Source organism: Mytilus californianus, unplaced genomic scaffold (genome assembly GCF_021869535.1).
Source record: "Mytilus californianus isolate M0D057914Y unplaced genomic scaffold, xbMytCali1.0.p SCAF_12, whole genome shotgun sequence".
NCBI classification, from domain to species: Eukaryota; Metazoa; Mollusca; class Bivalvia; order Mytilida; family Mytilidae; genus Mytilus; species Mytilus californianus.
This window is the reverse complement of record NW_026262604.1, coordinates 23,381,224-23,453,312: the sequence shown is the minus strand read 5'-3', so window position 1 is coordinate 23,453,312 and position 72,089 is coordinate 23,381,224. Positions and strand designations below refer to the sequence as shown.

At 32.4% G+C, this 72,089-nt stretch overlaps 1 protein-coding gene and 2 long non-coding RNA genes across 3 annotated transcripts in view; 2 read left to right on the top strand and 1 right to left on the bottom strand.

Moving 5' to 3' along the window:
• The window catches only part of LOC127721602 (uncharacterized), a 1,809-nt gene extending 1,180 nt beyond the window's left edge, over window positions 1-629 (bottom strand). The window contains exon 1 of the long non-coding RNA XR_007991336.1: window positions 540-629. This is a non-coding gene — a long non-coding RNA (uncharacterized LOC127721602). The remainder of the gene's footprint in view (window positions 1-539) is intronic.
• A 13,980-nt stretch (window positions 630-14,609) lies between these two features.
• Window positions 14,610-24,705, top strand: LOC127721587 (uncharacterized). Its single transcript, XM_052228361.1, has 4 exons — window positions 14,610-15,117; window positions 17,608-17,722; window positions 21,501-21,722; window positions 24,247-24,705. Exons 1-4 carry the CDS (start codon window positions 14,824-14,826, stop codon window positions 24,459-24,461), a joined length of 846 nt encoding a protein of 281 aa, XP_052084321.1. The 5' UTR covers window positions 14,610-14,823; the 3' UTR covers window positions 24,462-24,705.
• Window positions 24,706-60,857: 36,152 nt separating this feature from the next.
• LOC127721597 (uncharacterized) lies at window positions 60,858-68,700 on the top strand. The gene is made up of 4 exons (XR_007991331.1): window positions 60,858-60,992; window positions 65,668-65,773; window positions 67,085-67,135; window positions 68,435-68,700. It is a non-coding gene; the product is annotated as an uncharacterized LOC127721597 (long non-coding RNA).
• Window positions 68,701-72,089: the final 3,389 nt, after the last annotated feature.

The following is a 72,089-nucleotide window of genomic DNA, read 5'->3' as shown; positions in this document are numbered from 1 at the left end:
TTCTCTTATATAACAACCAAATCAATATCAGCATTTATCGGAGGTTCAAATTTAAAAACATAAGATAGAACATGTCAATCACTTAACTGAATATGAGAATATGAAAGTTATGTGCCATCACATTATTTATCAGAGCTGATTAATTATTATTTACAAGACATTAATAATGATAAAGTTCTGAATAAATTAAATTATTATATTCAAAAACATTTTAGATTGCATTCAATTAACTATTTTTTTTATATCTACATCTATTTTCTAAATTGATTTAGGACATTTAAAAGTGGATAAACTACTGTTGAATCTAATCTAAGTTTTCGTGCAAGCAATGTATGTAATATGTATATTTAAAATTTATTCAATTAAAGATTATCAGCGATTTCATCATTTTGTAATTTTTATTCTTACCTATCTTTAAAAATATCCTACAGCTCCTGTATTAGCAATTTTAAGCAATATATTTCTTTAGGATATGTTGGAAACATCACAAGGCAGCATATAATTAATACAAAACTTGTAAAATGAGTATGAATACATACCTAATACCAAGATGACGCCAAGCCGCAGCAATAACATCGTTGGAAAGTATATTTATCAACAGTAAGGTTGGCAAACACTATACAACTTGACATGAGCTTAAAATTTATTTTATAGGCAATTAAAAAACCACAGGAAAATTGAACAATGTCAATCGTTAAAACTCCGTCAATAATGATAAAATATCTAAAAATATAAATAACAAAAACTAATTCAACAAATTTTGGCTCATTTTAACTATTGTGATATCGTTATGACGTCATAATGTTTCCAGGTTAGGGGGAGGGTTGGGATGCCGCTAACATGTTTAACCCCGCTACATTCTGTTTGTATGTGCCTGTCCCAAGTCAGGAGCCTGTCATTCAGTGGTTGTCGTTTGTTGCTGTTAGATATTTATTTTTCGTTCATTTTTTGTACATTAATTAAACCGTTAGTTTTCTCGTTTGAATTGTTTTACATTTGTCATTTCGGGGCATTTTATAGCTGACTAAGCGGGATGGGATTTGCTCATTATTGAAGGCCGTACGGTGAATTATTGTTGTTAATTTCTTGTAATTTGGTCTCTTGTGGAGAGTTGGCAATCATACCACATCTTTTTTTTATACTTATAAAGAAAATAACAATGTTGGCTAATTATTGCATAACTTTTTAAAAGTTTCAAATAAAATTGGCCACATGCAAGGACCACCATTATTTTTATGTTAGCATATGTATACATCTTTTTATAACACTTTTATTTTAGAAGAAGGGTGTAGCCATTTTGTCCAGAAAGAAATGCACATTACCGGTGCATCAAAACATGCAATCTGATAATATTGATAGTACTCAGTTCCGAACAGATAGAATTTCTGGATAAGATAATAATGTACTGCAATGTCATATGGTTGTAATGATAATATCAAAGGTATAGGACAGCTGTTTTATCCAACCTGCAGTGATGTAAATGTTATTAGTTTTTCAACACTAGCTTAAGACCCAAGCATAGTCATGGTCAATAATATAACCATTGTCCTAAACTAAAAATGTCTTCCAAATCTTGATCATTCCCTGAGAACTTTGATGACGTTTTTTTTACATCTCCAGGTACCGCTTGTGTTACATTACATTCGAACCTTTTTATTGTAACTGCATGTAAACTTTTATAAATGTGTAAGAGATTATGCCCGTGCCAATGGATGTAACGATATGTTTTCCCAAATATTCAGACTAGTAAGTTTAATTTGTGGTGCAGCTGTTTTCTGTCTATTGAAACCAGTAAAATAAGAACTATAGTACGATAAAAATAGAAAATTCCTTTCATTCTGTTTTCAAATAAAGAAATTGGTGCTTTTAACATCAACAACGTTCTTCGTCAAAAAGAAGTCACATCTAAAATCCGCGTTCTTTTCTTGTCTGTCCCTAAAAGTAGCAATTGACCCTAAAATATCTAACTATAAAAAAGCTCTGCAATATCTTGATTTAGAAGAATACTTGAAAAATTCCCTTGCATTTGACTGTCCCACTCTCCCTATAATTATAAGCCCTCTGGCCATGTTATTACTGGTGATCCAGATATAATTCAACAGGATGTGATATCTCATGGTCCCAAATTTAGACAGCCACAACACATCAATTTAGAATCATAACTTTGCAATAATAATGGATTCCGTCCAGGATCACACAAGAACATGGACAAAACGAGAAAAGATTGAGCTAGAATTTCTGTCAGAATGGGTTAAAACGAAGAATTCATAAGTTGACAAACTGTGTAAATGTTCGATCTAAGTCCGTATTCAGAGAAAAAGAGGCTATGAAATGTCTGAAGTCTCCTCACCGCAAGTATGTTATTTTTCCTGCGAATAGAGCTTCAAACAATATTGTGTTTGCATGTACATTCTATTACAACGAGTGTCTTATCAAAGAATTACGAATAAATAAACACGTGGGTAGTTCCATGTAACGTAGCCTTTGATAAAGATCAGATCTTTGCAAACCACAAGTCCTTCGTGCCCTCATTGCATATTGTAATAAATAACAAATCTTGTTTGTGTTTACCGAAACTTCATAAGGCTGCGTTCAAATAACGGTACATTGCGGACTCATCTGCATTTTCTTCACAGGAATTGTCCGTTGAAATAACCAAAAGTTCGATGTACAAGAGGGATTACAGAATTACTGTAACACTGTTCACTTGCATAGTGGCATTAACTATATGTGGATTCTTTAAAACTTCTTGAAAATTTAAAATCCCGGTTTTTTTTTAAATAACTTCTTTCAAAACCTTCGGGGTTTCTATCCTTGACAGCAATACACCACATGAAAAATGAAAAAAAAATACTCCTTAATGCTTTCCTCCATAAAAACTACATGTACCATGCTCTACAAATTTATTGTTTTAGGATATAATTCTACATATTTTGTTAACGATGAGCCCGAAATTAAAACCGTCTACACCGTAGAGCAAGTGATCAGTATGCTGGAGTTTCTCATTGACACATTTGTTTAATTTGGGAGAATAATTGTTTAGGAGGTTGTCGGCGTTCCTATGCGAACCATTTTTGCACCACTCCTGGTCGACCTTTTCTGATGTTCATATTATCGGGAATTCCGTCAGACACTTGTGCAAGAAGATCAAGGAAACAAGATAATCTAATTTCACATTAAGGTATATTGATGACGTTTCTTTTTATTAATAGTTCAAACTTTTCTAATAAGGTCCCATTAATACTAGAACTAGAACAATAGATTAGGAATGACAGATACAACTTCCTCCCCAAATTTCAAGACATTTACATCGAATATGACAACAGCGGTCATCACAGTACCAGAATCCATGACAACCAGACAATTTCAATTTTGAAATTATAAATGTTTCCCTTCTATAGTTCCAATATATCAACTTCACCCGCATGGAGTTACATTTCTCAACCTTTACGATTTTCAAGAGCTTGCGGACTTTGCTAAACATCTGAGCTAAAACAATAATGAGCCATGGTATCTTCAAAGAACATCTCGTCTTTTATCTCAAAAATGTCATCGAAAATGCCCAACACCTAAAATATAAATATTCAGTGTCTATTTTACAAATATAACAATATGGTCTTTAGTTATAGATTCTAAGTGTTGAAGTTATGTGTCTTTTTATTTTAGTTTCACCGTTATTTGTCTTCGTGTTATTATGTTTATTTTGGTGGTATGACTTTTGACGTGACTTGGTACTCAGTTTGTTTCCATTCGTTAGATGTGTTTGAACTTTTGATTTTGCCATTTTATAAAGGACATTACGTTTTGAATTTCCCTTGGAGTTCGGTATTTTCTTGTTATTTAACTTCCAAATTTATTTATCCCGCTATCGGATTTTTGACTTTTTAACTTTGAGTATTCCTGGTGCAGGTGGAATTTTACAGTGTTGTTTCTATTTTGGTAACCATTGTATTTATATTTACTTAATGTTTTCTTTATCGAGAAAGTGTATACAATATGCGGCATTTACTATCAACGACAAAAACATTTTTAGTTGACGTTATTGTAAAATTTACTATTTACACCTATTCGTTTTCGTCTTTGTGAGATTCATTTGTCTGTTTGGTATTTCTTTTATTTTGGGTTTTTTAGTCAGTTGTGTTGTGCATGTATGTCTGTGATGAATGTTTACACAATATTGGCAGCTGGATCCGAATTATTTTCAAATTAACCTATTATGTCTGTTGGGGTTGCTCTCCCAATTTTGTCAACAAAACGGAACTACAAACAACTTTAATACATGTTGGAGGTTGAGCTAGCTATAAAACCAAGTTTAAACCCCTAGTTTAAACCCCTATTTTCTGAAGAAAATGACTGTACCAAGTCAGGGATATGGCAGTTGTTTTTAACTTCTTCCGTTGATTGATAGCGTTTGATTTCGTCCGTTTTTGTGGCTTCCTACTTTTTGAGTTTGCCTTGGAGTTTGATATTTCTGTTATACTTTTGTTTAGCTAACAACTTTTAAATAACATCTGTTTGGAGACGTTGATAAAACGAACACAGACAGCAACAGTGTTTAGTTTATTTAAATTTGCATATAAGATCGTAAATATAGGTTTTTTCATATGGCAAAATTAGGGGTACTTTGCTTATTTGCATAGCGGCCATTTTGCCTTATCATGACGGCAGCCATTACAATAGGATTACACATGCCCCTTAAATAAAAATGCCAATATGCTAATTCCTATATCGAATCAACAATTTGTCCGCATATAGGTGAATTGTGGAAGTTTTTTTGGCTTCTGCTCGTGTACAAATGGACATTGTCTACTTTGAAAACTTTCGGCCTTTTTAGTTTGAAAATCGGAAGCGTAACCGTAGTATTATTGCTATATAAAAAAACGAAAAAAAGAGCAAGATTCAAAATAGAAATTAAGATACAACAAGATATGATTAATGATTTGTCCGCATATAGGGAAACACCTTGTAGGTTGAATTTTAAAGTGAAATAAGGTTTAACTTACCTGTTTTCGGCCAACTTTTTTTAAAAACATGATGATTTCAACCTTCCCATTTCGTAAAAAGTCCAAATTTTAAGCATTTTTCTTCAGAATTTTACAACAATTTTGTAAATATCCGCCAATGGAAGTTTTCGAAGACACATTAGTTTTAGATTCATGACGGAAAAGGACTGTATTATCCGCAAATTAAACATAATTTATCTTTTCAATCTAAAACGAAGGGTAGTAATTTAATCAAAAGGGCCAAAGTCACATGCGCAAATCATATGAATAAAGTATCTTGGATTTTGCCATATGTGCATATGATGTAACTCTGTTTGATTTATAAGGCCACTTTAAGGCCTTCGTTGCCATACTCCTTTTTATTTTTGACACAATTAAGATAACAGAGAAGTGGAAAAGTGTTAACCCGTTCGTCAATAAATGAATTGGTTCTCCTCAATACAAATTACGTAGATTATCTATGGATTTAAGGTTTCATTGATACATTCTGTGTGGACTTGTATACTTAGTGAAGTCGGTCAAGCACAGAGGCTCTCTGGAACATAAAATACATTTGATTCATTTGTTGATGTTTAATGACACTTTTGTTGATATATGTTGTAATTGCCTTTGCTTATTCAATGTTTGTAATCATTCGAAACCATTTTTATTTTGAATTATTTTTGATGTGTTGGTTTTCAATGCTCTTCAGTTTCGGAATTTGTTAGCTAACTCTATCTTGCTTAGTAATAAGCCTGGTTTCACTAAAGATCTTTTTCACCTTATGTAAACGACTTTCATCTATGCAATAATATGAGGTATACATTCTCTATATTTCGTACAAAATATATCAAATATCTACCAATTAAAGACAAAATGAATTCACAATAAATGTACAACACATAGTTATCTATTTTGTCACTACTAGTTACATTGTTTAACCTATAAGTACACATAAATTGAACAATACTATGGAATAGCATTCACCTATTATTGTACCCCAATTAATGTTTAACTTGCAAACACTCCACTTTAAAGGATGCACATCTTGCTGATAACACGGTCATATCCTAATCGGAAATATCGCTAAGTGCAAATTCAAACCTTTTTCCTGTCTTCACAATTTTAAAACGATAACTAGGTATTATTTTCAAATTAAAGAAAAAAACTTATAAACGTATTATAGACACCAGACTAACAACTGTAACCATATTCAATTTTCAAAGGGATCTTATTTTAAAAACAGACAAAATATGCCTTACACAATAAAAGGTATGCTTATACAAATCTATACTACTAAATCTAAAGATTCTGTCAAATGATAGAAATGATATAGACTCCCTTTGAAATTAGTATTATTGGTTGGTAACCACTAAAAAGTTATAGTTGCAAAAGTTAAGGCAGAATTTAAAACATAGGAACAGTGCCAGAGAGAAGATTTATTGTTTTCTTTGTTTACAGTACTTATAATTATTTGTTTTCTGTCGTTTTTAATTTTATGCCACGGTACTATTTTTATTGGACACGATTTTAATTGCCCTGTTGGTATTTGCTCCCGCTGTTGATTGATCTCACAAAACTACAAATAACGGCAGGTATTCTCAAACGCTGCAATATAAGTCTGTCATTTGCTTATTTACTATTCAATATTATTGTTTTGTTGTTGTTATGATTACAGACGTACCTCACTAACATGTGACATTTTTTTTTCTTTTTATCTGTATACAAAAATAAGCTCTCTTCTATAACATTTTAAAGCTGTATCGGATAGATTTCTTTCTATACACACGAACGTGTTTTCCCATGGTTAATCTATACAAATTAGGTAAATTCCAGCGTGCAAATTATATGGTTACCCATACCTTTTGTTATATTTTCTTACAGTCGGACTTAGACAGCAATATAAGATCTACAGTTTTGCGAAATATACGAAAAGTACTAGATCACACCCGTGTCTTCGCGTTTCTATGACTGAATCAAAGTACCTATACCGTCTTGTAGCCTGGATATTTAGTATACGTATTTTCATTTGATAAAGACATGCCGACCCAAAAAAATCGATTTCAACTTCAAACCACAGAGTTTGATTTCAGACATAAACAACAACCCAAAGAAACAAAATAAACTGCCATAAAACCACCAACAGAAAAAAAATTCAACCCCCCCCCCCCCCCCCCCAAAAAAAAAAAACAACAAACTCTGGTACTATTAATCTGGAACAACCATTAGATTGAAATACTATTAAGAAATGAACAGTTCTTGTATTTGTACTTTTGCTTTCTGTTATCGCTATCAATTAATCTAAAAAGGTGGATCGCTAGTGTTAGTTTGTTGATGAGTATAATTAAGGTGCTGTATTGCGCATGTACAATGCAGTTTTACATTCTTTTAAGTTTATTTCGTCACAGCATATACATTGAAAATTGCTTGAATAATCTTAGTCTCGCTCATTTCACAAACGTATGTTACATTGTTATTGTTGTATATTGTATAGATTTGCTGTTAAATCTTTATCATCATTTTTCTAGTAAAACATGCTTCTACTGTTTTTTTTAAGGTATAAAGTTAAACATTCTTTCAAAAAATGTAAAAAAAATACCACGAAATACACCAGACGCATGTTTCGTCTGCAGAGACACATCATCGTCTTGCAGATATAATCCTTAGCTTGGAATCTTTTTCATATTACAAAGATGCAGGTATTCATTCTTCTATAAAGTATTATTGTCCTTCTTACCAACGGGCACATAATTTATAACCTTCATCTGTCCAAAATGCACTTTTCTTCTGTGAATATTTCTCAGAAATATTGTCTTCTTAAACATGTCTAACATATTGTTTACCATAATGTGTTGTAAACATACTTCCATTTTGAAGCAGTAAATGACTGTCTAAAGAAATATTGGAATAGTGTAGTAATACCTGTTCATATTTTTACCTTTAGTTGAATTTTTTTCATACTGTTCATGTGTTCTTTTGGATTCATTTACGTATATCCCTCCTTTTATTCATATATTTTCTCATCGAAAAACGATTTAGTATTGAATAATCAACACATGTCATGTTTATATATAGCGAATGCAAGCTTGGTGCGGTTGCTATTATCACGTACTTTTCATTTCATATTAAATTAAAAAACAAAACTATTACCTGCGTTGCATTTACAAATTGGACAGAAGTTTTCATCCAGCATATGTCAAAAAGGGCAGGATATTGCACAAAGTGGAGGACATTTCCGTGCTATGAAAAAAAATTTGTTGATAAAAATTGCAAAGCCTTAATTTGACGTATAGAATATTAGTTGGACATGTTGGCTAATCCTACTTAAAAAAATTGTACTAATGGAAAAAGCAAGACCAAATTGACCTACTCAGTTGAAACATAGAAACATGACAACGAGAAGATTAAGTGTTTTGTTATCGTTTATCAAAAAACAAAATCGTGATTTTGATCTTACTGAGCATAATAAAAACAAAACAGTAGTATTATGATTGCCCATAAAAACACTTTCAAACGGAGACCAAATAACGTGTATATGAGCAACTACAGGACGTTCAATTTTGAAAAGGAATTTTTTTTTGTTTGTTTTTTTTTCAATTTGTTTAGTCGAGTCTGAATAAAATGTTGTTATTTTTTTTTTTTTTTTTCATTAAACAGTCTCGGTGGCCGAGTGGTCTAAGTAGTCGAACATCTGTATCACAAGCCTGTCAACACTAAAGTTGCGAGTTCGAATCCCGCACATATGACAGGTGTGCTCGATTCCAATATTAATTGACCCGGATTGTCAGTTTTCCTACCAAAGGTCGGGGTTCTCTCCTGGCTCTCTGGCTTCCTCCACAAATACGGACCACCACGAAATAGCAAAATAATTTTCAAAATGACATTTAACATCAATCAATCAATCATTCCCTTTTTTTCTTTTTCAATGTGGAGTAATATGTACTTAATTGTTGTGAAAAAACTGCACTCGACACATATTTTGCTGACATTCAGATCGGTATTTATTATTTTCATTTAATAATAAGCCTTATATTTTTTTGTTAGTTGTTGTCTTTACTTGAGACCGATCTGTCGATTTGATCTGCATACTCCATCTGAAACCTTGTTTCACTCTGAATTTTGTGTGATCTATAAATTTATATAGTTTGGCAATATTTGCACTAGAGTAAATAATCTAAAAGTACATTGAAATATTCATATCATATCGGGATCAAAAATACCTTTTGAAAAATTAACACTAAGGCCGCGCCAAATTAATACCTCGTTCGTCGGATTTCCCGCGTGTTTTGAAAGGTCGACGAGAAAAAAGTACCTTATAATTTATAATTCATCCACCATTTACTACATAAGGAAATACCTGTACCAAGTCAGGAATATGACAATTGTTTTCCACTTGTTGATGTGATTGAGATTTACAATTTGAATTTGCCATTTGTTAAGAGACCTTCCGCTTTGAATTTTCCTTGGATTACGGTATTTTTGTTATTTTAATTTTTACACTGTCAATGATTAAAATTAAACAGAGCCAAAGACCTTTTAGATTAAACACTGGCAATAATAGAATTTAAGTTTTGTACTTGATCACTTCGCCCTGTACAATTATGTTTAGTTTGTTATTAGTGAGTTAAAGAAAACTCTTATTTCAATGTTGGTTTCTGAACTATACACCCGGACGTAACGATCCCTTTTTGAACTCGGAAAAGTCCGTCAAACAACGACCGGGTACCAGTCTAAAGCGATCCCCTCTATCTGGTAAATGACATCATAAAGGCGCGCAATTGTTTTTCTTCAATCTGCAGGTAAAAATAAGAACCACTTATAATCAAAACGAAGCAAGACTATCCTTCAAATAAGGTATCTGGTTGTTTTCTTAATAACATATCTGGTCGGAAGAAGACACATATCAGCTGACTACGTATTTCCATCATAACGTACACTAAAGTCGTCTGTTACCAGTTCTTAAATTTCATTTTCTAATTAAGATAAATGTGCTAATCTCAGAACAGAAATATAGCCGAATTAATCCTCGATCCGACAGACTGAATGGTTCAAATGGTTAAAGTAAAACCAAAATATTAAAAATCACATGATTACTTACGAAGCATCTTTCTGACGTAATATATCGTTAAATGATCGCTCAAACGTTCGCGCAGTTCTAGGTTTCAATTATTTTCAAGTTCAGTTGAAAGAATTGCAAATTACCACTTGCAGTCATTGTATTCACAAAATAAGTCATTCACTTATTTAAAATTAAGAACTTTCCTTTTCAATAATCATTTTGAATAGCTGGTATTTGTTGATAACGTAAAAATCAGGATTCAGTTACCTCTTTATGTAAATGTCGAAGTCATGAAACAGTTGTCAAAACGATCAATAATGAGGAAAAAAGTCTTTCTGCTGTTGTCTGTTCTATGGTCGGGTTGTTGTCTCTTTGACACATTCCCCATTTCCATTCTCAATTTTATTTTTCTTCAAATACTGCCCACATTCAACATGATGAATATTCTGGCAAGTTGTGAATGATTTAAACCTGGTTATAAACAAATTGTTGAGTTGATTTATTTAGAAGGTTTGACTTGGATATCTCAAGTGACTTTGCTGTGACGACATCTGGAGGCAGTTTGTTCCAATCATTGACGGTGTTTACGTAGAAGGATCATTTCCTATAGTATTTTGGTGGCTGGCTGTAATATGTAAGTATGATTTCCTGTCCGACTAGAGCTTCTTGTTGTTTTTTTGTAGGTATTTACTCTTGTTCTATGGCTACTATATAAAAAAGAAGATGTGGTATGATTGCCTATGAGACAACTCTCCACAAGAGACCAAATGACACAGAATTTAACAACTATAGGTCACCGTACGGCCTTCAACAATGAGCAAAGCTCATACCGCACAGTCAGCTATAAAAGGCCCCTAAATGACAATGTAATGCAATTCAAACGAGAATACTAACGGCCTAATTTATGTACAAAAAATGAACGAAAAACAAATATGTAACACATAAACAAACGACAACCACTGAAATAAGTTGTTTTATGTAATGTATCCGTTTTTATTCTGTAGTTAGTCCCCACTTCGGTTTTATCATGTATATCTATTATATAGTCATTTTATGAAAATTACTGTTTGCAAAATTATAAATTATTCTAAATAATAAGGATGTTCTTGTCCAAGGCAGAAAACACCTGCCGTGTTGTGCGCAACTTTTTGGAAGTTTTGGTCCTCGGTGCTCTTCAGCTTTGTACATGTTTTGGCTTTCCAATTTTTTTTTAATCTGAGCGTCACTGGTTAGTCTTGTGTGGACGAGACGTATGTCTGGCGTATTGGATTTTAAACCTGGTGCCTTTTGTTTATTCGTGTGTTTCTTTGTTCTATATGTTCTCCCATTTATTTGTATTGTAATCCTGTCATGTAATGTTGTCATTTTAATGTTATATTTAACATTGCCATAAAAGCGGGAGGTTTGGCATGCCACAAAACCAGGTTCAACCCACCATTTTTTTCTTAAAATGTCCAATACCAAGCCAGGAGTGGCTATTGTTATATTATAGTTCGTTTCTGTGTGTGTTACATTTTAATGTTTTGTTTTTGTTGTGTCGTTGTTCTCCTCTTATATTTGATGCGTTTCCCTCAGTTTTAGTTTGTTACCCGGATTTGTTTTTATCTCTATCGATTTATGAGTTTCGAACAGCGGTATACTACTGTTGCCTTTATTTACAGGCTCCTGACTTTGGACAGGCACATACATACAGAATGTGGCGGGGTTAAACATGTTAGCGGGATCCCAACCCTCCCCTAACCTGGGACAGTGGTGTAACAGTACAACATAAGAACAAACTATAAAAATCAGTTGAAAGAGGCTTAACTCATCAGATGGATAAAAATACAAATATACATATACAAGTGGACGTGGCTGGGTACTTGTATATCCAAACAACAAAAAGACACTAAGTACAGATCTGAGAGTACTCGCAGTTACTGACAGCTAGTTCAAAGCCAAGTGAGAGGTTTAGCGCTATAAAACCAGGTTCAATCCACCATTTTCTACATTTCAAAATAATTGTACCAAGTCAGGAATATGACAGTTGTGGTCCATTCGTTTGATGTGTTTTATCATTTGATTTTGCCATTTGATTAGGGACTTTCCGTTTTGAATTTTCCTCGGAGTTCAGTATTTTTGTGATTTTACTTTCCACTAACAACTAATAAAAAATATCATGGATCTAGGACTAAATTATCAATCCGTACACATCCAACATCCAATGGATTTAGTGTAAAGACGTCATAAACAGTCAGAGAAAAACATGACCTTGTGCAATGCCAAGATACAGGTATCGACAGATTGTAGATACACGAATGTGTATATGTATATAACAATTATATTTAGTTTGCTTTTAATTTACTGATAACAAAATCAATATTAGTACCAATAAAAACAATATTTAATGATCTAATTACAATGTTGAATTGGTAACCTTTTAGAATAAGTTTATTTAAAGGATCGATAAGTTTACCAGGATCGTTTCTAAATTTCCGGGCACGGTAAACAATATTGCCGTAAAAATGAGGATGTGCAATCCCGTTTGAAATAAGTTTCCTACAGTTACAACCAAACTTCAAAACCAAACCTTTATATCTGTGGAAGAATTAAGTGAAGGTTTTAAGTAATTTGTGGTAACGAAATCCCTGGCTTAATAATTTACCAGTAATACATAAATTACGTTCGTTTAAATCAAAAACGGCACAACAGACACTGGCATAGCGAACGAGTTGTGAAATATAAACACCGTTAGATGGTACCAAAGGAACATCATCATCCAAAAAGGGAAAGTTAAAAATAGGGAACGAAAAATCGTCCCTTTTATCGTAAATTTTAGTGTGGAATTTCCAGTGTAAAAACGAAATATCTAAATCTAGGAAAGGACAGTTGTTACCGTTTAAATTTGATTTATTTAACGTAAGTTCCTTTGGGTAAATTTCGGCAGTATAGTGAGAAAATTCTTGATTATTTAAGGAAGAAATATCATCAAGATAACGGTATGTGTTGTTGAATTTATCAATTGAATGCAATTTAGCATCAAATATATTTGCATTCACAATTACCAAACGACCATTTAATTAAATAGTCAAATTTTTGTTTGATAAGATCGTGTGGAAATGTAGTGTAAAGGGTAGAAAAGTCAAAACTGTCAACAGAATCAAAAAGACCATCAAAAGCACGTTCTTTATCTAAAACATCCATAGAATTTTTTACACTCCAAAAATAGTTAATTCCACTATTTTCATATATTTTATTACAATAGTTTATGCTAAGCTCTTTGATAGTAGTTAAGGAACTTGTTAAAAGCACTGGAAGATTAGTTGTAGAACACTTACTAGAGGCCGAGATGAAACAAGGTCATTTGTTATTTTGTAACACATGATGAGTTGAGCTTCTTTTCGTCTATATTGTAGGTTTTTCCATCCTAATTCAGGTATAATGTTACTGACACTTGATCTATTTCTATGTCTACTGGTTACATTCGGTCTAGCTCGTCTTTGTACTTTTTCAATTTTATCTATGTGTTTTTCAAGTACGGGTCCCATACTGTCATGGCGTATTCTATTTTCGGTCTTACTAACATTTTATAGGTATGCTCTTTGGTCGATTTTGAGCTGATGTTGAGATTTTGATGTAAGAAACCAAAGATTCGGTGGGTTTTTCCTGCAATAGTGTCATAAATGAAGCAATTATTTTTTTTTTTTTTTTTGAATTGCGGAATTTCTCCAACATTCCATTTTTATTTTTTTTAATGTAAAACTCTTGTTATGCTTAAAGATTGATTCTTCCATCTAATTTTTTCTCACAAAAGACCTCTGTTTTGATAAAAGGAATGCTAGAACGGGCTGTTAGTTTGTTTGTTTCAAAACAGAAGTTTTTATTTTAATCAATTTTTATTTTGTGTGTGAATTTCATGGTTTTATTTTCAACAACAAACACATTTATATACATGCTATATGCACAATATGAATATACATCTTGATAAAAGATAAATAATTGTGTCTAAGGTTTATTGCTTCGCAAAAGTCGACGAAGAGGCTGTTAAAATAAAGATAAAAAATAACCATTTTGTTCCTTTTACATATTTTATACATTATTTTTTAATTGCATACTATTATAAATTCGTTTCATGTACAACCACTACATATCATTTCTTTTTGAAATCATACTCATTCATATAGATAAACCACAGCCCGTTTGCCTGTATTATTGATTTGTTAATAATTGCATGCGATCAACACTTCAGGGAATAAATATGCATTTGTAAAGACAATGAATATAATCTACTCAAGACTGATCAAAGCAATTGCTAAAAGGATGATCGTAAAAAGAACAGTCTGTTCCTTTTATATATTAATCGCATAATTTATTCTACCTAAGATAACCACGGCATATTATAAAAGAAAAGATTCACAAAATAGTCAAATCACATCAACGACTTCATACAATACTGAAATTTTACTTCATTTATTATTAAATTTTCATCAGCATTTTTTCTTTTATAAGTATTTTATCTTTTGATAGGATTTTTTTCTTATAAGATTGATGGCAATTGTAAAATGACGCCTAAAAAAATTAATAAATCTTATAACTATATAAACCAGCAGATCTTGTAGTGCTAAGTACAGTAATGAAACGGTCCTCTTTGACAAACGCAAAGCTTGAATACATGCAGAGTGTGAACACACAGAAATCTTGAACACACGCAAAGCTTGAACAAAAGCAAACCTTGAACATAGATAAAGCTTTTCGGCAAAGGAACTAATATCATAACTTTCAATGTGTGTGCATTGAAACACAATGTTTCGTTTGTCCTTTTTGATAGTTTTTCTTTTCGGGTGGACATTAAGTGAAATCATTGTTATCAAAAAACATACAGACAAAATATACAGTGGCCACGTTTTGTTTGAAGTATCTATTCCAATGTGGTCATTATGTGTCCAACTTTGCTCGAGAATTCAAGTCTGTAAATCGATCAACTTTATAACACGGACTAACACTTGTCAGATAAATGACGCTGAACCTGTAGGAAATAAGGATGAACTCCTAAAGAGTGTTGGCAAAAGCTTTGTTGCGGTCTCGAATCTTCAAAAGGTAAATACGATAAAATAGTTGTTCAACACTATCAAGTGAAAAAATTTACTTACTATCAATATTTGTCAGTTTAAGTTATGCTATACACATCTCAACTCCAGATATATTTTGAATTGACCTTATATTTATTTCTGTTATTCGAAAGGCAACTTTCCGTATACGTATTATGGAATTTTTTAACCAAACATATATGTTTTTTCGGAAAACCAACTTTTTATCATTTTACACACTACACCATTTAATCACATATACGCTGAGAAAATAGAATTTAAACTGATACAGCGTATATATATATGTTTTTACCTATACATGCATGCTAAATAAAGCAATCAAATATGCACGTACAAAATAGGATACAAATTAAGTTAGTCGCTGTTATTATTAGTTGATTTTTTTATGTGACTGACTTTATCCGAGCTTTGAATGGTCATGGTCTAACACCTTAGACTGATTTTAGTATTAGGGCATTCGTTCCGATTATCAGGTTGTCTGCATACTGATATCGATAAATATCAGCTGCGAGTCACAATATGGATCTTTTTGTCGAGTGAGCGCAGCGAATAGTTCATATTGTGTCGAGCAGCGGATATTTTACAATATCAATATACAGGCAACCAGATAATCGATTTGTCGGGTTGTATTCGCGTATTTTGTAGTTTAGAAACAAGTGTTTTTTTTTGTTTCACCAGCAAACCGGAAGAAGTCTTGATAAGTTCGGGTTCATACATTATGACGTCGTTTGAATGTCCGAGTCAAAGTCATTAAGGCCGGGTCAACGTATTTGACGTCACAAGCCGTGATATGCAATTTTATTAATAGCTGGTCAGAGTGATATAGACAGTGGGACGACCGATAAAGTGTATTACAGGCTCCGTGGATACCACCTACTGATCCCATGAGAAGCAAATTCCACTGTATTATATATCCAATAGATATAAGACGATGTGGTATGAGTGCCAATAAGATAACTCTCCATCCAAGTCAAAATTTATAAAAGTAAACCATTATAGGTCAAAGTACGGTCTTCAACACGGAGCATTGGCTCACACCGAACAGCAAGCTATAAAAGGCCCCACAAAGTTACTAGTGTAAAACCATTCAATCGGTAAAACCAACGGTATAATCTATATAAAAACGAGAAACGAGACACACTCATGAACCACATCAAAAACGACAACCACAGAACATCACATTCCTGAATTACGACACGTGTAAATTGCAGCGGGTTTAAACGTTTTAATGGTACCAAACCTTCACCTTTATCTGAAACAATAGTGTAACATCATTACATAGAAAGACGCACTATGAAATATCAATTGAAATAGCTTAACTCAATCAAAAGACATATTAACACAAGTAAACATTCACTGAACAAATAAATTTAATCTATGATACAATGTAAATACAAAATCAAAAATAAGGGATGAATAATCAAAGTAACATGATTATAGCAAATATGTATTGTGATCATCATATAAATAAAACTTTTGTGTTGAGTTATTTCGTTGTTGTTTTCCTCTTATAGTTGATGTGTTTCCCTCGGTCTTAGTTTGTAACCCGGATTTGTTTTCTCTCACTCGATTTATGACTTTTGAACAGCGGTATACTACTGTTGTCTTTATTATTGTATGATCTTTGAAAAAAATCAATCTGTTTGACTTCAAAATTGTCTTAAGCATCTCTAATAACAGGCAATATCGACAAATGTTTCATGGGTACACTAGTCGGTATCAAAAATTTATATCAATGAATATAATTTATTCAGACAGAAGTAAATTAAACAAAGTATCTATAAAATAACAAAAAAGTGTCATTTTGAACTATTACTACGCCTAATCAATATAAAATAAAACCAATGTTATTTTTGTTAATATCTTTGACATTTTTACCTATTATGTCTGTTTGTTTTGTTCACGCATCGTTGTCAATATAATGGAATTGTATGTGTCTGTCATACAAGTGAGAGGTTTAGCTAGCTATAAAACCAGGTTTAATCCACCATTTTCATCACCAAGAAAATGCCTGTACCAAGTCAGGAATATGACAGTCGTTGTCCATTCGTTTGATGTGTTTGTGCTTTTGATTTTGCTATGTGATTAGGGACTTTTCGTTTTGAATTTTCCTCGGAGTTCAGTATTTTTGTGATTTTACTTTTAACGATCGAATTACACGTTTTAATGGGAAATGGGAATATCAGATGTGATTCAATAACATTACAAGAATGTTGACATTATGGATATACATGTATGTCATTTTGTTATATATGTGTCTAAAGACAAGCAATACATTTTATTGTTCGACCAATTTAAATTTACTGTGATTCTCAAACATAGATGAACGATGTCTTCATAAAAACTGTTTCTGTGAAAGCTATAATCATGATAACACTACAGAGTCAAAACAGTTCACCAATGCTGAAACAATATAAATTTGGGTAGAATTATAAAAATTTAAGCATTTAATATGTATTTTTTTTCTTACCATTTTCAGGAGCTAGCTGGTTCGTGCAAAGGCCATGACTGTAAGGTCAGTGAAATATGTATGCCACAAAGTCTGAATTACACATGCGTTCCACTGTCAGATGTCTTTGCTGAAAGGAGAACACGTAAGTTTCATAAAAAACTACATACTAGTATGCACTCAGACAAATATATAAGATACTGTGATAAACATTTACCATAATTGCCTTAAACAAAATCTTCTAGATAATCTTTTAATTTCGGTGACACCATTTAGTTATTTTATTTTCTGAAATAATATAATAAAACCTATCTTTTCATATTTTATTTTTATTTGCATGAACAATCTATACAAATTCGGTCAACTTTGCACGACTTGTAGCTTGAAAAATAGTACGTTGACCCATTCTTTATATTATATTTTTAAAAAAAAAACATTGAAATATCTTCATTTTGGCAAAATATAAAAAAAACTCTATCTAAGGAAATATATACCGATGGTCCACCATAATAAACTAAACTAGATAGTTACTGTAATATGAATACAGTTGCACGCCATTAAAAGTAATTCAACCCTCTACTGTCCTTGGAGCAGTGTTTGTTAAAGGTCAGGACTTTATCAGCTAATCACAAACCTGTTATATCTGGTGTTATATACCTACAAGGAGCTATTTTCTTTCAGAACGATAGGTCATTCTTTTGAAGAATCAACCCTGACGATACCAAGTTTCAATGAAATTTGCTTCAAGGCATAACATAATATATAAGGTCATTATATTCCTGGTTAAAAAGCAAACTTTAATTTACTTGAACATTAAAATCGTGTGATAGCTATCGTGTGGTGTTGCCAATTGAGGATTTACTTTTTAATTTTCCATATTTCGTAGGTTTAAGGCCGAAACAATCCTTTATTCCGTTTATTAGACTGACATACCAACAATCGTCGTTGACGCACATTTTAACTTCCAAAACAAATAATGTGAAGTTTTGTTAATTTATCTATACAATAAAGGGGCATTATGTGAGATGAATTTGATAATGCAAACATTTCCATAACAATTTAAATCAAGCTATATTCCACACATTGTGTGTATGATTTTGAAAATCTTATTTATTCACATTGTATTGGAAATCATACTTTGACTTATGGATATTCGTTTTTCGTGTTACATGTACATGTATCACGTTTTCGTGCTCTCTTCATGCCAGTTGTTTTTTACATCTTTATATGCCTTTTACTCTATCTAATCAAATGATCCAACATTCTTATTTTCTATAGAATAACAGCCGTGTACTTTAAAATGGGGAGGGGATATAATATGTATTCCTAATTCTGAGTTTTGTATAAAAAAGAATTGTATTGCCAAACAAAAGAGAGAAAACAATTACTCTGAATTGTTTGTTCGTTTACAAAATTGTTGAAAAAAAATCTGCTTTTCCGCGAGAAAAATGTCAAGAAAATAGACCAAAAAAAAAGCATCCCTTTTTTATAAAAAAAGTTGATACCCTAATCATAAGTTACTGACAGAGTGACTTTTGTATTTTTCATACCCCGTAACAATTCATTTGTGTCTTGCTTCATGCCGTTCATACAGTAATATTTCTATTCAAACTGAACAATGATTTCTAACCTTTATAAATCTAGTTTAATTAGTGAGTTTTGTTACACATTATAAATGAGCCGTAGGGCATATTAAAACTTGACCACATCAGAAAAGAATATCCCACTTTCCTGTTGTCGGTAAAATAGGCTGTAAATAATGCAAATCTTTGCAGAAAATAATATTTATAGACGGTATATAAGTCAGATAATGCATATTTTAAGGTTTTTCTTGTCTTATAACACACCTCGGGGTGTGTTATACTTCAAGAAAAACCTTAAAAATATGCATTATCTATAACATAATTTGAGTATACTTCTTCCGAAAGAAGGCAAAATATATGTTCTTTACTATAAAGTAAAAGATATTGTTGATATACGTCAATTGGAAAGCAACCACAAAATCAAGAACATTATCTACTGGTTAATATATGGTAACAACCAATTGACTTATTCGTTCGTTGTATGTCATTGTTTTGATCGTTTTGTACACTAAATTAAAAGAGTAGATATGCTATCAACAACAAATGTATTAAAATACGAAAGATTTAAAACTCACTTAATACAAATAACAACCTCTGATTGATTGCAAATTCTAAAGTGTGGTATAAGATGTTTGTCTCTTGAATCATCTTTACCGAGTTGAATATTTCACCGAGTGATGTATTGCTGCGTATGCTATTAATTTCATACCTATTTTACAAAATAGACGATTGAGATTGGAGTCCAGTGCACCCGCACTCACAACCTCAGTGTTGACTGGCTAGTGATTACAGTAGTAGAACTGCTTAGACCACTTGGCCGCCGAGGTCAAATTTCCTAAAAAAACGTCACCCACTCTTCAAGACTAATGCTACAAGGTCCCCTCTTATATGTGAATCTTTTATAAACGCAGTCTTCTCTATAACATTCATTTGCATCTAATTTAGGCTCGGATCGGTTAAAAACTTTCCCTGTTGTTTTTGAGTCTGCACATAATTGCTCGACATACGATGATATAATTTGTTTTCTGCTCTTTGGTCTGGATGTTGTCTCTTTGACACATTCCCTATTTCCATTTCAATTTTATTTCTTCATTGAAGACATCACCGAATTAATGTTATCACCAAGGGAGTTTTACTTGTTCTTAGCCATACGACGGATGCCACTATTGGGGTAGGAACAACATATCCTTTTTGAACACATGATTTCATCCCCAATTAAGAATTGGATTTCGTATTGCAGTGGTTGTTGACTTTTGTGGTCTGTCTTTTTATTGATTTTTTGTTTTGTTTTTATATTCTTCATCCACGTAGGAATTTTATTGATCCATGGTAATCTCTTCCCTTTGTTTGATAAAAACATGTTTATATGTCTAATTTGACTTTATAGTTATTTCTAAACAATTATTGAAAACAGTATGTGTTAATTAACGTTTTCGCTACTGTATAGCCTGTTTTCAGCATCAAAGCATTATCATAGGCGATACCATTTAACCTTCATTGCATACATTTATAATTACAAATGAAATAATTATCCAATTAGACAGACTTTTCGTTTACAATTTCGCACTTTTTCATTGGTAATTCAATCTGAATGACATATGTTCAATTTAGATCGATATCAGGTGAAATCGATATTACATCTATACCTCAATTTTGCAAGATCATAAACAAGTACTCAGATGGCTAGTAGTCAATCGTACATTGTAGCTCTGTCGAAATTGGCCGTTTCAGAATCCAAAGGACTATGGGTAATTTCATTGTTCGTTCCCCAAATTGAAAATAACGTCACGTCATTGGTTGAATTTCCATTGTTTATGACGTTTTTAACCAATCACGACGTTTTGGTATACACTTTTGAAAATATTACCTGACGTAATTCAATCAGATAATTGTTTTATAAGTATTTGTAAATGATGTGTAATTATTCATAGAATACTAATTGAAGAATTCAAATAGAGAAAAATATTAACGAGGGACCGAACAACACATGAATTCACGAATACGCGTAGCGCATGAGTTAATCATCAGTGTTGTTTGGTCACGAGTTGAATATTTTTCGATATTTGAATTCTTTGATTAGTTATTCTTTTTATTACATTGGCAAATGACTTTTTTATGTTATTAAATAAGAAAATATTAGGAATTATATCTTTTTCTACGCACTCAAAATTTGTTTTGATCCGACGTTATCGACGTCTTGACAACGCCTACTGTTGTATGGCGCCAGAGGATTGAAATAATCACGTTTATTTACATGTGAAATTATCGGTTTTTATTTCACTGGAAAATCTACGTAATTCATTGCAACCAATGTAATAAATGTATTTCATATTTATATAGGAGAAAGATCTCTTGTGTCTCAATTCTTGGAAACTGGTCAAAGCACTCCATTTAACTGTTATTCCGGTTACGTATGCAAAGCTGGAGCAGGGATTGACGGAATTAAAAACCCTTATAACATGTTTCATACAGATAGTGAACTCGAACCTTTCTGGTGGGTCAATCTCGGACAAGTGTACACGGTACAGAAGGTGGTCAGTACGAATCGTATGGATACATTAGGTTGGTAAAAATATCATTACATAAGACAGGTGTAGGAATATAAATATAAGTACAATAATTAGCAAATGGTAAACATAAATACTGTATCAGAGGTGTGCGTCGAAACCGCTTTCCTGTTTTTCTCTTCATCAGAAACACTCAAACTGAATGAAAACCGAGGACATCCAAATACTCGAATACAACGGGATATAACCAAAAATAACCTCAAACTAATAGCCGAATCATTTTTAGATCAATTTTCCCCGAGGAAATTTTTTATAGTTTCTAAATTTGTCAACGGTGTATTTAAAAGAAGAAGAATTGTGCGCTAAAAATCATGTCAGGATCGATAAACTGACTTATGAGCTGATATCTGAAATGTGAAATTAATTTCAATCACAACCTTTTCGCTAACATTTTAAATAATAAAAAATCGTGGTTACCCTTCTATCGATAAAAGAGGGACGAAAGATACCAGAGGGACAGTCAAACTCATAAATCGAAAACAAACTGACAACGCCATGGCCAAAAATAAAAAGACAAACAGACAAATAATAGTACAGATGACACAACATAGAAAACTAAAGACTAAGCAACACGAACACAACCAAAAACTGGGGGTGATCTCAGGTGCTCCGGAAGGGTAAGCAGATCCTGCTCCACATGTGGGACCCTTCGTGTTGATTATGTTATTACAAATCCGGTAAATAGTCTGATTCGGTAGGTCACATTCGTGAAAAGGGAAGGATATTGTAGTTACGACATACGGAACATATCCGATATCATCTGTGAAACGGTTATTCCATAACGGTCAACCATCTCGTGATGGCGTCCGTAAAATTTACGAGGGATGATTTCAACTTCACCATTTGGAACTCTTCGTTTAATAGCTTCCTTGTGAGCAGCAATCCTTTATCAAGGAAATCATGATAGGAAATACAAGCCCGGGAAAATCGTATCAATTGGGAGGTATATATACCGTATGCAGGCGCTGCTGGAATGTTGCTACATAGAAATGGAACGTTCACAATTGGGAAGCTGAAATCATCTCTTTTGTCGTAAAGTTTTGTTTTTAACCGACCCTCATTGTCAATTTCTAGATGTAAATCAAGATATGAGGCAGACTTAACTGTATCTGTAGTATCCTTTATCTCTAGTTCAATGGGATAGATTCGTTCAACATAGTCACCAAATTTTGTATTATTTAGTGAGAGAACATCATCTATATAGCGGAACGTAAAGTTAAAGGATATTGCTAACTTCTTATCTTTCTTCCTAAGAAGTTCCTGTGTGAAGTCAGCCTCATAATAATAAAGAAAAAAGTCAGCAAGAAGAAGGGCACAATTGGTTCCCATTGGAATTCCGACAGTCTTTTGAAAAACACGTCCTCCAAACGTAACAAATATGTTGTCAATCAATCTTTACAAAGGAGGGTTTATCCCTCCCCAAGACAAGATACTTGTATTTACGTTCGCCATTCATTTTAATGAAACAAAGTAATACCAACTCTTTCAATTTGTCTTTTAGTTTGGAATTGGGAATATTTGTGTAAAGTGTAGAAAAGTCAAATGTTTTAATACTATTGCAAGATGAGAGAGTCTTAGATTGTATGTACTCTGAAAGATCTTTCGAATTTTTTAGTATCCACATCTGATTTACGCCACCTCTAGAATAGGCAGTTTCATAATAACTTTGGAGCCCGGCTTTGATTGCTGATAAAATAGATGTTAATAATTTAGAAAGAAGTTTCGTGGAGCACTTGGAAGACCCAGATAAGTGTCATGCCAAACATATCCTGCTTATCTTACTTTAAATAAAGCTAATTCTAACAATGAACACTGCCCTTTCATTGATCTTAATGTCTATATGTCTTTAACGAGAAGCCTAATGCTAAAATAATGATAAAAGAGATGATTTTTCAGCTCCTATTGTTAGTTACCCATTTTCAGATGGTGACGTTCTCTTGTCACCATCTTTTATTGTTTATATATCTCAACTTGTTCGACTCGCTCGTGTATGTAACAACGTATTTGTGGTTTTAACGAAAGAAATCTCTATTACTGAAAAAAATATTACACCAGGGTTATCGATATCACAAACTAGTCAAAACATTTACTAAATTTTATCATCGGTATAAGGACATTATTCGTAAATATAAATCAACATGCAGACATCTTATACGTTCAGCTATTTCCCATTCAATTAGTTATGTACGGGTCATTTATTTTATGAAGGTATGATACTAAACCCCTGACTAAAGGGATTGTGCTTCATTTTCATATGATGAAGACATAATCTTTTAATCAGTTAAATTGAAGTCTCCGCTGGCATGTCAGTAACAGCTAGCAGTCCTCTTCAAATAATAATTTATAATGATACAAAGTGTGTGAGATTGAAATGCCAGTTACATTTTAAGTATTTTGATAGAGTTATGTTATCTATATATATATATATATATATATATATATATATATATATATATATTACTTGAACAGAAGTTAACATTAGTTTTTGAATCAGTATCAATTTTCAATCTTGGTTTTAGGTCATCGACTTACAAAAATGCTCATTCATGTAGGCACCAGCTTAGATACATCTTACATGGAGCTATGCGGTCAGTTCATTGGTCCAGCCGTTACTGGACAGGTTATAGTTATACCATGCAACACACTACCAGAAGGACAAATAGTAAAATTAACAAGTGTTAATACCGCGCCACAGTTCTTTCATCTTTCTGAAGTTGAAGTGTATGGTGTTTAGGGAACAACTATTTAACTTCCAGGGGGAGGGGGGCTTTGGTTTTTTTTTTCTAAAAAAACAATTCTGATCCCTAATTTGATGAAAAAAATATTCTGGTCAAACAGATGTCATGTTGTAAAAATGCGTGAAATTGTGAATTTTAGCATTTTCTTCTTTTTATGTCGTGTTTGGTATAAAAAGTAATTATTTCGGATAAGTAGATAAGTTTCAATATTTTTATTCAGCAAACAGTGCATTTTGTTCGGGAAACAAGATTTTGAACTATTTTGCAAATAATTTTTATAAGAGACATTTATTAATCGTGTTAGCGTTGCTAGAAAATATTTATGGATTAAGATTAAGATTGTGTCCTGAGAATACCTTTTGACAACAATGGTCATCAATTTAATTTATTGTCAACACACCAATTGTATATAGATTGAATAATGTCAATTAACACCTAATCTAATCTGTTTTTGATATATTTCATTGTTTGGAAACTATTTGTTTACAAGTACTTTTTTCCATTTTCATTGGCCAAAACGTTTCTATGGTCATATGTTTAATAAAGGTTAATTTTGAAAAAAGGGGGAGAAAGAGAGAGAACCATGTGACGCATCGGTTCGCCCCGCTCTCGATCTGCGAATAGCGGTGGGTTAATGTATGTTGCCATCATTGCTGTTTTGTAAATATATTTTATGAACTGACTGTATATATGTTGGATAGAAAAATAAAGTATGTGAACGTTTATGTATCCAGTCTCCTGTATTGATATACAACAACTATCCGTTATGGAACCTTTGTCATCTGAAATTGGACTAAGTTTGTTGGATTGTAAAACACTGCTATTTATCTATGATGGAATGGATTTACTAAATATCAAACACACAAACGAAACAAACATTGTTTATAATCAACTATTTTAATTACGCCAAACAAACGATTTTCTAGATACGTCACAGATAACAAAAAACATTATTCTGTATGTTAATTCCCCTTTTACCTTAAAGTGTTTAATTTTGAAAAAAAAATGATATGATTGATCGGGACGAAAAACTAAATATATATTCGTTCGCGCGTTGCGCGAAAAATATTTTCTTACTGAGAGAAAAAACAAGGCCCCCTCTCTTTTGAAGTTAAATGGTTGCCCCCGTAGTGTCATTGTTACATGAAATGTGTTTGTATCAATTACATTAAATAAGAACTGTAAAATAAACAGACATACATAATTTTTTTACATGTGTATATAGAAGCTTATTTAAACAAAAGTAATATCGTTTTAAAATTATGCAATATTAAGATAAGTGCTAACACATATATTTATTGATTTCAACTTCAAACTGAATTCATAATTTGATGTCTTAATTTCATGTTCAACAAAGTCCGTTAATTTCATAAAATGTCATCAAAAGTTTGAGAAATTTTAAGTACTGATACAATAATTGTTAACAAAAAAATGTTAAAAGGATCATCAGTAGGGCTAACATGGATTGATGTTTCTCATAGAGATTATACTCTGTCGTGTCCCATCCACAGTCAAATACTTACATTAAGATAGATCATACATTTGAAAAAAATCATTTTCTCATTACTGTTTACTTTCACGGTACTGATAACTTCAGGAATACATATGAATATAAGGAGATGTCAAATATATTTTAATAAGACACCAACCAAAAGGTAAAATCACAAAAATACCGAACTCCGAGGAAAATTCAAAAAGGGAAATTCCCTAATCAAATGGCAAAATCAAAAGCTCAAACACATCAAACGAATGGACAACAACTGTCATATTCCTGGCTTGGTAAGACGAGGGACACATCGTTTCATCAACAGATATCTATACAATGTGACAAGCTTTAATAGACCACTTTCGTGTTATGTCCTTCACCGGAAAAGTTCGTCAATTTTGTGCGCCTGTGTGACGTCATTTACCAGATAGAGGGGATCGCCTGTATCCCTGCTCTATTAAATATCATCAAGCATCTTTGTGATCGTCATTATGCAGGATAAACTAGAAATAATTTTTGTTTCGTAAGTACTTTATTACAATTCCTTAATGATAGCAGTACTGAATATCAATTATAAGAATTTAATTTGCCGAATAATTCGTGCAGTATAGCATTATCTTTTTTCAACCGATCGCTCATCATAGGAACGGAAGTGACGACGCCCCTAAACGCACGAATGATGTTCACTAAAACCAAAGTTTTTGACGAAAATGCAACGAACTCGAAAGTTGTCTATATTGTAGTGATTCTGGAACACTTGTAAACAAAAGTTCAACAAGAACAAGCTAAGATCAGCAGTAAACACCCAATTCCCCAAATAACGAAATGCAATCAGAAATGACATATGACAACCATTAGTGATGTTCCTTGTTTGGATAAGCACATGGATAACAGCGGGATTAATTTAAAACTATAGTTGTTTTTTTTTAAATCAAATCTTTCAATATGAATAAGAAGATGTGGTACAAGTTCCAATGAGTCAACTCTCCATCCAAGTCGAAATGTATAAAAAGTTAACAAGTATAGGTCAAAGTACTGCCTTCAACACGGAGCCTTGGCTCACACGAAACAGCAAATATTCAAACAGGAAAACCAACGGTATAAACGAGAAACATCTATGAACCATTCAAAACAACCACTGAACAACAGGCTCCTGACTTATGGTAGGTGCATACAAATGTAGCTGGTTTATCAGTCTTTTTTAATCAAGGTAAGTAGATAAACAAATCGTTCATAAAATAACATGCAATCAAACAATCGAACCAGAATGGGAAAACCATTTACCTTGAAATGTTTAATAGATAACAAAAAGCACGATAAAAATAAGTTAATAAAAAGAAGGAAAAGATATCTGCCTGCTTTGTAGATTTACGCAGAGCATTTGACACTTTGTGGCATAATTGGTTACGATACAAACTCATAAAAAATGGGTTAGGGAAAAATGTTATGAGGTAATTAGTGATATGTATAACTTAACAGAGTCTTCTATTAAAATTGATAATAAACATGATAAAATTTCAAAATCCTTCACATTGGAAAGAGGTCTTAAGCAAGGGGATAGTTTTAGCCAATTTATTCTTAATTGCTTTATTAATGATATACATCAGATTTTTGACAATACTTGTAAACCTTTAGTCCTTCAAAAATCTGAATTGTCCAGCTTAAGTTTTGCAGACGATTTGGTAATAATGTCAAGTTCACATATACACCAAATATAGTTGACCTATTGCTAATAGTATTAAAAAAAACAGACCAAAAAACAAAAAATTAACATTGAACCATAAAAAATGAGGTCAAGATCAAATAAAACATACCAGATTGACATGTACATCATACAATATTTTCATACACCAAATATAGTTGACCTATTGAATACAGTATCAACACAAAAGATCAAAACACAAAAACTTTAACTTTATAACCACTAAACCATGAAAATGGGGTCAAGGTCAGATGACACCTGCCAGAAGGACATGTATATCTTACAATCGTTCAATAAAAATACACTAAATATAGTAGACCTATTGCATACAGTATTAAAAATAAATGGAGAATGTGTCCCCATGGACACAGATGATGCCCCGCTTGCATACAACATTATATTGGGACATAACTCAGGAACAATAAAATTGACGCTACCCAAATTTGTACTTGATCTGAGTTTTGTGGTGTTAAGTATTGTGTATAGGTTTCATAATGTTTGGTTGGGGCAAATCTAAGTTATAGAACGGAAACTAAATATTTTGCAATTTTTCGATTTATAAAAGGGCATAACTCGATAATGGTTAAAGTGACACTACCCAAATTCAACTTGGTCTGTGTTTTGTGGTAATACGCATTGTGTATAAGTTTTGTAACATTTGGTTGAGGCAACTTAAGTTAGAGAACGGAAATAAATATTTTGCATTTTATTTTTTTATTTATAAAGGGGCATTACTCGAGAATAGTTAAAGTGACCCCACCAAAAATCAAGCTTGATCTGTATTTTGTGGTGTTAAGTTTTGTGTATAAGTTTGATAACACTTGGTTGAAGAAAAATTAAGTAAGAGTACAGAAACTAAAAATTTTGCAATTTTTCCATTTATAAAGGGGCATAACTCTTCAACGGTTAAAGTGACGCCGCCAAAATTCAAACTTAATCTGTGTTTTGTGGTAATAAGCATTGTGTATGAGTTTAATAACATTTGGTTGAGGCAAACTTAAGTTAGAGAACGGAAACTAAACATTTTGCAATTTTTCCTTTTATAAAGGGGCATAACTCTAGAACAGTTAGACTGACACTACCAAAATTCAAACTTGATCTGTGTTTTGTGGTTAAAAGCATTGTGTATAAGTTTGATAACATTTAGTTGAGGCAAACTCAAGTTAGAGAACGGAAAACAATTACGGGACGTACGGACGTACACGTACGGACAGACAGACGGACAAAGGTAAAACTGTATGCCCCCCCCCCCCCGCCACGGCGGGGCATAAAAACAGACCAAAACACAAAAACTTAACTATAACCACTGAACCATGAAATTGGGTCAAGGTCAGATGACACCTGCCAGTTGATCATTTACATCTTACAATCATTCCATACACCAAATATACTAGACCTATTGCTTATAGTATCTGAGATATGGACTTAACCACGAAAACTTTACCTTGTTCACTGATCCATAAAATGAGGTAGAGGTCAAGTGAAAACCTTCTAAAGTATAAAGCTTTTTTCAGGAGTTAGCTAACGCCGCCGCCGCCGCTGCCGGATCACCATCCCTATGTCGAGCTTTCTGCGACAAAAGTCGCAGGCTCGACAAAAACGAGACCAATGGGGCAATTATTTATCTTGGTACAGTGTATCCAATTTCATTATATATGGACAATAAATTGCCCCTGTATCGTTTATTTTGTGGACTAGTATATATTAACATCCCATTTTCCCTATTCCTTTTTTTGTCCTATTTGTCTCTATTTTTTTATATTTTAACAACCCATTATTCTGCATTTTTTTCCATTATTCTCTATTCTGTAAACCCCATCCAGGCCCTCATAACAGAGATACATATATCAACTCTAGCTCTTGTGTATTATCAAACATGATTACTTTTTGGTGCTATCAGGATTTTTAGATAAAAATCACTTGTTCGAATAACTTTCAGCTAAGAAATCACCTCTTCTAAGTAGCATTTTTTCAGCTGATCCCTGTCATTTTCACCAATCGAGAACACTTAGCTTTTCAATTTCCAAGCAAGAACAGAAGCGCATAAACTCGGCAATAAACGCAGGACCTTGGGAAAGTTCGGAGAGTCCGTTAACCTTGCTTCGGAAGTTGTTAACTTCTAACCGAGACCATCACTTTTTAATTGCATAATCTCAAAGCTTAAACATTCTGTAAAATATTAAAAAATGTATTAGAAAGTTTTCAGGAAAAAATCTGATACTGTTGGGAAAAATCTTATGAATAGGTAAAGCATTTTAAAAATACTCAAATTCACTCCAAAAAACTGTACAAAATGCAAAAATTGCTGCAAAAGAAGTACAACAAATGCATTTTAATAAACCTAGATCTGTTCAATCCGGCCTTGTGTATTTTTTTATAATTGCCAGTTTATGCCCCTTTTCTGGGAATGAGGAAACGGTTCTGAAGTAAGATTAAAACATCCCTTATTTAAGTATTTTCCTATGACTGTATATAATTTGTTCAGGTTTCGAGCAGGTATAAACGAACAATATACATGTACTAGTATTATATAACTAGATTACACTCGCGACATCACGGGATCCGTGGCTCAATTAAATACCTTGGCCTTATCTTTAGCCTAGATTGTAATTCATTTGCACTGAAAGATATCAATATCATGCCCGACTCTAAATACAATTTACTTACTTACTTACTTTCTTATCAATAGTATTCAATTACGCTTTTCACATTTCTATAATTGAGGAGAATGGAAACGAGGAACATGTCAAAGTGACATAAATCCGACCAAAGAGCAGAAAACAGACCAAGGCCTTCAATGGGCCTTCAACACAGAAATCTCGCGCTCGGAGGCGGGCTTCCGCTTCTATATTTTAGGACAAAATTATTTTATGAAAGAATGTATATACCCTTTTTGTTTTAAATATTTTAATTTTCAAATTAAGATTTTTTAATAAGGAGTATTAAAATTAAGGCCGGCTCTCCTATTTAGTTATTTATAAAGTTGAATTATTTGATTCGTCGTTTTTACGAAATGCCGATCGGCTAAAAAATTGGAACTCGTTATTCTAGTAGTATCGATTGGTATAACCATACATTCGTGATGAAATAATGCAGTCATTGTCTTTAATTGAATGATTGTTTTTGCGTAACGTGCAATGGCAAACATTTCATGCATGATCAGGATGAAGACAAATAAACAATTAATACAATAGGTCCTGAAATAGACGGCCGACCGTCATGAAGGGTAATACATTAGGAATGCCACTGGAAAATAGGTGTCATTGCAGATTCATGCGTTTCTCAGACCGTTTATGACCTCCTCATACTAAATCCGTTGGATGTGCATTGATTGATACTTTTGTTCTGGAAAACATGATTTATTTTCTAGTTGTAATTGACTTTATCTTATCTATCTTTTAGTAACTGCTACTACTCTCATATCGGTGCTTAGTATCTATTGTTTTTATGTTAGTTGGTCTATTTGTGCTTGTACCGACTTACTGCAACTGATTTTAACAGATTGTTTTGTATGATGTGATGTACCACCAATATCCCTGGTTAAGGGGAGGACTTAGCGCTATGCAACATGTTTTAGACCGCTACATTTTGATGAGTCTTTCCCAATTTAAGAGCCTGTAATTAAGTGTTTTTTCGTTGGTTCATGTCTGTCATATATGTTTTTCGTAAATTATATTTTATAAATTAGGTCGTTAGTTGATTGATTGAGTTGATTCACATTTTTAATTTTTTTTTGTTAGTCTTATTGTTGAAGGTCGTCGTACAGCAGGGATGGCAAAGTATTACCCACCCGGGAAAAACCAGGTGGGAAAACCCGGATTTTCCCGGGCTGGGCAATCATTATACTCCCAGAAATACTGGGCAATATGATTTTTTAAGCTTATTTCAACACAAAATAATAAAGACTTGTTGTAGTTTCATAGTATTATAGCTAAATACATACATTTTATACAGATAATCATTGAGAGTCATTTCTTAAGGTTGAAAATTCAATTTCATTCTCTTCTCCACTAATTCTATGTATTGTAGGCACCATACAAGATTTTCATTTTATTGCAGTGTTTATGTCAATTGAAAATTTAAATTGCTATGCAATCATATTGCTAAATAAACACCCTACAGGGTCATGTCATTAACACTTATAGAAATGAAAGGCTGATTATTGTTATATAAACATATCTGTGTTCTAATCTGAATAATTATCAATTAGTGATGTACAAATAAATTATTTCAAATCAAATCAAATCAAAGTTTTATTTATTGTTGATACATTGTAAACAATTAAAAGTATTTTTTCTTACATGCAATTGTTAATTCTGCGTACTACAGTTATATATATTTCAAAAATTTATTCTTTGGCCTTATTTTAATAGTTTGCCAATCAAGACAGAAGGGTGATTTAATCGATTTTTAGGAGAATTATTTAGAAAGTTTTTTTTTCATTCATATTTGTCTAATGTGTCTTCATGTACACTTGTCTCAGCGTTGCTAGAATAATACTTTCTCAAATGTATACACTTGTAAAAGTGTAAGCCTCTCAAGCAAGTAAAGTTATTTATAAATCAAAATAGGTTTATAAATATCTTAAATGTATTGCATTTGTGTTTGATCTCTGAATCCTTTTAGGCCAGTATTTTATATTACCCAGTATTGCCCATTATTACCCAGTATTGCCCAGTATTACCCAGTAAAACCCAGTAAAACCGGGGTTTTCCAAGTATTTCCCACTGGGCTGGGCAATATTCATAAAACCCGGGTTTTTTGCCAACCCTGTCGTACAGTGACCTATTTATCATTTGATTTCTGGTGGACAGTTGTCTCATTGGCAATAAAGAATGATGGACAAAGAGAGTAAAGAATAGAGACAAAATGGCCCTAAAAATTAAAAAATACAGAAATGAAGGACCATCTTTCAGAACCTCGTATGTATGTTCTCATTTGCCTGTAAGTTTACATTTTATTATAACCACTACTTAATACGATACATTTATAAGGTTTTTTGAGTTATTTCAAGTATGTGTTTTAATGTGTCTCTTTAAAGCATTTCTTCTTCGCCAAGCGCAGCTGGAGACGACCGCAGAGGTCCAATATATATAATAATTTCCAGTATATATTCTCATGTGTCTCTTTAAGACACTGCTTCTAAAAACAAGTCTAAAGCACCTTAAATCACATGTACATGATCAATGCTGTTCACTATAAGTATGTGTCCTCTGTAACTAAGTCACTTCTTCAAATAATAATTTGACACAAAAAGTAAATTGATTGCATCTATTACTAGTATAAATTATGTTCTCGTGTGTCTATCTAAATTACCACTCTCACTCAACCGTATACCCCATTCATCACATTGTTAAGGTTTTTTACTAGTATGTGTTCTCATGTGTCTCTTTAAGTTTCACGGAGTTTATCACTAGTATGTGCTATCATGTGTCTTTGTAAAATACTATGCTACCTAAACCCTTTAGTCATGACGCTTATCACTTGTGTGTGATCTCATGTGTCTTTGTAAGCTGACAAGCTGCATAAACCCTTTACCACATAAATCACAGTCATGATGTTTATCAGGCGCCTGTATGCATTCTCATCATGAGATGTGTTTCTGGAAACTAATATGCTGAACAAACCCTTTAACACATACATCACAGTCATGAGGTTTATATGTATTCTAATATGTCTCTGCAAACTATAATTCTGACAACCCTTAACCACACAATAAAGATGTGAGGTTTATCACATGTATGTGTTCTAATGTGTCTCCCTTAACCACACAATAAAGATGTGAGGTTTATCACATGTATGTGTTCTAATGTGTCTATGTTAGTTACTAAGATTACCAAACCCTTTATCACATACATCACAGATATGAGTTTATCACATGAATGTATTCTCACGTGAATTCTTAAATTACCATGCTGTCGAAATTGTTTACTCCGTACATCATAGTTATGAGGTTTGTCGCCGGTATGTATTCTCATGTGTCTCTGTAAACTACAAAGGGGACTAAACCCTTTACCACATACATCGTAGTCATAAGGTTTATCACCTGTATGTGTTCTCATGTGAATTTGTAAATAACCAAGCTGACTAAACCTTTTACCACACAGATCACAGTCATGACTTTTATCACCTGTATGTGTTCTAATGTGTCTCTTTAAACTACCAAGCTGACTAAACCGTTTACCATATACATCACAGTCATGAGGTTTATCACTTGTATGTGTTCTCAAGTGAATTTTTAAACTACCAAGCTGACTAAACCGTTTACCACATACATCACAGTCATGAGGTTTATCATCTGTATGTGTTCTCATGTGAATTTGTAAATAACCAAGCTGACTAACCCGTTTACCACATACGTCACAGTCATAAGGTTTATCCCCTGTATGTGTTCTCATGTGTCTCTTTAAAACTACCAAGCTGACCAAACCGTTTACCACATACATCACAGTCATGAGGTATATCACCTGTATGTGTTCTCATGTGAAGCAAAATATATATTAAATCAAATGTCAAATATCAGCACATAGTAACACACAATATATGTATCCAAGTAGCACATGCAAAATTAAACACTATAAAGCACAAGCCAAAGACTGCAAGCAGCTACAGCACAGGTAATGCATAAGCAAAGCAAATAAATAATAAATGAAAATAACTGCAAAAAATAAAAGATAAAAACATAAAACAAACTGCAGGCTTCAAGGTCAAGTCATGTGGCAGCAAGGAGTTACATTATTTACAAGAACTGCAGGTACAACTTTCTGAAAAACACCAGGTGGAGATAAAATTTTTGAACTGGCCAAAAGTTTATAAGCTCCTTGCCTCATTTGGCAAGGAGTTCCAGAGTCTTGCTGCCTCATAACTAAAGCTTTTCTTACCATACCTTGTTGTTTTTGGCCGTGGTATATCCGCTATGCCTTTGTACCTGAAGTTATATGAATTTTCTGTAATGTTTATTAAATTATGTAGAAATTCTGGACTTGATTTATTAATTATTTTATAAGTCTCTAATGCCATGGTTCTCATTCTTCTGATTTTTAGTGCTGGTAGCTTAGACTGTTCATGGAGTGTATCGTAAGAATTTTTGTAGTCATCATAAATGAATCTGAGTGCTCTTTCTTGTATTTTTTCTATTTTCTTTGTGTTTTGTTCACTGCAGAAGTGCCATGTGAGAGGACAATAGCTGAGGTTTGACAAGATAAATGAGTGGTATATTGTAAGTTTAGAAAATCTGGTGAGATGAGTGCCGATTCTTTTTAGTACGTTTAGTTGTCGTGCGGCTTTTTTACATATATTAGAAATGTTAGTGTTGAAATCCAGTTTAAAGTCAATTGTTACACCTAGAAGTTTCACCTCATCGTTTTATGTTGAATCCATTTAGGTTGAAGACCATATTTTGAGTGTGTGTTTTTTTACCTATGGCAATTGCCTGGAATTTTTCTGGGTTTGCCTGCATTTTGTTGAAAGAGGACCATGATATTAGGGAGTTACTATCTTCCTCTAAAGGTTTTATTACTGATTCCAAAGTAGTACCTGATTTAAAGAGGGTGTTATCATCAGCATAGTTATATAAATCACAGTGTTTGACAAAAAGAAAGATGTCATTTATGAATACATTAAATAATACAGGGCCTAATATAGATCCATGAGGAACACCTTTATAGATATCTTGCATTTGACAGATACTCTGTCCTATTTTCACACACTGTTTTCTTGTCGTCAGATAACTTTTGAGCAATTCAAGAGCAGACGAACTAAGCCCATATTTTTCCAATTTACAAAGAGGTAGATCATGTGGAAGACAGTCAAAAGCTTTACTGAGATCCATCAATATTGCTGCTAAGTATTTATTATCATCCAGTGCCTTTTTCCAATCTTCCAAAATTTTAAGTAATGTTGACTGACAGCCATAGCCTGATCAAAAAGCCGCAAGGAAATGGTCGAAAATATCATCAAAGTATTTAGTAAGTTGATTTTCTATGGCTGTTTCAAAAATTTTAGATATAGCAGGTAGAACACTAACTGGTCTATAGTTACCCTTTTCAAGCACACTATTTTTTTATGAATTGGTGCCACTTGGGCAATTTTTAACGAGTCTGGAAAAATGAAAGTGGATAATGATAAATTAACAAGCTGTGTGATAGGTTTAAACACTACAGGTTTAGCAGCGTGTAAAATTATTGGTGATGTACCATCTATACCAGTTGCCTTTTTAACATTTATTTTACCAATTCTTTTCGAAACAAATTCTTCATCTATAGGCTGAAAAGTAAGTTTAATTGATGTTGACCAATTTGAGTATTTATTAGAAATAGCTTCTATACTTGGGTGTTTGTCATTCACCTGTATGTTGTTGTCACAGACGTTTTTTGCAACATTTACAAAACAGTTATTAAAAATTTCAGATATTTCTTGTTGGTTTGTGATGATTTTGTTGTCTTCCTGTAGTATGGTTTCTTTTTGGCTGATGCATCCTTTGTTTGTTAGAAATGGCTTTACTGTTGGCCAGAAATCTTTAGACTTAGGACCACCTTTGCATCGTTTTAGGAAGTATCTATTAACCGACTGTTTTTTAAGTTTAGTGACAAAATTTCTTTGAGTTTTGTATGCATCCCATGTCTTGCTGTTATTCATTCTTTGAAATTTGTTATACAGCATTTTCTTTTTATAAATTGCAGATTTGAATTGTTTATTCATGTATGGAATTTGTTTTGCTAATATTTTTCTTTCTTTAAAGGGTGCATGTTTGTTTGCTGTATCAATAAACTTCTTGTTGAAGTTTTCATACTCAGTGTTAACATTATTATGTGGGTCAACATCCCAATTTAACTCATTCAAACCTGATAAAAAATTATTTACATCAAAATTTTTAAAACTTCTACATTTCCTGTATTTTGGTTTGATGTTAGGTCGCTCACATTTGATCTGGACCCCAATAAGGTTGTGAACATCACTTAAACCGCATCTAAAATTACACATTTTACCACATATATTTTCTTGGTTAGTTAAAATAACACCAAGAAGAGTTGGTTTAGAATTTCTAGTATAACAGGTTGCTTTTTTAATAATGGTCTTCATACAAAAAATATCACAAGAATCATTTAAAATTGAGCTTATAGTGTACTCAAGCATATTGAAGTTCAAATCACCCATTATCAAAACATTATCATACTTTTTAATGACTTTGTCTGTTGTTAAGTCAGTACTAAATTTACTATCAGGCATGCTAGGTTGACCAAACCCTTTACCACATACATCACAGACATTAGGTTTTTCGGTTGAATGAGTTCTTATGTGATCCCGTAAATTACTAATATGACTAAACCCCTTACCACATTCACCACAGTCAAAAGGTTTATCCCCTGTATGTGTTCTCATGTGAATCTGTAAATTACTAAGAAGACTAAACCCTTTACCACATACATCACAGTCATGAAGTTTTTCTCCAGTATGTGTTCTCATGTGTACCTTTAGGTTACTAGCATGAGAAAATTCTCTCGAACACATATCACATTTGTGACGTTTTTCAGCAGTTTGTGGTCTCATATGTCTTTTAAAGTCTCTACCATGACTATATTTTCTAGCACAAACATCCCATCCACGCAGTTCATTACCAGCCTCTGTTCTTACGTGTCTGTGTAGAGTACCATTGATTGTGACTAGATCCTCTACCATATTCTTAGGTCCGAGTACAGTTATTTCGTAGTGCATTTCTTTTAGACAATAAATGAATATTAAAAAAATCCCACCTGCGCTTTCTCAATAATATTTTTACAGTGTGTTGTACTACTTTTGGGACAAATTATATCAAAATTACTAGTATAGAAAACTTCATCGGCTCTAACTCAAAATATGGACAATTTTATGTTTAGGGGGTCTTGAAATCTTTTGACAGCTTCCGAAGTGCTAATTTTTAACCTTTTTCAGCTGGACTAAATCACTACTTTACTTTAAAATTCATGACCCAAATTTTTTTACAGTGTAATTTCATCCCCTTACTTGCTATTTGAGGCATAAAACATGGAAAAATGAATTTGGAAGGGGTATAAAAAAAACTGGCAAGTAACACACTGTCCACACTAGGGACTATATTTGTACTCGGACCTTCATCCTTTCTAATAAGGTTTTCTCTGTAAGAAACAAAAAAAGTTAGAACTAAAACAATTTTAATAGATATAGGAAGATGGGGTATGAGTGCCAATGAGACAACTCTCCATCCAAGTTACAATTTAAAAACCTTCCTACTAAATTACATATAAAATATGTATGTTGTATACACTATTATGGTGTATTACAACATATTCTGCAGTTATGCATCTACATGTTACGGTAGTTCTACTTCAGTACTATATATGTCATCTACATGTTAGGGTACTTCTATTTCAATACTATACATGACATCTACATGTTAGGGACTAGGCAATGTAGGTCACATCTACAAGTCACGGTAGTTCTTTTTCAATACTATATATGACATCTACATGTTAGGGTAGTTCTACTTCTACACTATATATGATATCTACATGTTAGGTTAGATCTACTTTAATACTATATTATATATATGACATCTACATGTTACGGTATTTATTTTTCAATACCATATATGACATCTACATGTTCATGATGTTAGAGGACTTCAACACTATATATGACATCTACATGTAAGAGTAGTTCTACTTCAGGCCCGTAATAGCTTGCTGTTCGGTGTGAGCCAAGGCTCCGTTTTGAAGACCGTACTTTGACCTATGATGGTTTACTTTTATAAATTGTGATTTGGATGGAGAGTTGTCTCATTGGCACTCATACCACATCTTCTTATATCTATGCATGACATCTACATGTTACGGTAGTTCGTTTTCAATACCATATGACATTGCTCATTAATTCAAAGTCGCTGGACCATGAACTAGGGACAGGACTTCAAATTAGTCGAAAACCTGAGATCTACTGATGGTGATCAACCGGTGCAACTTAAAATATCATTGTCTATCATTAGTAGTTCTTAGTTATTTTACTTAGCAGAAAACTTAACATTAAAAATTGGTTATTAATTGAAAATCACTGGACCTTGAACTACCGGACAGGGTCTCGAAATAGTCTTCAAACTGATATGTATTGATATTAATGCAAATTTATAAATGTCATTGATCTATCACAAGTAGTCCCTATCAAACTTAACATGCAAGATTGCTTATCAATTGAAAGTCAACGCACCATGATTTAGGGGTAGGGCATCAATTTAGTTGTTATGGTGAACATACCAAATTTTACTCTGAGAACAAACAATCCAGAACACTTCTTACATGTTATGGCATGAGTATGTTACGATGACATGACCTAGGTAAATAAAATCTAAATGCATATTTTCTTAAACATGATAAAGAATTATTGAAAACTATCGTTGATTTTGATATATACATTTTTTTCAGGGTCGAAATAAGTGAAAACTAACTATACATTATTGTTATCATGGTTAAATATTATATACATTCACTGATTCAGTTATACAATCTGTCGATATCTATATGTTGGCATTGCACTAGGTCATGATTTAATATGATTGTTAATGAAGTCTTTACACTAAATGATACTCACTTCAAATGTGGATTAACAATTCATTGATACGGATGACAACGCTTAATAAAATAAATATTATAAGTTTCCGTTTAAATTTTAATTGGATGCCCAGCGGTGTTATAATGCAATATAAACTGTTATCACAGAGATATGTCTCGCTTTTTTGTAATTTCGAAAATGCAAATGTTGAAATCAAAATAGCAACACTTTAACATGTAAGTTTTGCAAATATTCAAAGTCAATGAACCATGACTGAAGGTACATGGCTAAACAATCTCAATGGAAATGAGATGTGCCAATGCTGATACAACTAAATACCAAATACTATTGACTTATCATAAGCAGTTCCCTTTAAACAAACCTAAACACAAACTAATACATGCATAAACTAAGCAAAATCTCAAAGTCAATAAACCATGACTGAGGGGGCGGGGGTCAATTAATCTCCATGGTAATGAGATGTGCCAATGCTAATACAACTGCATACCAACTATCATTGACCTAGTACCACTAGTAGTTCGCCATAAACTAGACCTAATCACAAATTCTAATATGACGACCTTTTATCGTCAACCAGTATAATTACAATATATCTATCTTCCTTTAGCGCAAACGCAGTAATACACAAAAACGGCTGTTCCGCGTTACGACCAACTTATTTATACTGCCAGATATACTCAATTTTCGACATCAAAATCCCCAGTTTACGAAGGCCAAGCTTCAGATACAATATATGTATCTCTATTCTACAGCAAAATAAACAAATCAGTCCATTTCAATTTATTTTTCATGGTAAAATTTCATAACACGAAAATTCCGCGAAATGATGTTATTGTCTTGACATGGCAACGAAAAAAGGTGACGTCACAAATATGTTTCCGTAAACAAAAAATCAAATGTAAATACCGGGCGTTTAAAGCTTCTTGTACGCCTCAGAACGAATAAAATTACATTAGAAGAAAATATATAAGTGAAAAATGCGATTAAAAAAAATCATTGAATTATATAATATTACTAATATTATCAAAATTGGGTAAAACGGAACAGCCAAAACAGTATCGTATGTATAGGGCTTTCACGGTTAACAAAATTACCGAATTTGTCCTATTAGAATCGAAATAATTCATGGCAGCCGTAGATTTGTTTTCCTTTAACCATGGGTTGGGCATTTATATTTGTATTTTACCCTTCGCTAACGCTCAGGGTAAAAAAATCGAATATAAATGCCCAACCTATGGTTAAATGAAAACAAATCTACGGCTGCCATGAATTATTTTTTAACTAATACATTGTTGACGCCGCCGCCGCCGGAAACAGCAAACCTATGTCTCGCTTTTTGACTCCGTCAAGCGAGACAAAAACTGTTAATAGAAAGCTATCGTGATACATAGGTAAATGAATCTAAAAAAAATTAATTGTAAAAAAAAATGACAATTCTGTGCATTAACCCGGGGAAAAGTTACCACATGAATAGCATTCATAATATCCCGTAGGTATATAGTGTAACTGATAAAAAATAAATGTGGATAGTGTCCACATGTGGACACAGATGATGCCCCCGCTTGCATATCATAAAGTTATAAAGGGACATAACTGAAGAACGGTAAAAGTGACGCTACCCAAATTTGAACTTGATCTGAGTTTTGTGGTAATAAGCATTGTGTGTAAGTCTCATAACATTTGGTTGATGCTAACTTAAGTAGAGAACAGAAACTTAAAATTCAGCAATTTTTCTATTTGTACACACGCATAACTCTAGACCGGTTGTGTATAAGTTTTATAACATTTGGTTGAGACAAACTAAAGTTAGGGAACGGAAATGAAATAATCGGCAATTTTTATGTTTATAAAGGGACACAACTCAAGAATGGTAAAAGTGTTGCCACCAAATTTCGTACTTAATCTGTATTATGTAGTAATAAGCATTGTGTATAAGTTTCATATCATTTGGTTGAGGCACTAAAGTTAGAAAACGGAAACAAAAAAATTGAACTTGATCTTAGTTTTGTGGTAATGAATATTGTGTATAGGTTTCATAATGTTTGGTTGGGGAAAACTTAAGTTACAGAATGGAAACTAAAAATTTTGCAATCTTTCGAGTTATAAAGGGGCATAACTCAATAATGGTTAAAGTGACACTACCCAAATTCAACTTGATCAGTGTTTTATCAGTGGAAGTCAAAATTAAACATTGCATTGTATAAAGCATTGACTGTAGTTGATTCATTTATAATCATGGACAAAGGAAGATAACTCCAATTTTAATAAAAATTACTTGATATTTAAAAGAAAATAAAAATTTTGCAATTTTTCCATTTATAAAGAGGCATAGATCTAGAACGGTTAAAGTGACGCCACCAAAATTATGTGTGTATAAGTTTCATAACATTTGGTTGAGGCAAACTAAAATTAGAGAACAGAAACGAAAAATTCGGCAATTTTCCATTTGTAAAGGGGCATAACTCTAGAACGGTAAAAGTGACGCCACCAAAATTCAAACTTGATCTGTGTTTATTGGTAATAAGCATTATGTATAAGTTTCATAACATTTGGTTGAGGCAAACTAAAGTTAGAGAACGGAAACCAATTTTGGGACGTTCGTACGTACGTACGTACGTACAGACGGACAAGGGTAAAACTTAATGCCCCCTCCGCTACGGCGGGGGCATAAAATCATTTTGATATTAACAGTTTACTTGTCACATGTCTTTTCTGTGACTCATCAACCGTCCATAGACAAATATTACTTGATATTCAGTGAAATGATAACATGCAGAGTGTATACAATTATTGTAAAAGCAGAGCATCCTTAAATTCTACTCAAGCAGTTGCTATTTGCCCGGCTAACCGGACGAATAGTAGCAGGACTATTTGTCCGGTCAATACAATGCGCATGTCTGTGTGTGTGAAATAATAATTTTGTCAAAGCAGATTCATACGGGTTTCAATTTACAATGATTTATGAGCAGATGAGTTTAACCGATGCAAGGATATTTTGTATATTGAGTTGAAATGGCCTAGCGGTAGTCTGGTCACTTCGAATGCAACACGTTTAATCAAATTTCGTATTAAATGCAAATTTTGCTTTATCTTAGCGGAACATTCATAAAGTATTTAAAACTAAAATAAGAATTATAATAGCTTTAATAGCTCAGATTCAAAACATTGAGAATAAGATAAGCTTCTAGCTGTGGACATATACATGTAATTCTAAATATATATAGCTTGTGCGCCATCAACACCCCCATAGAATAAGGTAAACAGACAGAAAGTCACAGGACTGTTGGATAAAAGCTCTACAGAGTTTATGTTGTTTTGTTATATGTATGAACGACTTTAAATAAATCTTTTATGCTAGTTTATAGGACAAAAAGTCACAAATGACTTGTTTAAAATTATTTGATTATACTGGGTATAAGAGAAAGTTCTTGAAATAGTTATAAGGAAATGTGTTTATGTTTACATTTTATTTCTGAAGTATTATCTTATATCTTATTCTTTAAGCTCATATTTATTTCAAATCGAACGAAAGTTACCGAAGAGATATATATAAAGTCAAAGCTGGGAACAGTATATCCAAGGACATGTATACAAATCCTTGGTATATCTAACATCAATATATATGTTCCTGGTGGAAGACAAACTGACAGTGACGTGGCAAAAAAAATATATAATAGATATAGGAAGATGTGGTATGAGTGCCAATGAGACAACTCTCCATCCAAGTTACAATTTATAAAAGTAAACTATTATAGGTCAAGGTACGGCCTTCAACACGGAGAATGCCTATTTCTCGGACTAATACATTGAAGTTGAAGTATACAGAAATTTACAGTTCAGGACATTATTATTACCCAAGAAGATGGTATAACATTACAAAATTGTCTTGAAAGCTGTGGTTTGGTTTTTACACTATTTCAGGATTCCTTGTATTCATATGGTTACTAGTTATATTGCCAACTGGAGACCTAAAAATGTTGGTAGTCATGTATGGTATTTTGCTTCTCAATTTTTTTTGGTGTATATATCTGTTTTTATTAATATTTTTCTGTTATGCTAGGATGGTAGGTTGGACCACCCTGATACAGGCTAATTTGTCAATGTCTGTAGTGTATTTTGTTGGTTGCTGTTTATCATATTTGTTTGTTTGTAGCTTTTGTATATAAATCAAACTGTCATTACTGTTGGGTTTCTCGTCAGAATTTTTTACATCGTGTTAGATGCATGGCTGAGCCTTTTATAGGTTGCTCATTATGACGTATTAGTTTTGGTCATTGTCGAAGGGTGTGCAGTGACCTATTATATAGTTACTAACAATTACATCACTTGGTCTATGGTTGATGGTTGTCTCATCGAAATTCATACCACATCTCCTTATTCCAATTATTTTACATTATACAAGACTACAATATTATCAACTGAATGTTGCTTATTGTTAATAGTTGTCTCATTGTTAATAGTTGTCTGACTTGTTAACAAAAAGCAGCTATGATGAACATGATCAATGGTCATGATGGTGATGTAAATAAGATTGCACATATTTAAATGTCACGTCTCAGCTTTACCTACATTGTACATGTACATGAGTATAATTGAATTGTTATAATAATTGAAATTCTGTAATATGAAGGTTTTACTAGTCTACAAATCACATACACTTTATATTATTAAAAATACATTAAAATGAATTAACCATGCCAGATAGATAATGTACACCTTACAGTCTTTCCATACCCAAAATTAAGCAGTTCATATACGTAGTATCTGAGAAAAAGACCAAATATTCAAACCATGAAAATTACACATTGTCAAATGAACCATGAAAATGAGGTCATAGTCAGATGAAACCGGCCAATCAAACATGTACACCTTACAACACCTTCCATATTATGCCAAAAATAATGATCCAATACATGTAGCTTATAACATCTAAAGAAACATTGGAAAATAGATCAAACCACAAAAACTAAACATTGTTCATGTTCAATGAACCCATGACAGGTCAATGTCTGATGAACCCTACCAATCAGACATATACACCTACAATTGTTCCATACATCAGATAAACATGACGTTGATCTACTGGCATGACTGGAGTAGTGCTTATATATATATATATATATATATATATATATATATATATATATTTAGTATCTAAGAAACAAACTTAACAATGTAACTATAAAACATGTAAAAGCGTTTGTTTTTTCTACATTGGCTAGAGGTATAGGGGGAGGGTTGAGATCTCAAAAAACATGTTTAACCCCGCCGCATTTTCGCGCCTGTCCCAAGTCAGGAGCTTCTGGCCTTTGTTAGTCTTGTATCATTTTAAATTTTAGTTTCTTGTGTATAATTTGGAGTTTAGTATGACGTCCATTATCACTGAACTAGTATACATATTTGTTTAGGGGCCAGCTGAAGGACGCCTCCGGGTGCGGGAGTTTCTCGCTGCATTGAAGACCCATTGGTGGCCTTCGGCTGTTGTCTGCTCTATGGTTGGGTTGTTTTCTCTTTGACACATTCCCCATTTCCATTCTCAATTTTATTAGTCACTTATCCATGAAATGAAGTCAAGGTCTGGTCTACTCAACCTGATAGACAGGTAGACATTGCAAGATACTCATATACAAAAAAAATGTATCCAATTACTCATATAAGAGAGCATTTCACAGTATTTTTCACTGAACCATGAAAATGAGGTCAGGTGCAATGGACATATGAGTATAATGACAGACTGAAACTTCATAACATATTATCTGAATACAAGATAAGAAGCATCCAGATCTTTTAGCTTTTCAAATGTAAGCTTAAAAAAAAGTTTACGTCATCACCCCCAGATTGTAATACCTATTTCTTGCATACAACCGGCTTTTGGCGTAGGCGAGACAATAAAATGATACTTTGAAGTGCATGTATTGTTTAATATGCTTGATCAGTATAAAATGCCAGTTTCGGTATGAACAGTAATTTAGACTATTATCAATATACATGTATGTACATTCAGACTCTTATAAGTACAACAAGCAGTCATTTGACACTAACCAACAAGCGTGCGAGGGCTGTGACAGACCCTCATGGGTAGTCAAGGTTGTTTAACACCCCCTGGTGGTAAATGTAGCTCACAATAGCAATGACAGCATTAACTTCAGATGTGATGTACTATAAGTTTCACAGAAACCAGAAATTCTCATTATCTAAATTTTTATTTGAAATGAATAATTATTCAATGTATTCATGAATTCAGATATGATGCACTATTAGTAATCACTGAAACTATAAATTTTCATTATTCCAATTTGCTATTCTAAATGAATAACTATCCAAGATATTCATGGAATTCAGATATGATGCACTGTTAATATTCACAGAAAACTATGAAATCTCTTTATTCCGAATTGTTTTTTCAAATGAATAATATATCAAAGGTATTCACTGTCATCAAGTAATGTAGTCTTTCTTACAAATTGTAAGTTGGCTTTTTGTTCAATGCACAATTTTCTTCTTGTCCAATCTAATCCGAACATCCTATCAACATCATAGCATAATGCTGTAAGCCCTATTTGTTATTTCCAAAAGCAATAAGCACACAATTATGAATTAATCCACTGTTTCACAGTTAGCAGCTATGAGAGTTACTTAGTGACATCTATATATATTTCCTATATCATGTATATGCCGGCTTCATAATCTGGCTGGAAATAAAATATACATTAAGAATAAAGTACTGAAACTTATCTAACATTGTATATATTTACTTGTATTTATCTAGAAGAAAAACCAGTGAGTCTAATTTGCTTGATAACAAAGTTCTAGGACTAATACAATTGTATATATGACTTATACAATTGAACATATATGCAAGTCCCAAATAACAAGAAGAATAAAATCTGTCTTTGGGGTTCTATTTCTAAAAAGATATTGTCTCTCTTTCTACATTAATGTTTTCTTATGTGTGTACTTCATTGAAGGGTTATTGTCTAATTGAGGTTAGCACTTTACATTTGTTTTGATCAATTCTTTAAAGTCTGACATAGTTATTTCTCTCTAAAACACAACAGGTGATTTCTTTTGATCATTTTGATAGGAATAAAATTACTACAAAGATAAGTTTAAAGAATAATAAAAAAAACTAGAAATAAATGCACTGTCAGTGCTACCTTACAGACTTTCCTTTTGTCAAGTGCATATATATATGAAAGAATTTTGTGTCATAAATGAATAAACCTTTTTTTAGGTAAATTATGTAGAATGTAGAATCTTTATCCAAAGCTTAACCCTTTATTTTAACATTTTAAGCAACCTAAAAAAGGCTTATATTTCCTTCTTATTTTTAGTATTAAACCTTGAGTTTAATTTGACATTTTCAAAGTTACCCGGTATACTTTTTACTTATTACAGCTTGTATCAAATAATGCTTTGCAGTTTATTTTCCCCAGACCACAAATTTTCTTTATCCTATATTAGTTATTTACCCATTTTTATGTTGATAAATCAATACTTAGATAACTTTTAAAACCTGTATTTTTTATATATGAGCTGCGTCGAATAGAAATCGACCTTATGCAATTGCACGTATACATGTACATTTATGAGACTTTGATTCCTTTTTGAACATTCAAATACGAGATAAAAGATGAATTTAGGTCCGTTGTGTAGGGTTCTTATATCAACTCAATTTTGAAACAGTTACAGACTTTTCATAGAATATTTTTAACCTGAAGTAAGTTAACAGATGCATTAATATTCATTTGCATAAGGTCGATTTCTATCCGACGCAGCTCATATTATATATATCCGAAATACCAGAATAAAATTATATCCTGTTGTTTCATATTTTTCTAAAATGTTCAATTATTTATTAATTTATCCGCAATTTGAAGAGGACATTTAAGCTGGGAATATTATACTGTATAATAGTCCCAGATTTAAGATTTGTTAACATCATTATAAAATCATCTTCAATATCCATGACAGTTTAATATTCATCCCTCAAGGCAATAAACTGTTGTATCTTACTCTGTTTATTACATATAACATGTATATTAGAAGTCTTGATAATTACCTTTTTCAGTGTTAACATCCTGATTATTACCTATTCTAATATTACATGGTTATGTATTCATGTTAAGTAAATATATTTTTATAATTATTTATTTTAAAGTTGAAGTATAGTTTTTTTTTAACCAAATTCTGAGACATAGATACCATGTAGTTAACTAAGTCAATTTCGTGATAACTAACTTACTTGTAAAAATACAATATCTATAAAAAATATTTTAAGCTTCATAAAATACCTAAGTTTAGACCATGTTTACATAAAAAAAAATATGATTAAAGATAGATTTGTTTTATTTGTTTTCCACACATACATGACATACTGAATGTTAAACATAAAATAAATATAAATAAAATATTTTAATAATTTGGAAAAGGCAAAAAATCTGCAGTCAGATGTGAATGAGCACAATGAAAGGAGATGTGAAATAAATATCAATGATACATCAACCCAACAATAAAGTAACCAAAACACTAGTGTGATTTAACACATGTAGAAAAATATGACTGATGAATAGAAAGTCCTTTAATCATGTTAATGGTGGAATAAATTAAAAGACACTTCAATATTCCAACTTCATGTAGATAACATTAATGCACATGTAACATATTTGTTGATGTGGACGACCATTCATGCCAATTCCAAAACACGATTAAAAGGAGATGTTGGGTATATACCAAAGAGACAGCAGTCCCAAAACCAAGACAAGTAAAAAGGCATCAATGAATTTTGACTAAGCATGCTAACAGGGAAAAATTTATGTAATAACTAACAAAGTTCACATGAAAATATATAGTTTAGGCCACACCAATTTGATTAATAGTTCTTTCGATTGATAATATAAGACAAATCTGTGTGCCGTGTGCAGAGTGTCATCCCTCCACTATAACATGATAAAATTGGATTTTGATGACTCTGAACAACACTGTCTCATTTCGAAATGTGGAACTAATGGCTGCAAAACTTAAGTTTTAATAACAGACGCGCAATTTAACTAAAAAGTCTTACTTTACTAGAAGTTACGATGATCTGAATTGTAAATCTATAAATGTCGTCTACGGATTAGAGCGTAACCTTTGTGGATTGGTTTACGTCGGTGAAACGAAAGAAAGGCTAAACAAACGTATATGCGGCCATAGATCAGATATCAACCTCAATGCAAACGTCATTCTGTACCAGCATTTTAATCAGCCTGATCATTTCATCGTTTCTATGACAGTTCGTATAATCGAAAAAATATACCACAAGACTAACTATCCTCAACTTGCAACGCCTCTCCGTAGACAAAAAGAGGACTACTGGATTCGACAATTGGGAACTGCAACACCATATGGTTGCAATGACAAAATTGATGGTATAGGTATTCTATCTAGTCCTTCCTGTAGCTCGGTGAATGTGATGAATATTTTCAACTCTACTCCTCGACGTAGATGCAGTCATGGTCATCGTCATTATACATCACCTACTTTGCATGATGTCTCTATTAATGACTTGCTGCCATTTATACAAAAGCCATTAGGTATTCATCACATTCGCACGAAACTATATTCATTACCCCTTTCAAAACTTCATTCTCTGTTCAATTTATGTTTGGAAACCACTCGATGACGTCAACTTAGGCAATATCCTTCATCATAAATCAGATCAGTCGAAAATACCTCTTGTTTCTAAAGATCAGTCTGTACCAATAATTTCTTATACCTATAAATCCTACTTTGTATAGAATCACTCTGATTCAAACAAAAAATTCTCTGAAACTGACATTATCAAGATGCTTGATTTCTTGATTGACAACATATTTGTTACGTTTGGAGGACGTGTTTTTCAACAGACTGTCGGAATTCCAATGGGAACCAATTGTGCCCCTCTTCTTGCCGACTTGTTTCTTAATTATTATGAGGCTGACTTCATAGGAAGAAAGATAAGAAGTTAGCAATATCATTTAACTCTACGTTCCGCTATATAGATGATGTTCTCTCACTAAATAATACAAAATTTGGTGACTATGTTCAACAAATCTATCCCATCGAACTAGAGATAAAGGATACTACAGATACATTTAAGTCTGCCTCATATCTTGACTTACATCTAGAAATTGACAATGAGGGTCGATTGAAAACAAAACTTTACGACAAAAGAGATGATTTCAGCTTCCCAATTGTGAACTTTCCATTTATATGTAGCAACATTCCAGCAGCGCCTACATACGGAGTATATATCTCCTAATTGATACGATATTCCCGGGCTTGTATTTCCTATCATGATTTCCTTGATAGAGGATTGCTACTCACAAGGAAACTATTAAACCAAGAGTACCAAATGGTGAAGTTGAAATCATCCCTTCGTAAATTTTACGGACGCCATCACGAGTTGGTTGACCGTTATGGAATAACCGTTTCACAGATGATATCGGATATGATCCTTATGTCGTAACTACAATACCCTTCCCTTTTCACGAATGTGACTTACCGAGTTAGACTATTTACCGGATTTGTAATAACATAAGCAACACGACGGGTGCCACATGTGGAGCAGGATCTGCTAACCCTTCCGGAGCACCTGAGATCACCCCAAGTTTTTGGTGGGGTTCGTGTTGCTTAGTCTTTAGTTTTCCATGTTGTGTCATCTGTGCTATTATTTGTCTGTTTGGCTTTTTAGTTTTGGCAATGGCGTTGTCAGTTTGTTTCGATCTATGAGTTTGACTGTCCCTCTGGTATCTTTCGTCCCTCTTTAACAGATATTTCATTCATCATGTTCATTTTAATTATTCATTTTGAGAAAAGATGAAACCTCCACAACACTTGTTCAATATGAATCCATAGGTACATGCCCGGGGGTACTGTACATGATGAAACAATTAACTCATTTTGTTTTATCAACTGTTTTTAAATGCCAACTGTTCTGACATTGTTTCAGGAATTTCAATTTAATAACTTTGTTTTATTTTGATGAATAATAGTATTTTGAACCATCTAATAGATATACACTTTCAATGCTTCATGTTATAAAATATATTCATGTTTTGTTGTCCATGACTAAGGAACTATTCGAAATATATACTGAAAATGCATTTTTGCTAAATAAGTCAATAAAATTAATAATTTCACAACATTTTATATATAAATATTTGATTTGTAGTAAAATTCAACTTGAATTTTCTCAAATTCTATTAAATAATCTTATAATAGTAAATATTGTACATCACCCTCAACGGGCACAAGGTAATCAAGTAAAACAAGGAACATACTTATAAACCAGCGTTAGAAAAGTTATTATATGAATATGAACATGTAAAGATTGGTTGGTTGTTGGTTATAAAAAATCCAGTGACAAATTATTCATGAAAAATTTAGGACCAGACAGTTATCAATACATTAACATACAACATGTTTAGGTCCTGTAATAGGCCATCCCGCACAACCAAACCAATGCACCACATGTCAGGGTTTAACAGTAAGACGATGAACAGGGGTGGATCCAGCCATTTTTAAAAGGGGGAGGGGGTCCCGACCCAGGATAAAGGGGGGGGGGTTCAAACTATATGTCCCCTTTCAAATGCATTGATCCTCCAAAAAAGGGGGGTCCAATCCCAGGAACCCCCGGCCCCTGGATCCGCCACTGGATGAGGACCAAGAGTAACCTTTTTTCTATTCCTTTGTCACCCTTGGGATCTATGTGAAGTATATAAGTCATGATGGATTAAATGACACAATTTCATAAACATGATAAAGGGGAGGGGGATGGTGTCATACATGAATTTCAACGATGCATAAACTTTTGACAAGCCTAATCCCTAAATTTGCCTTGGAAGACGCCACTATGCACGAGTGCGATGATATAGAACGTTGATTCATACCTGTAGGTACAAATGTCACACATGAAAAATGTGCACATTTTTCCTTCGAAATCTTGGATTCATGATTATTCTCATAGACGTGTATGCTTTAAAATGTTGTTCATTTCTACTCACCGATTGCAATATGCAGCTCAGCTTATATTTGTAAGTTTCCCTTCTACGATTTTGTGTAAAATATAGTTTGACCACCTGTACTGCCGACAAAAATGCAACAAAAAATAAAGAGGGTACAGTAACGTTAAATCGTTTACGGGTGAAGAATTGTTTTCCGTTTTTAATAAAACTAGACAGATTTGATTAATTATTATCGGAAAATGTCCCTAATGGATAGTAATTCAAATATTAAACCAGTTTTATTATGCTGTATAATATATATGTAACTTAGACATATTCTTTAAATTTACTTCAGATACACCGACGGAACATTTTCACTTCTGCATAATCATGATGATTTATCAAAACTATTTCAAATATAAATTTGAATTCATGAATTCATAAGCCATCATCTCCAATAAAATATAAACTCTATTTTTAAACGAAGGCTTCTGGTATGTAAAACAAGTTATAAAAGACTCTAAATAGACTCAGAAGAAAACATAAAAGATACCTTAAGGGTCATTAAGGAAAGTCGAACGCACAAGTCAAACACGATCGCAAAAAAATTATAAAAACAACAACAATAATTTTTTTTTAATATCAAAAATGTTAAATAATTACATAGGAAAAAGTAAGAAATAAATTGTCTATTTTTTTATTTAATTAAGTAGACAAAGTAACATAAACCGTCTTCTTTCTAATTTTTATTTTATTCTTAAAGGGGAGCAACCCCTGATAAACACTGGGAAAGTTTTACCCGTTTTGTGTCCAAATTATTAAAATCTGAACACGACTGAACACGGTCTGACAACATCTTGACTTAATTTTGTATCCATGGTCTTATTTCGTCTGAATCAGTCGTAACGGATCTGCAGGGCTTGCTAGAAGATTCAGTCTTGTTTATCTTGACATGCCTTAACGGACTGATTTACCTGATTGAACTATCGATCGGAACGGCATCTGAAAAGTTTTTAAAAGTCTTGACGTTTTTGTCTAGTGGTAAATCCAGTCGATTAAGATATGATCAGACCAAAATGACCGTTTCAGATTGAAATCGTGCTACTAGTGGTAATACAATAAATATCCTTCAAAGAGTCTACATCGGTGGCGGTCTGCGACTATCACTTATTGCAATACACCTGTTTGCAATACATACGACATCCGTTCCTTCCGAGAGAATTTTTGTAACTGTTGGGTCTATATAAGTTTCATTGTAAACCAACAACGGAAGCTCAGGCTTCTTTTTGTGGTTACAGCCACTTTGAACTCATTGACTCTAAAATCAATATGCGTATTCCTTTTTTTTTATATCTTTCACCAAGACAAGTGTCGTTTCAATTTAGCCAGGATAACATAAGATTTATTTGAAAAGCATTAATTTCTAAAATGTGTAGTAAATTTGACCTTCAACTTTGACATTTTAACCCAAAAATAATTAGACTTCTTTCCCTATCTTTAATCAGTGTATGCTTTATTTTATAATAAACAAAACATTAGAGATAAAAAGCTTCTGAAAAAACGGGAGTAATAAGCATATGCAATGATGATTACTGAACTCCAAGGTAAATTCAAAACAGAAAGTCCCTTATCAAATGGCAAAATCAAAAGATCAAACACATCAAACGAATGGAAAACAACTGTCATATTCATAATGAATGGGTTCTGGCGGCGGGAAATTTGTACTTGTTTGGCTTTATGACTATTTTGATCTGAGCGTCACTGATGAGTCTTATGTAGACGAAACGCGCGTCTGGCGTATTAAACTATAATCCTGGTACCTTTGATAACTATTGGTAAATAATGTATAATAAAGAAGATCTATTCTAATATGACGTTCTTCGAACGCTTTGAGTACACACCCGTAGTAAAATATGAATATATTTTTTGGGCTGTTCCGATCATACTCCCACGTCATATGCCTTTTTATGAATGAGCTACCCGAAGTCATTGGACGATGACGTAAGAATATAATCATTTTATGGGACAATGCACGATTGTGAAAACAAAAGTCATCAAAACAAAGAAAACAAAAACAAACGATGATAAATTGTGTTACAAGCCAATTGTTTTACATATAAGTAAAGTAATCATTAAAAATAATCCAAACCTATCTAAATACGTTATTGTAAATAGTTTAAGCATGTCACTAGTTCAGTTTGCTCCGTTCTTTTACGTCAATATAATAGTGTGTTTATTTACGGAAACGGCAAATAATTGCTTTTTACCAAAAAAATTGCCGTATTTGTCGTATTAGAATAAAAATAATTCATGGAGGCTTGAATTATTTCTTAATTAGAAAATGTTGCTTGGTTATGTAACTCATTTCATATACATATAACGCGTAAATGGCATAAAATTTTAGTACAATCCGTATTTGTATGTAATTTATGGTAAATCAAAAAATGCGAAACGAACAAAATAAAAACTTGCATTTTAACTTGGCTAAATACAGTTTAATTGATTGATTTGTGTTTGCTTCACGTCAAATAGCAAGTATTCCATGGATATTTGGACGACTTAAATGGACAATAAATTTCATGCATTAAGATAAACATTTAAGAGTGAGTATATTTAAAGTTATAAAGGTGCAATCTGTGCTTTGCAATAGGCCGCCTATGTGCATTCTATAACGTACAGAGAGTATAGCATTCTCCTGACAAATGGCAATGAATTAAACGTACGTATTGTGACAATCAATGGCTGTGTCACTATACATTTTACACAATAAAACCGGCGCTCCTCTTTTGTCTATGCTGAGTTTATTTACAACCACTGGGTCGATGCCACTGCTGGTGGAGTTTTTTCACCGAGGGTATCACCAGCCCAGTAGTCAGCACTTCTGCGTTGACATGAATTATCATTGATATGGTAATAATTGTAAATTTATTTAACTGTTTACAAAACTTTACATTTTTAAAATACTAAGGCTTTTCTACCTCAGGAATAAATCACCTTAGTTGTATTTGGCAAAACTTTTAGAAATTTTTGGTCCTCAATGCTCTTTAACTTCGTACTTTATTTGGCCTTTTTTTACTTTTCTGATTCGAGCGTCACTGATGAGTCTTTTGTAGACGAAACGCAGGTCTGGCACAAATACAAAAATTTCAATCCTGGTATCTATGATGAGTTTATTCACAGTCAAACGTCGGGAAATGCAGGTAACAATTTATTATAGTTGTTTACTCCAGACTACAGTTAATGTCAGAGATACAAAAACTAAGAGGTTTTGGTACTATTTTGCACCAAAAAGAAAGCATGTATAAGTGAGAGGCGAAAGATACCAAAGGGACACTCAAACTAGTAGAAAATAAACTGATAACGTCATGGCAAAAAACGAAAAAGACCATTTTCACAGATGATATCGGATATGTTCCTTATGTCGTAACTACAATACCCTTCCCTTTTCACGAATGTGACCTACCGAATTAGACTATTTACCGGATTTTTTAATAAAATAAGCAACACGACGGGTGCCACATGTGGAGCAGGATCTGCTTACCCTTCCGGAGCACCTGAGATCACCCCTAGTTTTTGGTGGGGTTCGTGTTGCTTAGACATTAGTTTTCTATGTTGTGTCATCTGTACTATTATTTGTCTGTTTGTCTTTTTATTTTTGGTCATCGCGTTGTCAGTTTTTTCTCAATCAATGAGTTTGAATGTCCCTCTGGTATCTTTTTTCCCTCTTCTTTGACAAACAACAGTATACATAACACAACATAGAAGACTAAAAACCCATGAAAACCTTTGGGTAATCTCAGGTGCTCCAGAAGGGTAAGCAAATTCTGCTCCACATCTGATACCCGTCGTGTTGCTTATGTAAGTACAATCTAGGCGAAAAGTCTAATTCGATAGTATAATATATATTAACTATCAATAATAGTGTCTTGTGAGATTTGCATGCTATTGTATTTCCCCATTCGTATCATGTACTAGGTTGGTTTGACAGATAAAAGTAACAGTTCCTTGTTTTAAGTTGTAACAGTTTGTGAACAGGATAAAAGATTAACATTTTATAATTGTTGATAATAATAAGGACATCGTGGTTAAAAAAGATGTTACCACATCCTTGATTACTTATGTACTTAAGGCACATAGTCAATTAATATAATGAATTACGTTTTTTGTGATGATCAAGTATTACAAATTTACCGTCAGGTAATATACGACAGGCATATATACTTAAAGTTTTCATATCTTTTGGAACTGTCAGTCTTTTTAACAAGAATGGCTTTATTTCTATATTATCAGAAACTTTTGAAATTACATTCTGGGCTTGGTCTTTTCTTCCAGCCTTTATTTGGAGGATAGAAGAGATTGTATTGATACCGATATCTCCAAAGGATTTAATTATCTTGAATTGATTGAAGAGCAGATGAAATGTTAACCACCTAGATTCTTTTCAATGAAGTGGTCTCCACTTTCTAAATCTGCTATATATTTTGCCGTTTTTGATGTAGTTTTTTCAATTTCTCTTAGACCAATATACATCTGTAGCCCTGTTGCATGTTGCGTCATTTTGGTAAACTGGCTGTGCAGTTGGTTTATCTGACTAGCTCGCTGTTCCATTTGCTGCAAGAGAGTGGCCATGTCTAATTTCAGCTTTGAAAATTTGGACTCTAATTCATTTAGTATTTCTTGCTCTAATTTGTTTAAGTAATCATTGATCGACTTCCTCAACGGCTTTTGTTTTCTGATTATTGATAGTTCTGATCCTGGTGTTCATGTATGTTATGGCTGTATCCAAGTTTTCCTTCACATCCTTTAAATCGTTTCAATAAGTTGAACTGAGGCGGATGATTTTACTTGCTTCAGAATATCAGACAAAGGTTTGAGTTCTTGACATTTCTGGTGTTCATCGGTGATGCACTGGACACAGCATGGACAGGCGTGGAAAGAACAATAAAGTTCAAACTTCTTCTTGTGGTCTTTGCACTGACTGCTTATTTCTTGCATGAATGTAGGTAACCCGTGGTAATCTTCAGATGACATGGCTTTATGGTTTTCGACAGTCTTGACTTAATAGCATCATTTATACATGTTACTATCTATTGTAAGAACATGTTCTGTAATAATAGCATCATTTATCCCTGTAACTAATTATCGTCCGTACATGGTCTGTAATAATAGCATCATTTATACCTGTTACTATCTATCGTCAGTATATGTTCTGTAATAATAGCATCATTTATCCCTGTTACTATCTATCGTAAGAACATGTTCTGTATTATAGGATTATTTAGCCCTGTTACTATCTATCGTCAGTTCATGTTCTGTAAAAATGTAATAGCTGACTTTTGGGCTTCAAATAAAACTCTAGTCGCTTTGTTAGGGTTCAGGATATTTATTTATCAGTAACGTAAAATACCCTAAAATAACAAAATGATAAAGTTAAAGAATTTTACAGAACCATTTGTAATACACATGATAAGTATAATATTCTTTCATAACATTTAATGGTATTATACAAAACATTGCACTTCAAAAATACAATTAAGTTGTGAACATTATGAGAACAGATATTATGTTCAATCATCAAATCATAGTATTAATGTCTTTTCATGAAATATTCAAATGTTAAGATTAACAACATTGATAAATTAAGCGAATATTAAAAGCATCGTAAAACAAGGGAAATAACTCTATACTAAAACTATGTGATTAACATACTTCGTAGTTAATTCAACCTATTTCAACAAAATACATTATAATTCTAATAGTATATTACTAATTCTTACCAACGTGTGTAGCAAGGTAGTTACTGCTGTGGCACAAACCATTTCAAATGTACATAGTGGTATATCACACAGTGATATCTATACAACAGCTTACAAGTTCTGTAAACAAAAATTACAATGTTAAATAACGGATTTTGATGAAACCGTATTTAAGCATAGACATAATTATAAAACATTCAGTATGAATAATTTCCTTTTGTATAAAATAAAACATAACTCGGACAATACTTTAGATATGTACAGAAACGTAGTTTTCTATCTAGAACAACTTTGTTTATGTTTTCTATGTATTATCAATCAACAAAGTTATCGTGTACGGACTAATTCACACAAGTAATACACTGTAGTATTTAAAATCTACTCATAACAAAGTCTTATCGAATACACCTTAAAGTATCGATCGGAATGTATGTACTTCTAAAACTGATTTACATATAGCTCTAACGAATGACTTCCAGTAATTTATATAATAAAATAAGTGTATAATATATGCATTCTATGTAGCAATAATACTTTTCGGGATCATAGAGAAAAATAACCATTCATTCCAAAAATCATTCAATCTATGAAAATGTATTAGAAATATCAATAAAGAAGTAAATAGGGAAAACTCACGTCAAAATGTCAAGTCTGTCAATTCAATACAATCATGACTATTCAATATACTTTCAAACTATTTCAATGGCTACTGGAAATAAACATCTGTCCATTTCGAATCCATTAGTCCTTCTGACTTAAACAAGAAACTCACTATTTAGCGCTAAAACTTCTAACCAACCAATCAGATTACTTAAAATCCAAATAATCATGTATATTCAACAATACGTCCATAATTTATGGAAACGTTTCAATGTAATCAAAATTTAGAAAAGATATTTGTTTTGTAGTTTTATTTAACATTTACATAATTATACATCTTTAATTTACACTTAAAATTTACACAAAATAAAGAGGCTATCACAAATATTGCATCATTTATCCCTGTTACTATCTATCGTAAGAACATGTTCTGTAATAATAGCATCATTTATACCTGTAACTATCTATCGTCAGTACATGTTCTTTAATAATAGCATCATTTATACATGTTTTTATCAATCGTAAGTACATGTTCTGTAATAATAGCATCATTTATACCTGTTTCCGTCTATCGTCAGTACATGTTCTGTAATAATAGCATCATTTATCCCTGTTACTAATTTTCATCGGTACATGTTCTATAATAATAGCATCATTTATACCTATTTCCATCTATCGTCAATACATGTTCTGTAATAATAGCATCATTTATCCCTGTAACTAATTATCGTCCGTACATTGTCTGTAATAATAGCATCATTTATCCCTGTAACTAATTATTGTCCGTACATGGTCTGTAATAATAGCATCATTTATCCCTGTTACTAATTATCGTCCGTATATGTTCTGTAATAATAGCATCATTTATACCTGTTACTATCTATCGTCAGTACATGTTCTCTAATAATAGCATCATTTATACCTGTGTCTATCTATCGTCAGTATATGTTCTGTAATAATAGCATCATTTATACCTGTTACTATCTATCGTCAGTATATGTTCTGTAATAATAGCATCATTTATACCTATTACTATCTATCGTCAGTACATGTTCTGTAATAATAGCATCTTTTATACCTGTTACTATATATCGTCAGTATATGTTCTGTAATACTAGCATCATTAATACCTGTTACTATCTATCGTCAGTATATGTTCTGTAATAATAGCATCATTTATACCTGTTACTATCTATCGTCAGTACATGTTCTGTAATAATAGCATCATTTATACCTGTTACTATCTATCGTCAGTACATGTTCTCTAATAATAGCATCATTTATACCTGTGTCTATCTATCGTCAGTATATGTTCTGTAAAAATAGCATCATTTATACCTGTTACTATCTATCGTCAGTATATGTTCTGTAATAATAGCATCATTTATACCTATTACTATCTATCGTCAGTACATGTTCTGTAATAATAGCATCTTTTATACCTGTTACTATATATCGTCAGTATATGTTCTGTAATACTAGCATCATTAATACCTGTTACTATCTATCGTCAGTATATGTTCTGTAATAATAGCATCATTTATACCTGTTACTATCTATCGTCAGTACATGTTCTGTAATAATAGCATCATTTATACCTGTTACTATCTATCGTCAGTATATGTTCTGTAATAATAGCATCATTTATACCTGTTACCATCTATCGTTAGTACATGTTCTGATATAATAGCATCATTTATGCCTGTTACTATCTATCGTCAGTATATGTTCTGTATTAATAGCATCAATTATACCTGTTACTATCTATCGTCAGTACATGTTTTGTAATAATAGCATCACTTATACCTGTTACTATCTATCGTCAGTACATGTTCTGTAATAATAGCATCATTTATAGCATCATTTATAGCATCATTTATACCTGTTACTATCTATCGTCAGTACATGTTCTGTAATAATAGCATCATTTATCCCCGTTACAATCTATCGTCAGTTTGTGTTTCGTAATAATTTATCGATTGCATGAATGTTTTGATCACATATTAGAAATATGCAAATAAAAAAGAAAATATGATCGTTTATTCCTACACCATTGCTTTTCTCTTTTTCAAGAATATATATAGATGGCAAAAACCCGTAGAGATCAATGTTTGACGAAACCTTTAGGTCAAAATTAAAAAAATTCAACAGGACCAGATATTCAAAGGCCGTAATAATATCAATTTAGCACAAAACTAATCAAAATCAAATTTTACTTTTGAATCGATATTTTAAAGTTCATATTTTTTAAACGACTAGCATTGTTGAAGCTATTCCAAACAATTAATCAACATCCTTGGCTTTTTGGTTTAAAGGAATTTAACAGGGGTTAATGGGAAATGGGAAAAATATGTGTTGAAAAAATAATTTTCGTCAGTCATCTGTTTGACCGTATTACTAAAAAAAAATCGAATCAAACGATCAAATACCATCCTTCACATTGCACTTTGGTTAGTCGAGCTACACTCACATCATCTCAGAGCATTATTTTTCAATATATCAATAAAACAAAAGGAGGAAAGAATCTAAACAAATAAGTCTGAGATTAAAAGTTTGAAAAATAAAAATGAGCCATGCCATGAACAATAGGACGTGTTCTTCTTGTAGAGCAAACACTATTCACAATTCAAAACCATTAGCTTTTTCATACACATGTTTCGTCTAAAAGGGGTCCTTGGTCCTTATTTGTTATAATAGTTTCGTGCGTTTTATTTGTCCCATTTTCAAAATCCACCTTTTTTTCAATAGGTCTTTTTTATCCTTCTTCCAGAAAAACAAAATAATTTTAAATTTTGTTGTTTGATTATGTTTTAGGGCTAGAGCATGTGCATGTTCAAATGCTTAATTAACTTGATAATGTTTTAAGGTAGGAACACATTTTGTTTGTCATGAGAGACACTATGTGTGTCACTTGTGAAGCATGAACTCGTAACCTTTTTACGCTTCTGGACTTTAATCTGGGCTTTGTTTCCATATATTCGGGTTAATCAGTTCTAAGGGTTTATAGACTGCTGTCTGTATTTAATGTTTTGTAAATGGTCTTCTCTGATTTTCTTCGTCTCATTGTTTTTTTGTTTTTTTTTTCAATTGCAAATCCGGGTTTTCCTACCTTTTACAAAAATCTATCTTTTATTGTTTCAAAAATTTTATTACGAACACGTTAAAAACAAAAAGACGTATTGTATATTTCAGCACGTAACATGCTGTAAGCAAGTCATATATCATATTAATATATTTTACTAAATTATATAATATTGTTATGTTGTGCGCATGTTACAAGAACTTTGGATGACGAATTTTGTTATATAAGTATTTTATAAATATTTCACACTTGGATATTTTTGCGTTGTTTAAATACTATTCATTTACGTAAACCTAATCAAACGATAATGTGGAAAGCTGTGATTTTGATACTTTGTGTAATTTATTGCACACATGTAAGTTTTTAAAATACTCAAATAAGTATTGAAATGAAAGGTTCTTCCTTTTTTGTCTTGTATTCGTTTACTTTAAAACATGTTTGCAGATAAAAGATTTTACAAACTTTTTTTGAAGGTGTTTCTTAAGAAAAAAACTTTTGTGTGTGTTATATTTCATAGAGAATAAAAAAAATCAATTATTGTATGAAATCCTTGGTTTTTATTGGTTTTTTTTAACACCAATTAGATATATCTTTATTTCAATCAATTTTAAAATTCCATATTCCTTCATAAGTATCGATATAACTTACAATCTTTCGTATCAATTAATTACAAAGCACCAATCTTACATTATAAATGTGTTTCACATTAGTATTTATTAAACTTTTTCTAACTTTTTAGCATAACGCCTTCCGTTATCAAATTATTTTATGCATAGACACAATTCATCGTTTTCTTTTCTGATCAGATAAATGGAAGTATTTATACATTTCATATCCAATAAAAGATCTAAGATGTGTAAAGTCAACCTAATTCTTTATTTAAGGTTTTATAGCCCCAAAAAATAATATAATATAGTATTTTTTTTTTTTTTTTTTTTTTAACGTTTGCCAAAAAATTATGAAAGTTCTCTAAAAATCGCCCCAAAAACAACATGATATAAAACCAATACAATTATCCTTTAAAGTAAAGCATTTGTTTGAGATCTATAATTGGTTGTAATCTTCAATCATAACATTTTTGACTCATCTTTAATTGATTTCTTCTAAATGATATAAAAAAAACTGTACAAAGATTTCAGACGAAGATCTGTTTTTATTGGCAATAATAAATACTACTCTACATTTTGACACATTGTTTTCTTAATATTCACTTATTGTCAAACATTTACTCTACCGCCCTGGGAATTTGAACTTGTTTCGAAGTTTATGTCATCAAACAATATAGGTAACAAGTTGACAAAACTCACCAAAATCACATTGTTTACAAAAGCATGTATGTTACAAATGAAAGGACACACATTTCGTCCGTTCGAAGTCCTTTTCTGGATTTATTTTCGTAAGAAACTGTGGTATCTAACTATTCGATAGACAACGAGGTATAAATAGTTGAAACACAAGCACACAACCACGTACGCACACATTTATGTAAAAGGGACGTTGTACAAATTACCTTTCTAGGTGTATTGTATGCTCCTTCCCCGTATGTGAGCCCTTACAACAACTGTTCCTATACTAACTGCTTCTTGTATAAACGGTAGCAGAATAGCCGAATTTAATAATTGTCAGCTTGTTTGAAGCAGCTGCGACCTTAGTTCTTAATAATTTCAGAATTTATAAACGGGCAATTGTTAGCTTAATATATTATAAATCATGTTAGTACCTAATCTATAACTTACATCGGAGACTTAAAAAAGAGGGACGAAAGATACCAGAGGGACAGTCAAACTCATAGATCGAAACAAACTGACAACGCCATGGTCAAAAATAAAAAGACAAACAGACAAATAATAGTACAGATGACATAACATGGAAAACTAAAGACTAAGCAACACGAACCCCACCAAAAACTGGGGATGATCTCAGGTACTCCGGAAGGGTAAGCAGATCCTGCTCCACATCTGGCACCCGTCGTGTGGCTTATGTTATTACAAATCCGGTAAACGAAGATAAAGTTCATCAGAAGTGGTTTAGAAAATGATAACAACACTTTATACACTTCATGCTCCAAAAGCACATAAAACTCATATAAGATACCAGGCATTTTTATCTTCAAAAGGTACGGGCAAATTACACATTTTCTTCTTGACAAGATATATGTACGTTTCGGCGATCAAGTTTATCGACAGGTTTTAGGTATTCCTATGGGCACCAATTGTTCCCCTTCAGTATTAGACTTGTTTCTGTACTGTTATAAATCACTGTTTTTGGCCAAGCTCTGTTAAGTCCCGTCTACATCCCATCTAATTGACAAATTCAACAACACTTACCGTTATCTTGATAGTATTTTTCGTTAAATAACCATGAGTTCTCTAAAAATATACTGCCAAAATTTAAACTCATGATAAAGAGCAATAACTCTTCTCTCCTTTTGAAATTTCAGTATTAAACAAAAATTCAGTTTAAAACAAAAATACTCTACACAAAAATTTACGACAAGAGGGACGATTTTCGGCTTTCAATTTTTGAACGGAGATTTTCCTTCGGTACCATCTTCCGATGTTTATATATTGCCACTCGTTCGCTATACCCGTGTCGGTAGTGACGTTTTGATTTCAATGAGCGTCATCTATGTATTATTGGTAAATCATTAAGTCAAGGATTTTAACACGAATAAATTAAAACCTTTAATACTTTCTTCCATCGAAATAAGATTTGGTTTGGAAGTTTAGTTTTACCTGAAAAAAATGTATTACAAACGAGATAGCACATCCTAATCTTTACGGTATTGTTGTTAACAGAGCCCCGTAAATTAAGTAACGATCCGGGTAAACTTATTGGTTTTTTTAAATAAACTTATTTTGAAAGGTTACCAATTCAACACTGTTGTCATATTGCTTGATAGATTGTTTGCTGCTTACCATCCAGTGGTAAATAGTCCACGCATGTTCAGGACTATACACTGTAATTAAATCTTTGAATATTGTTTTTATCGGTATATAATAAATGTTGGTGTTGTTATCAGTAAATTAAAACCAAACTTAATATAATGGTTATATACATATATACATTCACGGTACTACAATATGTCGATTTTTATATTATGGCAAGGTCATGGTTTTATTTGGCTGTATATGACGTCTATACACTAAATCCGTTGAATTCTGGATGTGTACTGATTGGTAGTTTAGTCTAATATGCCTGTTTTTAAGTCTTTGGCTTTGGACTGGCTTTCAGTAACTGCGAGTACTTTCAGATTTGTACTTTGTGTCTTTTGTGTTTTTTGTTTTGTTTTTTTTTTTAGTTTTTTTTTGTGTTTCGTATCGATCTGATAAGCTTAGCCCTTTTCAAATAATTTGTATAGTTTGTTCTTATGTTGTATATTTTCACCACTGTCCTAGATTATGGGTAAGGATTGGTGCCAGCAAAATTATTGAACCCAGCCATATTCTGTATGTGTCTGTCCTAACTCAAGAGCTTGTAATTCAGTAATTGTTGTTTGTTACTGTATATCATATTTACTTTTCGTTTCTTGTTTTGTCCATATACCTAGCCGTTAGTTTTGTCGTTTCACTTGTGTTACATTTGTCATTTTGGTGCCTTTTATAGCTAACTATGCTATGCGGTACGGGTTTTGTCTATTGTTGAAGGCCGTACAGTGACCTAAAGTATATAACTTGTATGTCATTTGATCTCTGGTGGGGAGTTGTCTCATTGGCAATCATACCACCTACTCTTATTTGTATATCTACAGATATGCCAATTGAAATAATTACCGAACCTCAAAGGCTTAAAAGTTTCAATTGTGTTTCTGTCAGCTATTAGCTCTTGTTACTTGTAAAAAAACTTTATCTTAAAAGTTATCCGTGTTGAAACTTGATAACGGGAAAGGCATAAAAGTGCAATTGGAGGAATGCATTAAACTCTAATAGGAATTCCGATATTGAGATATAATGAAAATAAACATTGTAAAGTAAGAAATGAAAAGCCATAACCATGTCTATGCATATTCAGTAACAATGATCTTTATATCTTTGAATTTGATGAACAGCATATTTCAGGGGCGAAAAGGGGGTTGGAGGAAAGAGGTCGGGTAAATGGCTTTACGGTGGGAAATTTTAGACGAACTTTTTTTCCAATCAAAGGGGGTACACCTTAAACCCCCGCCTATGAAACCGCAACTGCACATGAAAATAAAGAATGAATAATTTCAATTTCCCTAAACCAAAGCTGCGCTCGTTTGGTGACCTGTACAATACCAGCAGTTACTATCTGTTATATATAACATACCGCCTTGTCTTTTGATCCCGTAGACATAATTAAATATATTCAGCATAAATATACCTGTAGACAGTTTTCAGGTTTTGAATATAATTGTAGTTAGAACATCTTTATTTGATTTTTGTTTGAGTAAGTTGTTTGGATTAATTTTGTTTTCAATCTTAATTATCGGGAAAAGGGAGAAATTGTTGTTTTCTCATAATGAAATAGTTGGATTGTAAAAAAATAAATATAAGGGACTCCGAAGATGGGGGAAGTTGCAGACATCATGCATTCCTGGAGGAGAGACACAAATCAAGCCGGGTTTTTTTTTGCGTTTGAATTGCTCCACATTTTGTAGTTCAATGCCTTTTATAACTGACTACACGGTAAGGGTTTTGTTCATGTTCAAGTTTATACAATGACCTATAACAGATATACATGCTTACATCCATGCCTTCTGGACTCTTGATGACAGTTGTCTCATTGCTAATCATAACTTATATAATAAAAGAAAGGATATTGGGTAGCCACCCATGACACAAAATCAGTACATGCACAGCAAAAAACACACTTTTATTGTTGTTCTTCATCTATCCTTTTTTTATATTTTGATGCACAGTCATTCAATGCATTAATCAGCTACCACAAATTTGCAATCAATATTTGTTAAATTACTAATTTTTTTTAATTTTTTGTCAAGGGATTTAAATTCCGATGAAAGGAAGACAACATTTAAATGATTCCTTGGTTTGTTTTTATAATCTTAAAAGGGTGCACCTGGATGTCCAGTTTGTTACCGAGGTCGGAGAGAATCAGGTTGTCCCGTGTGTATCTGGATCTGGCACAATTGTGACATCGATGTGGACTGTACAGGAGGTATTGTATTATTGTTTTCTATCATCTTGTTGTTTACCAATTTTTCTAGAAAAACGGTCATTTGGATCTGAACAGCTTATAAAAGACTGAACAATGGTTTATTGTCATATCCAGATGTCAGTCGATTTTCATCTGATTATTTAGGCTGTTAATTTGCAGGCAAGTAAGCTTTTCAGTCTGTGTTCAGTTGTTGTCTTATTTCCTGTACAAAACAAAAACATATTGAATTCTATTTGTCTGAAAAGCTTCCTACAGGTACTGGATTTCCAGAAGGCAAAATATCTGAAAATAACTTGATTGACTGCAAAGAAAAATATCTGAACAGTTCTTAAATAACGTATTGCAACATTGACCAAAGAGTGAACATCAAATAACCTTGACCACTGGCCTTAATGTAAAAAAAAAAATACAAGCAAGTAGAAAAATATTTTTTTATGGTCTCACATTTAACGATGTTTCGTATAAAATCATGAAAAACATATTTTTATGCATTATATACTTTAAATGCCGCTAGGACCAACACGTGATGGTTAGAATTAAATAGAAGACTACGGTAGTTTGTGTATGTGCTGAGTTTTAAAGTAAAGTGGAACGAGATAAGTTCAGATTATTTGTGAATAACGGTTTGATGTTTTATCACTGACTGTCTCGTGTACCGCAGAACCGTTACTTTTGACCTAAATTGTAATTCTCTAGGTAATTTTATTTTTCTTGCGAGTCTATATGAAGATTCTTTTTAAACTTAATCAATTTTAGTCTTCTGCTGCATTCAGAATTTTAGATATCAGGTCAAATATGAACTGGAAGTTAAGGTAATTTTGATTCACTTAAAAGGTCATACATTTAGTGAAGTTGTAAAAGACAATATGAATCGCTTAAATGCAAGAGCTTGATAATTATTACGAACTTTTGAATATGCACTTAATGTTAATCTAAAATTTACATGCCCGTTTTACTTGTTTTTCTTCAGAATCATTGAAAAACTTTCTTAAAATGCAACGAGGTATAGAACCACATATTCGGGCCTGGTCAGAAAGGACATACATTAAAGTTAAACATGTTTAAACAGAATAAGATCTACGCATAGCTGTACTTTTGCCAAAAAGTAAAATATTAGGGTAATGTTGGTATCAACTGAGAGTCTGGAGACTCTCACTTAATTTGAACTCAAGACACCATCGCTATAAATGGTTGAAATTGCAGAATTTAACATAAAAAGTAATGGGGCTATGAACTAGTGGTTCATATCGAAAGAATGTTTTGTTTTCCTAATGCAACGCAATTTGTAAATTATATATTACACATTTACAGGTCGACTTTGTTGTTTAAATCCAAATTGTGGTAGATCGTGTCAAATACCAGGTATGTCACTATGTGTCCTCATGTCAAATACCAGGTATGTCACTATTATATATGTTTATTATCCGCCTTAAGAAGAGTATGAATATACATGAATATCTGGCAAGGAGGGGAACCCTTCAGTTCGATTCCGTTATAATGGAATTCCCTTTGGAGAAAAACAAATTGAATACATATAGATAGATTTTGTTGTTTTATGCTATAAGCTGCTGTCAAGTTGAAGTAGATCTTACCTTTCCTTTTCTACGAGTCTGATTCATATGTATCTTTTATGAAACATCTTTAGATATTTTTGCAATATGTAATTTAAGATTTATCATTCAACTCGGGAACAACATATAAAAAGTATAATGTACTTTTCAACATAAGTTATCAAGGCAAGACGGAATATATATTTCATTATAAAAGGAAATCATTATAGACTAGAACTTGATGAATCAGCTGTGAAACGATAATCGAAAGTAACAAGACATTCAGTTTACCCTAGGAACTACAAGCGTGTATCTTTTTAATGGTGTTTCTGATCCCGATATTATATACATATTCTAATGTACTCTTTAGATTTTTCAACTCCATTGATTTGATAGGCAAAATTCATAGACATTAAATTATGATAAAAGCAGGTAAGAAAATCGATATCAAACTCTCTCTTTATAACTGCTCATGTTATCATGCAAAGAAATTGGGAAAAAGAAGCAAGCAATCAATATGAATAGCTGCTCAACGGTATTAAGGCATTTTCTGGTAAAATATATTGCATTTTATTCTTAATTATGTGAATTAATTTAAGGATACCAAAGAACATAACGACTTTAAAAATATTCCTTAAACACAATTTAGGCGATATAACATATTCAGAAGAGGTCAGTGAAGCCTCTTTTTATATTCAGGGAAGCCTGTTTTTAATTTTCTAAAGCGAAAGTAATCACGTGACACCCAGATCTTAATATTTCTTAAATTAATAAAACCTCAAAGTGCAGGTTAAAGACGGAATTTTGCGTTAACAAATTCTCATTCGATGCATAGAATAAAAACTATTTTTGAAGGAAAATGCTTTCAATTGCTTTGTTATATTACAAGCCTTAATTTCTTTTTTAACTTGCAAATGTATCATACAGAATACCCCGATATCAATTTCAGTAATTTGTGACACATTGTGTTATCTTTTCTAATTAAGTAGTAGAACTTTTCGTAAACATAATACGATCCGAAATCGATTCACTTTCAAAACTATTAGCTACAATTGGGGTGGAGAACAAGCACTTTTCAATTTTTGTCTAAAAATTTTGTTTATCTTTTTAGGTTAATGGACGCAGATGATCAAAAAGATATTTCCGAATCTAGTGTAATTTTCATTTCCAATGTGGTGAAAACAAACTTTTAAGGGCGGGAAAATTTATTATTTACCACTAATTTTGTATTTGAACTTGACGATATAAATCTTGAATAAAAGTGTAAACAAAAAGCGGGGCAACATTTTAACTAAGTTACATGTTTTCCATATTAATGGAACGCGCAACAATTAAAAAAGGGAGACAGGATGAAATAAATACTAGTATATAAAAGTTTTTCCTCTCTTTATATTTTTCTTTTTTAACTTACTTGAAATATTTCTGTCTGCTTTAGTAAGTATATATGATTATCTGCTATCGAAATAATGATAGGATATACAATGGAGATATGTACTTAATTTGTAGGCACTGCTGGAATGTTGTTACATAGGAATGGAAAGTTCGTGTTAATAGCAATGAAGACGCAATACAAGGTGTTTAAATTGCGCGTATGATTATAGATTAGCTCAACAGACACTTGGTTGTGCTTTGACTCACTTTTCTTACAGTAATTATGAATCAACTTGTATATGTACGTAAAGGATGGACCTACAATGATGGGTTTTCAAATATATCTAGAACATCTTTGAATTGATCATAGAAGATAGAAATATGTTCAATCTTAACAACAATAACAGTAAACATAAACCAATATTAAATTAAAATGATAAAAAAAATCACTTTTGATAATATTTTCGTATGCATTGTGTTGTAGTTTTTCATAATACTAGTAGTTCAATGCAAAATAATGTTCAAGCGATGGTCATCTTTATTTACTTGATCTTTTCCTTTTTCAATTCAAATGAGCAACCCCGTAACAGAAATGCAAATGTTAATTATAAAAAGTTCCATAGCAGGAAAACATATAAAGCAAAGTTAGATTATGAAAGTATATAATATACCAGGGAATGATAGTAAACCGATACGATTTGATTTTTTTTTATTTTTTATTTTTTGTGTTTTAACGCCACTTTTAAGCACCGCTTTTGGGCTATTTCGTGGCGGCCAGGTTTTATTGGTGGATGAAGCCGTAGTGCCCGGAGAAAACCACCGACCTTTGATAGGAAAACTGACAATCCTAGTCAATTAAGATTGGAGTCGAGTGCACCCGCACGAGCGGGGTTCGAACTCACAACCTCAGTGTTGACTGGCTAGTGGTTTAAATCGATACGAAAGATGCATTCAGTACGCGAATTTTGAAAAAAATAAAATCAAATATCAACGAAAACTAAAAATCCACAGAGCGTGTTGATAATAAATCACCCAGGTCATTTATAAGATTTTAGTTTGGGTCAACTAGATTTATACGATGTATTTGGTTTACAAATTGATTTAGAAGAAATACCGACATAGCTTTATAATACAATTAATTATCTAATTACTACCACAATTGTATATTAATAAGTATTGTAATTTTCATTGTTATTAATTCATGTTATATCGGTACAACAAACCTAATCTTAAACTCTATCCTATTTTTTTGAAATTTATAGAAATTTATATGTGACGTCACATTGTGCGCCGATCTCTTCGGCTAACATATAATACGTCGTTCGGCTGTGCCTTTTTATGTGCTGATTTAGGTTGTTTTACCTTTTCGTTTTTATTCTGTAGCTAGTCACCACTTTGGTGTTAACATGTATATCTATTATGTAGTCATTTTTATAAATTTACTGCTTGCAAAAGTATGAATTATTCTAAATACTAAGGATTTTCTAACTCAGGTATATAACCTTAGCCGTATTTGGCACAACTTTTTGGAACTTTTGGTCCTCAATGCTCTTCAACTTTGTAATTGTTTTGGCTTTCGAACTTTTTTTATCTGAGCGTCACTGATGGGTCTTATGCAGACGAAACGCGCGTCTGGCGTATTAAATTATAAGCCTGGTACCTTTTGATAGCTATTATTTGTGTATGTTCTCCCATTTATTTGTATTGTAGTATTGTCATGTAATCTTGTCATTTTGATGTTATATTAAACATTGCCGTAAAAGCGGGAGGTTTGGCTAGCCACAAAACCAGGTTCAACCCACCATTTTTTTCTTAAAATGTCCTGTACCAAGTCAGGAAAATGGCCATTGTTGTATTATAGTTCGTTTCTGTGTGTGTTGCATTTTACTGTTGTGTTTTTGTTGTGTCGTTGTTCTCCTCTTATATTTGATGTGTTTCCCTCAGTTAGTTTGTAACCCGGATTTGTTTTTTTCTCAATCGATATATGAATTTCGAATAGCGGTATACTACTGTTGCCTTTATGTTTGTGCATTTAGAGGGATCTAGCTATGATGAAACCTCATAAATCTGTGGATAACATACACATCAAGTTTATTGCTTGATCTCATTTATTTAAGTTTTCCTATCTCCAACATAAATTTACAAAAATGCAAGTTTCTAAATATTCTTAATTGGTAAGTATTGAACAGATGCAAGTACCAAATGAAAAACAACAACACTGTTGTCAATTACTTAGCTAGCACTTACTTTTGCTAATTTTTGTTAAATTTTGTTCCAATTGACGATAGTTCCGAAATATAATTAGAAAACATTAAACAATATTCTGCTTTCTTTACCACATGTATGAAAGTGATTTTTTGTTGTTTTGTTGTTTTTTTGGGTTTTTTTTTTTTGCGTTTGTGTTGATAGAATGGATCATAAATAATGGCAACAGTAGTATACCGCTGTTCAATAGTCATAAATCGATTAAGCGAAAGCAAATCCGGGTCACAAACCAAAACCGAGGGAAACACATCAACTATAAGAGGAAAACAACGGAACAACAGAAACACTGAACTGCAACAAAAACAAACGCCAACATACATAGAAACTATTTGATTTGAGATTTGAGTAAGCAAATCTAAAAATACACATGATGTATAAAGATAATCCAAACGTCATTTGCCTATCCAATTTAATGATGTATATGTATATGTTTTGTTATTATTGCTTTTTAAACCTAAAAAAAACCATGTCATCTACCTTTAATACAATGTGATGTCAGATAATAAAACTAAATCGACGCGATTAAATAAATTGTTTATTTATTTTGAACAAGGTATGAAAAAGAAGGATATGTCTCCAGCTGAATTGTTAACATTTGATCCTTACGCTCGACAACAAACTTACTTTCTTCTCAAATATAAGGAATACAGTGCTACAACAGTTATCATCCCATTTAAGTGCAGGTTGTTTCGCCAATAACATTCAATGTTGATTTCTTTGCCAATAGTCTGGTTGTCCGACATTCCGATCAGTTAATGTTACATCACATCGGTCTGAGTACCATATTATATCCAAACTCCTTCATTTTGTATATCTGTTCCGCCTAACCAGTAAGCCTTAAATAATATAAGAACCGTATTTGAAAACTCATTCATTTCCTTTGGATATGTTAGAAATATGTTTATACTTCTATGAAGGTTATATATACCGATGCGAGTTCAAATCTCAAATATCATTCAAACATGCAAGTGAAAAGCTCCCAGCCTAAAGACAAGGTATGCATGCTGCTTTTGCTAAAATAAATCGATAAGCTTTAGACAAACATGCTTTTGCGGGTTCATAGCTCATACATATGTTTAAACCCGCAATATGTGCCTTCCAAAGTTATGAATCAGAATTGTTTCATTTAT

Coding starts and splice junctions, on each gene's coding strand:
- LOC127721587 (XM_052228361.1), top strand. CDS start 14,824: ATGTTTCGTTTGTCCTTTTTGATAGTTTTTCTTTTCGGGTGGACATTA. Junction 15,118..17,607: donor CGGTCTCGAATCTTCAAAAG/GTAAATACGATA, acceptor TACCATTTTCAG/GAGCTAGCTGGTTCGTGCAA. Junction 21,723..24,246: donor GAATCGTATGGATACATTAG/GTTGGTAAAAAT, acceptor TCTTGGTTTTAG/GTCATCGACTTACAAAAATG.